The 60,948-nt window shown below is 35.6% G+C and overlaps 3 protein-coding genes across 3 annotated transcripts; all 3 read left to right on the plus strand.

Annotated features, from left to right (window-relative positions):
- Positions 1 to 9,834: 9,834 nt before the first annotated feature.
- On the plus strand, positions 9,835 to 24,566 carry gtf3c5 (general transcription factor IIIC, polypeptide 5). The gene is made up of 11 exons (XM_030149669.1): positions 9,835 to 10,153; positions 12,626 to 12,824; positions 13,735 to 13,939; positions 14,194 to 14,380; positions 15,539 to 15,643; positions 15,823 to 15,937; positions 16,024 to 16,104; positions 19,933 to 20,021; positions 20,964 to 21,046; positions 22,023 to 22,165; positions 24,318 to 24,566. The coding sequence occupies exons 1-11, from the start codon at positions 9,959 to 9,961 to the stop codon at positions 24,488 to 24,490; spliced, it is 1,575 nt and encodes a 524-aa protein (XP_030005529.1). The 5' UTR covers positions 9,835 to 9,958; the 3' UTR covers positions 24,491 to 24,566.
- A 4,024-nt stretch (positions 24,567 to 28,590) lies between these two features.
- On the plus strand, positions 28,591 to 39,530 carry cel.2 (carboxyl ester lipase, tandem duplicate 2). The gene is made up of 11 exons (XM_030149668.1): positions 28,591 to 29,023; positions 30,770 to 30,917; positions 32,573 to 32,692; positions 32,776 to 32,973; positions 34,507 to 34,637; positions 34,745 to 34,852; positions 35,425 to 35,539; positions 37,440 to 37,626; positions 37,698 to 37,901; positions 38,966 to 39,175; positions 39,290 to 39,530. Exons 1-11 carry the CDS (start codon positions 28,961 to 28,963, stop codon positions 39,471 to 39,473), a joined length of 1,668 nt encoding a protein of 555 aa, XP_030005528.1. The 5' UTR covers positions 28,591 to 28,960; the 3' UTR covers positions 39,474 to 39,530.
- A 4,685-nt stretch (positions 39,531 to 44,215) lies between these two features.
- LOC115429109 (bile salt-activated lipase-like) lies at positions 44,216 to 56,824 on the plus strand. The gene is made up of 12 exons (XM_030148360.1): positions 44,216 to 44,227; positions 45,248 to 45,395; positions 46,550 to 46,669; positions 46,762 to 46,959; positions 48,216 to 48,346; positions 49,618 to 49,725; positions 49,809 to 49,923; positions 50,849 to 51,035; positions 51,119 to 51,322; positions 53,537 to 53,746; positions 55,516 to 55,704; positions 56,569 to 56,824. Exons 2-12 carry the CDS (start codon positions 45,248 to 45,250, stop codon positions 56,822 to 56,824), a joined length of 1,866 nt encoding a protein of 621 aa, XP_030004220.1. The 5' UTR covers positions 44,216 to 44,227.
- The last annotated feature ends 4,124 nt before the right edge of the window (positions 56,825 to 60,948 follow it).

Raw genomic sequence — 60,948 nt, forward strand, 5'->3', positions numbered from 1 at the left:
GATAGATAGATAGATAGATAGTGACTTTTATCTATTTTACATATCATTTTCCATTTTTGTCCAATTGGCTCATTCTTGTGTTTACTCATTTTGTTCATGATTTGTTTCTTTCTGTTGTTTTTATTTAAAATTTTGTTAGTTTGACTCATCACATTATGTATTTTCTTGATTAGTTTAATCTTTTTTGATTATATTGTTCATTATCATGTTAATTTTTGTGCATTTTATAAGTTTCATTCTCTTGATTTCTTGGTTCATTTTTGTTATTTTTGTTTTTTTGATAATTTTGTTGATTTTGTTCATTGTTTTCTCTATTCTTGTCCATTTTCCTGCTGCTTTTGCTCTTTTGTTGTGTTTCTGTTCATTTTTCTTTTCACTTTCTTGATTATTTTGTGCAGGATTCTGAAGGAAGATGATCTTTGGTTGAACTGATTCATTTCTGACACAAAATCTATTACACAATCCTTCATTTGTCTCATGTTTGTTTAGTGACACAGCGCTGTGAATCCTATAAAAGTGCTTTTTCATCCTGTTACTGATATTTTGTGTGTTTTGCTGCCTGCCTTTCCTGTCGGAGCAGGATGTAGAATAGCTCTATGACTGTTCCCTCAGGTGAAAATCTCTTTCGGGACCAGAGATGAAGTGTAATTCTGCATTCAAATAACACACCTGGAACACCATGCAAATCCATGACCGCAGAGCTGAAAGCAGCCGAACAGTTTGTCAAGGAAAGTTGTCACATGTCCGTTTTATATTTCAGGAACACAAACTGCTTTATCATCACCACAGCTTAAGCTAAAATCAACTCTATAATCTCAGTAAAAAAAAAAAAAATCAGACCAACACAAACTGTCTGGTGGACTAATATGAATTTCAGCCACACACCTTTGTCTACATTCAGTTTGATACTTAATCATTACAGCTGAATGAGTCTAATGGGATACAGGGATTAATAAGAGGCTGTGGAAATGGGATTGATTACTTAGTCAACTGTCACCACACCCAGCCAGACTGATGGATTTACTTCAACAAACACACAGCAGCTCCAACGAAGAACTCACCGCCTTCCACAAACAGCGGACCTGTCAGGGCGCTAAGCTGCTCCAGGCAAATCAGATCCTCAGCTCGATGCTTCAATCTGACAGGAAGCAGCAGGATCTGAAACAGTGACTTTAAAGAGCAGCTACTGATGGAATATCACTGCATAAACCATGTTCCTATCAGAGGAATGAAGACATTGTTATTGATTCTATTCATCATTTGGCTCATTTGATCTAATTTTGGTCATTATCTTGTTTATTTTATGGATTATTTTCTTCATTTTTGTTGAATCATGCACATTTTATAGATTACTTTAGTTTGTATTGATAATTAATTTGTTCATTTTTTTGTGTATTTTGATAATTATTTTGTTCATTTTTCATTTTATTGATTACTTTGTTAATTTCTGCTCAGTATATTGATTTTATTTATTCTGGTGATTAATTTCTTAATCTTTTGTGCATTTTGCTCCTTTTGTGCATTATATTCATTATTTTGTTAATAGTATTAATAATTTTGTTCATTTTTAACTCATTGTGTTCATTATTTTTGTTCATTTTGCTCATTATTTTCTTCATTCTTGCTCATTTTATTGATTGTTTCGTTATTTTAGTTAATTTGCATGATTTTTTTTCATTGTTTGTGTATTTTAGTAAATATTTTGTCTTTTTTTGTTCATTTTATTTCATTATTCATTCCAGTCTTTCCATTAGGCATATGCATGTGTGTATTTGAACTAGATAGCTTCTTTGTTTGAGCTTATCTTGAACTCTCTTGGGTCGACAGTCTGGAAGTTAAATAATCTTGTTGTACGTTATATAAACTTTCTTACACTTGCTCTGCCTTTTATTCTTTTCCAGTTGACCCCATGTAGCTTGTACAACATTACATTTCTTTTGAATTGCTTTTTTCTTAATGCTGTGTATGTATTTCCTTTAGCCCACATTAAAACTGGACGTACAGTATATTGGTACAGAAACAGAGAAATACATATGTATATTAATTATAACTTCAACAACAAACCCTTGTGGTTTTCCAAGATTTTTGCACAGGATTGTGAAGTCCAAAGGGGTCAGACTTCACCTCACTGTAGTTGACTATGAATGAATAAATGAATGGTTTATTTTTGGTTTGTACAGTAATCACCATGCACAGGACAACAACCACAACAAACACAAAAGCCAAAAAAAGGAATAGGCCAGAAGCAGAAGCTTATCTATGATGCCGGGGCTTATGGGTAATTAGTGATGCCTTAAAATTTCACAGTGATCAGTTCAGACTATTTTAATGTGTATTCTGATTTTTACGCCCATTAAATTGCTGACTGTACCTATAATTAGTCATATATACTTTCGTTTATATAATCAAACATGTCTTCACTATCATGTGTTTTTTTGTTTTTGGAATAACAAGTTTACACCTAGAAGATGTGTTACAACAAAAGATGGAAAGATTTCCCCTTTCATGTTATCCAGGTGCAGGTTGTGCTGCAGAAATCAGTGTGTGCAAAGGGAGAACTGGTGATGAGAGAGTTCACTGTGTCACAAACAAATCTGAGGTCTTTATGCAAAATTTGTTGGTATTACCAGGGCAACAGTTGTGATCCTAAACAACAGTTAGACCAGCTGCCACTGCATCCTAGTGTGAAGAAACAGAGCAAATCACTATCCTGCACAGGTAACAACAGCTCAGAGACTCACAGGATCATCTCGGGAGGGACTAAACAAACAGGACGTGGGTCCTGAAAGGGGAGGGGCAGCACCACAGGGGTAGCCTGGGGAAAAACGGGAGAAAATGAAGAAAGCTTGCAGGTCTGAGTGCACCTGAGCAGACTTTTGCTGCTGCACAAATGTACAGGAAACTCATTTAAAGTAAAGTAAATTAGATTGACTGACAGAGAGCCAGACGTCGAGTTGTTTATGTCATTCACCTCCGGTTCATTTGCATATCTGTGTCGCCTGAGGTCAGAGGAGCCAAGACAGCAACTCCGAGTTTTTCCAAAAACTGTGTAAACATGTTTGTCCAGCTCACATGCAAATATTCTAATGCATTTTAAAAGTTGTGTGTGCAAGTTTCTAATGGGATATCATCTGATCAGTGAAGATATAACTGCAGTAAAATCTGTTCATTTAGACCAAAAAAATCAAGACTCAAACATTTAGAGCTGAGTCTCATAAACAGTACTCTGAATGTAACTGTGTCTCTACCTTTAAAATACCAGGTAAAGAGATGGGGCATATTTGTTTTGCAAATTGACTCTATGCAAATGAACCCAGGCCGGTACAGTGGAAAGATAGTGCAGGATTGATGTAGAGAAGGCTAAAGTTGCCTGAGGCATCGATGATGTGTTCAGGAGGGGCCGGAGAGGGAGATTCCCGAGCTGGGCCTGTTTCCCCTGAGACGTAACTTCAATCCTGTTGGAAAAAAAGGTTTTTTTTTTTTTTTTTTTTAATAACAGCTCCATATACTGTTTAATGGAGTTTAATGTTCAATAACAAGCAAGGGTGTGTATAAAAAGTAAATTAAAATTCGGCAGTGGAATAAAAATCTTGAAGTAAGAGACAGAAAATAGTATTATACTGAAATACAGTAAGTGAACACATGTCCACCACAAATTAAATCATCTACAATATGATCTGATAATTAATTAAAATATTGGAGTAGGAGGACAGATAATGCTCCAAGTAAGTATAATTCTGCTTAAGTTATTGTTATTGTTATTGTTGTTACAATTTCTAGTAGTAATAGTAGTAATAGTAGTATTAAATAAATGAACTGGGAAAATGATTTTAGCATAATTTCATGATACAAAGCAGCTCATGAGAAAATGTAGCATAGCTTTTTCCAGTGTTATGAATATGAGATAATTTTTTGCAAATATACATCAAATCATCATTAGATCTAGTATTTTATTGTAGAATGTGTTTGTTGTATTTTATCCTTGAGGTATGACAAAAAAGGTATAAACAGCAAATCTGAAATTAGAAGAGATAATTAAGATTTAAAAAATTAAGGACAAACGTATAATAGTGAAATAAATGAGAAGTCACAGTTTTTTAATCAAAACTGCAAATAAGTAGATAATGATGAGTCTGAGCCTAAAATGGTGAGTTTTATTATTGTGTTGCTTTAAAGTCGAATGACATATCAGTGATCTGTCAAAGAAATACAGAAATAAACTGTCAGCAGATTTCCTCTGTGTGAGCGGACACAGGAAGTCTCTGTATGGTCACATCCGCTGCAGTCGCACAGTGTGAGGGCGTGATACCATTTGATTGCCAGTGGTGCTGTGTTGTGGTCCGGCGAATAGATAAGACTGCTGATGATGTGTACACCAAGCCACACCCGAAAAGGGTCATACAGGAGTGAAAAAAACAAGATTTCCTGTCCACGTTTAAAAGGTTTAAAAGTGTTTGACCACTGTTATTAACAAAACAGAACTTATGGTCATACAGGAGATGGTGATGCTTAATGATCTTTGATAGAGCTTCATCTATAAGTTAATTTAAACCCCATTGTTATGAATAAAATAACTTCTTTTGTCAACTTCTGAATGGTTTTATATGTTTTATTTAGAAGAATAGCTTTGATATGTTCACAAATTAGATAAAATCTACTTTCTGGTAAAATATAATGATAAATCCAAACACTCCTCTATAGATGTGTCTCAAGTATGTCATTTGTTACTGTCCATATAATAAATAATAACTGGTTTATATCGATTTGTGTCATAATTAACATTCAGTTGAGTTCAGAGGTATTAGCCTACAGTCTGCAGTTAGCTTAGCCTAGCTGAGAATGCAAACTCGGAGAAAAATTTGTTGGCGTCTAGAAGTGACAAAACAACATACTTAACATTCAATTAATAAAAGTTTATTTTGGTTGTTTGATTACAAAAAGTGAGATAATTTAGTTGTTTGATTAAAATAAATTATAGTACTAATTCCTTGTTTAAAGGTGGTGGTAGCTACTCTCTTAGCTTGACTGTATCCATTAGCATGCTCACAGAGACTGCTAAACATGATGCTATTCCTATTTTTTCCATTGTTTAATAGACTCATGACGGGAACATAAAATAAATTGTCTTTCCCAGTTTTGCATATGACTGAATTTGTCAGTTTTCCCTTATAAATATCATTCACATGAAGTTGCATTTTTTAAAAAATCTAAAATGTCTTCAATTTAGTGCTTGAAATACCGGCAAAAGAAGTAAAAGTATATTGTTAAATCTTAGTCAGCAATCAAATAAAGATAATATTATAGCATAATATAAAAATAATGCATCTACAATACTAAATCAAATGAATCTTTTGATTTTATTGGATAAATTTCAAACTCATTAAAACGAAATTCATACATAAAAAGCTCAAAATTACTGAATCAGATTAATATAGAGAATATGTACAGTACTTACAGTGACAACTTTTTTACTCCTACCTTTCACAAACTGAGAGTTAGGACCAAAAAATGTATTGTGGAAATATTTAGGGTCACCGGTGTAAAATACAATAATATATGTGACATTTTCCTGATTAAAATACAACAATAGAACTTCACCAAAACCCAGTGAGATACAGAAGAAAGGTTTCAGATCTAAAGATGTGAAAACTATGTAAAATCTGTGATAGAAAAAAAAAAGACTTTGAGCAATCTGTGTTTTCACCCAAAAAATTTAGTGTTTGTGCACATTAGCATTTTAACTGTTCATTTCATGTGCCTGTTAACATTAATCTTTTACCTATGACTGGCATCCTGTGTCTTCCAGTAAATGTGTTCAAAATATTTTTGTCAGTGGAAGTAAAAATGTAGACATTATATGACTTCATGGTGTATTTTTATACATTTGGGTTTGGAAATATTTAATCTTTTGGGTCTGACGCGCAATATCTTTTTGTAATTACTTGCTATGTGTTTGTCATAAGGCTTTCTTTGCTGTTTCCTACGCGTGTCTCTTTTGTTGGTATCAATTTATGCCAAGTGTCTCTTTTGGGATCAAAACACATCCAAGCTTTTTTTAAATACTGGAGATCTATGTTCCAGCTGCATGTAAATCATAAACATGAATAAATCGATGAGCAGGAACACGGCACTAGTCTTGAAGTACTACTACAACATAAGAGTATAAGAATAAGATAAGAGTACTGTAAGAGTAATGTGAATTCTTATTTGGTAATTCTCATGTAATTGAGATCTGACTAATTGTGCAGTGGTTTTACTGCTGCGGAGAATGTCGTGTCACTTGTTGAAGACACTACTAGAGTGCACGTGTTGATAGTCATCTTCTATTTTGCCTACAGACTGATTATACTTCATAGGTGTGGTTTAAAGTTTACATCACCAATCCAAAGCTTCTCCAACTGACAATCAGCTGCAGGTCTAAAGGTTTGGAGAACGACGTGACAGGCAGAACGAGAAGTCAGAGCAGAAGGGGGTGAAATCTGAGGGTAGCAGGCTTTTCCATAGTGAGCCGGGTGGTGGAGGCTGCCTGATAACCTTATCACGGCCTCCACACGCTGTAACGGCTGGACCAAACCAGCACAGAGGCAGGGAGGAGCAGACAGGCCTTCAGCTCAGATAGCACCCAGAGCCGGACGGTGTCCAGCAGACGAGGGCCCCCTGCAGAAAACAGACAAAAGAACACATGCATGAAAATCTTTACCTCACCACAGCACACAACAGATTGTCAGTTAGACCTCCTCCTCATATCAGACCCCAAAACTGAGCGAGGCTATATGAGATTCTACCAACCGGTCAAACTGATTTCAGTTACAATCACAAATCTGAGGCCTTTACAGCACTGGTGGAGAGTGACTTAATACTTTTATGCAATACAGACACTTAGTTGTTAGTGATTTATGCGGCTACGGTACGTTTTCTTCCACTACATTTGATAGCTTTAATTCCTTCTACAGGTTTCATCTCCTTCCTGTCCAATGAAAACCACCAAATGTATTGATTTGAATGATTGTGATAAACTGACAGATTAACTATTTTGTTTATGGATCGAATTGGTTCTTAAAGTGGTGCAATGTAGGAATGTCAGATATTGGCTTTTTTGCCAAAAACCGATATGCCGATATTGTCCAACGCTTAATTTCCGATTCTGATATCTACCGATACCGCTGCCGATATATGTGGGATATTAAACTAATTTTAGGTGGCATCACATATCTCCTGTTATGGAATTAACACATCATGCCTAATTTTATTGTGATGCCCCATTGGATGTATTCTCAAATGCAACAAGGCTTTCAAAATGTAAACACTGTCTGTGCAAAGAATAGATACTTCAACTTAAGTTGTGGAAAAAATGCCATATTTATTTATTTTCTCTCCCTCCCTCCATGAGTCTATTACAGTGTGGCAACTCTACTGTACAATTTTGAAAAATGCACATTTCTTTCAGCTTCAAACAATGCTTCATTTACGCGTCGGTAAATGCTGGCGAAATCAAGGCATTATTTTATCGGTTTTAATGATAGGCAAAAAAACCTATAACGATATTCACCGATATTACATTTTTATGCCAATATCAGGCCGATAATATCTGTGGACTGATATTATCGGACGTCTCTAGTTCAATGTATTACTGTAATTCCAAACTTCGACCAGCAGGGGCAGTCTGGTACCAGAACACACTTAGTACTATCAAAATCACCAACGAATCGAAGTTATGTATCCATGGACTGTATTAGTCAGTGAATAAAACATAAATCTCATTGTTTACAGATATCTGTATTATGGTGTCATCAAGCTTTTTTCTGCAAACTAAAACTTGTAGGCGCTTATTTTGACAGTGTCGAATAACACTTTGTCTTGTAATCTTCATGTGCTGCATTCGCTGATAGTTTACACTATAGCTCTGTTAGCTTAACTCTGTTTTGAGACAAAACAGCCACAGTAAAACCACAAATCACCTCTGTTTTCTGTTCGGTTTGTGGTGTTGTTAGCTGTGCTAAAGATCTGTTTGGAATTGTTCAAACAAGGTCAGAACTGTCACAGTTTAGTCTGAACCGTGGACTAATAAATGTCAATTTAGCAAAGATAATAACATCCCATAATAACTTTATGCTTTCATAAGCCTCATAATCAAACTCACCCATGAAGAGAAAAACACTGCCATTTCAGCATCAAACTCCATTTCTTTCATTTAGCTAAATCTTAAACAAGCAGTTTAATGAATCATAAATATTATACAGTATATAACAGTAAAACATTGAACAAAAACATTTTACTGCACACTTTGACTTGTAACTTTGATTTTAGTTTTATTCTTATGTAAGATTTTTGACTTCATGATGTATTTTCATGGTATTATTACTTATACTATAGAAAAATATCAGAAAAATTCTTCAACAACTGGTTTTAAGCTGAATGTAGAAGTTTAAACACATGCAGTTTTATGGCCCAAAGTTACCTCTACATGTCACAGAAATATTAAAATCTTTTGGTCACTAAAGTCACACAGGAATATATCACTACAACAGAAATTAAACCTCCCTTTGATTTAAACTGAATAATTATGATAGAATAATAAATATTATATTACAAAATAAAAGCATTATATCTGTAAAAACGTGTAAATTATTAAAAATAATAATTATAACAATAACATAAATGCAAAAAATAAAAACCACAAGCAGATGAATAAATAAATGACTGCAAGTCCGTGTTGTTAAAATCCAGTTTAACTTCATGCTGCCTTTGAAGCACAACGTAAGAAGACGAACTAGAATCAGAGTAAACACAGAGTCGTGTTAATAATTTCTTACATGATACGTTTATGTAACAGTAGCTTAAGTCAGTAAACATACAAGTGTTTTCTCTGAGGCTTCTCTCTTGTCTGAGGGGATGAGTGTGTTTACAATCTGTGGGAGGGACACAAGACAAATCCTCATCACTGAGGTCCCATTCAGTTCTGTTGGTCCCTGAACTGAGCTTTAAGGAGGATTCACTCACTCCTGGTGTTTAACCTTTAATAACAAGTTACTGTACCTGTTGCACTGTCCAAACAGGTGTATGTAGGCAGTGAACGAACTTTTGTATGTTGTTTGGTATTATGTCTCCCTCATGTGGCTTAGGCCTGCACAACAGTTTAAAAATGGCTGCTTTATTCAGTTTAAATGGTAAGTGAAAAACAAAATTATATATTGAGGGGTTTCAGAACAAATATCACCGATATACATAGAAATACATAGAGATATACATAGAAATATAACACATTAATCTCTGAGGTTACTGTAAAGGTTTGGACAGAAAGTGTTTCTCCACTTTGCGACATAGAACATTTAATTTTGAGATGTTTTATGTTTATGGTCTGCTGTTGGTAATGTTTCATCATCAGTGCCTTTTTGTACTTTAATGTTAACAATTACATATTTTTTGAAGCACTTTGCAAATTTCTTAGGTGCTATGGACTACTAAATAATCTTTACATATGCATATGCTCACAGTTAATTGGATTTAAGTGTCTTCTTTTGTCAAGAAATGAAATGTCCTAGGTACTTTTTTCTGTGTTATAAGTACTAATGTTTGCAATGTTAAGAATGAAAATAAATAAATAAATGAATAGCCTACAAACACACATTATCTTAAAAATGTGACATTTGTTCCTGACGAATTTGTTGTTGTTTCTCTTCCCTCATATTTGTTCCGTTACTATTCTAGCTTTTGTTGTACTTTTCTTATTACAAATATTTATTATCTATGTGTGATAAACAACGTTTTGAGATGTAGGCGGAACCATGTGTCCGGTTCCCTGTTTCTTTCCGGACTTATTTTGAACGCGGGAAATTATGGCACCGTGGATTTCTGCGTGAACTGAACTAATTTCTGAGCGATTTGACAAACCCTCGGGTTTTGGACGCATTTAACGACTTCCTATTAAAATTTTCCGCTTGAATATTACAGATACAACATGGCGCATAAGACCATGAAGCTGAATCTGACTCTGAAGGAGCTGAGTCTGTCCTGTCCGTCCGAGGATGTACCCGGGAACTCGTCCACTTTGGAGCTGCGGGACAAAAAACTGGTGTGCGTGGAGTATCCCGCGGTGGTCACCAGCGTGGACAGGATGATGGAGACACTGGGAGGCGAACAGGCCGTGTCTAAAGTGAGACATTTGACAGAAACCACCGGCCGGAACAGAGTTTTAAAGCTAACGAACGTCTGTCATTGTCAGAGTCACTTAAATGACTCTTAAACTCTATTTAGGGTCAGAACTTAATTCTGAGAGGGTCTTATCTTCTGTAAGAATCTAAGATGAAATGTTTAAAAGTTACTAACGTTAGCATCATTACGCTAGTTTGTGCATCTGACAAGGTGCGTTTGAAAATCTGACCGGTACAGCACCAAATCAGACTTAGATTTAAACCCACATCTGTACATGACGTAAGTTACAGATATTCTAAAGGCATCCTTAATGACACTGTGAGACAGTCAGCACATTGGTTTTAATGTAGTCCTATTTACTTAATGTAACGTCAGACTGAAAGCAGAACCTTACTGTACGTTGCTATAATTAACCCTTTCATGCATGAATTATGAGAGCCTTAATCAAGATTTTTTTTTTCCTGAGTGTTTTTATTCCTCTTTAGGCATTAAAAAAGTAACTGAAATATTTTTATGAACCTATTTTTCATGGAGTTACAAAAATATCCACTCAGCTGGACACCATTCGCTTAATTTTTGAAGCAAAGAAACATGTATTTACTGCCATACTGTGTGAAAACTATGAAATCCTTTTTTTTTTTTTAAATGCTGCTAATTGATGTTTTCTTACATTTTAACATACTATAATACTAGCTATTACTCACTCAGATAATATGCAAAAAAAAAAAAAACTTTTTGTTTTAAAAGAAACTGTTCTTTACAGTCTAATAACAATTAGCAATTGATTTACACTCAAATATGTTACTGCAGATCAGGTTTATTAAGAACAATAATGTAACGTAACTAATGGTATGAATTGCAGTGTATGGGGTGATGCATAAGCGTCCACTGTGTCGGTTGATATGGAACTAAAACAACAAAATCCATTAATATACAAGAGAACAGCTGTAGAATAGCTGTCCACTGTAGTGACCACTATGCATGAAAGGGTTCAAACTGTCAAAATGATGAAATTTATACTCTACTAAAGCATCTGTATTAGCTGGATGTATTTAATTATTAGTGATAAAGATTCAACACCACATTTTTCACTTCACGTACTTAACCTCCTAAGACCCACTGTCCACATTTGTGGACAAGAGTTTCACAATTTTATACAAAAAAAAAAAGAAAAGAAAACTGCCCACCACAAAGGACATTCCATAAAAATTTTAAAAACTGCATCTGAAAAAACTGTTGCATCATGATGTTTCCAATATAGGCACTTATTTAATAGAAAACAAAAAAAGCTTGTACTTTGCTGACATTTCCTGGGTCTTAGGAGGTTAATTTACTGAAGTCAAAGCATGCCCGACCTCATCAAAATCTGACGAGTTTAGGAGGTGTGCAATTGGAGCATACATTTTATTTTCATGCATTAGATGTCAGTAAATCCTAATAATCCAACACAATGACCACATGTGTCTATAAATTAACATTACAATTTTAAAAAGTCATGATCATGTTTATTTTACGGATTTTACAACCCTATGGTTATGATAAAAGTGTTCTAAAAACAATTATTCAGACTTAAACACTTTATTGTCACTGGGACAAATATGGAGAGCTTCTTTTAGTGTTTAAAAGAATAGTTCTGTAGAGCTGATCAGTTACACCTAAATATTATATTGATATGAGATAAAGGAGGAAGTCTTCACAATTTATAAGCTGAAACCATTAAAATGAAAACATCACTGAAATGGAACTGCTGCCCTCTAATATTATTCCTTTTCTCTTTTGTCTGCTTCTTTTTGCTTTTTTTTATCCCTGAAGAAGCTGTAGTTATCAGAATTGAATCTGTACAAAAGATTTAATATTTACAGACACCTGTGAAAGAAGGCACAGGACAAATATGAAAAGTAGCCTATTTGATTTTTTTGAGAAATTAATGAAGAGTGAACAACGGCTTAATTGTTTAAAAATGTAGTGTTTTGTGTTTAATATATATGATTGAGTAAGGGAATATAATTTTAACGAAATTACAGTTGTAGGAGCTGTAATATTTTGATAAAGGTAAACGTGTTACAACATCTAAATGAAACATATTGATGAAACAAATCAGATTCTCCAGATATGAGACATGATGTCTCATGTAGACAGCAGCAAAAATCACATCAATATTTAGATTTTTGTTTTCAGTGTAAATGAAATACAGAAATTATGATTACCAATACAATCATATGGCATAGCTGTTCAACCCTAGATTTAAAAAATGATCATCAAGCCTTACTATTAGTTAATTTTTGTTATTTTGGATTTTTTGTAATCATCACATATGCACACTGTCAGCAGTTACAATAGGTTTAGGTCATGGTTAAATTAAGGTTGTTTTGCATTTACTGTCTGCTTCGTTGTCTGTGTGAAGATTCTTTCAGTTGATTGTATTCTGGTCCTAACCTGTTGTGTCCTGTTTCATCTCCCGTGACTCCTCCAGACCTATGCTCATCCAAACAGGCGCCTGGAGCTGAGATTCCGACCTCAAGACCCTTTTTGTCACTGTCTTTGTGCAAACCGCCTCTCGTCCAGTAACCTCCTCCTCAAAGTGCGACGACGGACGCGAAAAAAGGACCCAAAGGACGCTCAGATACACATGGAAATAGTTGGTGTCATAGGAACGACGTATAAATTTCAAGGTTTGGCTGAACACAAGTGAACAGTTTAAAGCCCGAGAAGACCTGATAATTTTTACAATAATTAGGATATTTCATCCCCTGTTCTTACAGGATTTTACAAATAATTGACAACTTTAAACCCAATAATATTTTAATGACTTTAATGTCAAACAAAACTATTTCTAATAGCTGAAATCAGAATTTTTTTTGTTTCTTATCCAAAAAAAATCAGTGAAGTGATTAATTCATCATCACAGTAGTTTCTGTTTTTCTCTCTTGTACTCTTCCATCTGTAATTTCTATTTTTCAGTCTTTAAATTTGTAATAAATTGTTGGATGAATTTAATGTGTTAAGAAGAAGCTTTATCCTCCTAAGACCCAGGAAATGTCAGCGAAGTACAAGCTTTTTTTTTTTTTTTATTAATTAAGTGCTTATATTGGAAACATCATGATGCAACAGTTTTTTCAGATGCAGTTTTTAAAATTTTTATGGAATGTCCTTTGTGGTGGACAGTTTTCTTTTCTTTTTTTTTTTGTATAAAGTTGTGAAACTCTTGTCCACAAATGTGGACAGAAACCCATAGCTGTGTCTTAGGAGGATATAATAAAGCTGTATAAGAAATGATCTGATGTTTTGAAAATGTCAGTAAAATAAACTTTATCTTCTACCAAGAAATATCTTTCCATACAAGGTAGAATCATTGTTTTTGTGTCAATATACTGTTAGTAATTTAAAAAATTGAGCGTAAAAGAAGAACAGTAATGTAAAAGCAAAAATAATGAAAAGATGTTCAGTTTCATAAATGTTGACTACAGTACATACTGTAAGAGCTAAGCGTCAGTTTCCTCATAACGTTCTTATTTTAAATGATCTGTGTATTGATGAATAGGTGCAGATTGTTTCTTAAGGCGATGTGTTCTTTTTCTGTAGGGATGGCAGACTTCCAGTGCCTTGCTGTACACTCAGAGAACGGGAAAGACACATCTTTGTATGACCAAATCATCCTCAGAAAACCAGAGAGTCGGGACTTTTTCCAGAAGCCTGTGCCTTACTTTCTCCCTCCAGCCATTTTCTCTCGCCTCGACAGCCCTGTGGATTATTATTACCGACCTGACGGCAATCAGAAGGCCATGAGGTATCTGCCCCCTCCTGGTAGTTTTCTGATTTAAACCTTGTTAGAATAGAATAGAACAGAATAGAATGCCTTTATTGTCATTATACATATGTACAACAAAATTATAAGAGACAACTCTGGTGGTGTATAGTGCAAAAGTTTAAAGAGAAGAAAAGAAGTGTAGCTTTATATACAGTATAAAAACTTTGTTGACACAGTCCAGCAGTAGGACTCCTGTGAATATGTTTTAATATTTTTCCTCTTTTGTCTCGTAGCCAGTTACATTCAAGCAGCAGCAGCACTAGTATTGGTTTGAACCGTGCCCGGCGATTTAACAACGCCATTTTTGTCAGCTTCACTGATCCCACTGTTCCCAGCGAGCCTCTGGAGGCAGCCAAGGCCAACTGGGAACGGGCCTGTGTGAAGGACAGTGACAAACAGAGGGAGGAAGACATGAGGAAGGTCTGTATGATCACATGTGGTGTCACAATTATGTTGTGAGTTTGTAAGAAAAGTATTTTCTTATGCACATTAAGAAATTTATGTCCACTTGTGTAATGTCACTCGTGACATTGAAATTCAACACCACAGTTCACAACATATTTTATAAGTTTTACCTTTGAGAAACATAAAAAAAACTTGTATAACTTATGAAATATAGATTACACTGGTCTACAATTTTGTTTTGTAAATGATCTACTTCAGAGATTAAATGTACTAAATCTTGCATACTTTAATAAGACAAATTGAAAAATAAATGATGAAAGTGCTGGTTAGCTGATGTTTTCAATGTATATGGTAAAGTGTTATTACACTTATATATCAGTTTATGTACATTTATACATATTCCTACACAGATTACAATATTCTGAATGGAATTCTAGATGACTCGTGTAATATTTGCTCAGTAAGCTTTAATTCTCTGGCCTGAACAACCTTGACACATTGATCCCAGGTAATGATGATGTTACTTCCATGTGTCCATGCTCCTTCTCTGACCACCTTATTTCTTGTACTCTTAAGCCTGTTTGTAGGATTCTCCTCCTCCAAGTGTCCTCATGGAGAGAGTTTTTGCTTCTGTTTTCATATAAGACCATCTCTTTGTTTAAATTTCTGCTACTGTGCATCCCTATGCTGTCATGGATTCATAGCATTATAAATAATTTTCATTGCTGGGTTTTGATTTTTATGTAAAAGCTGGAAAATCACATGTTTATTTTGCCAAGCTCATCTTTTTTACTGCCATCTCTTCAGTTCTTGGTCATTTGCCAGAATATTTGCCCATGGAACAACACCCGCCCTTATATAGTGGAAAGTGACATCTGTGATGACAAACAATCGGCTGATTTTGGATCAACTGTGATTCCTCACTCAGCAGATATCTGCTTAACAGCATATGATACATCTAGAGTGAAAAAATGAAAGATAAGAGAAAGTTGCAGCATCGTTATTCATTCCGTACAATGACATGTTAACCAGCGGTCACCTCTGCATTCAGGCCGCTGTCCAGTGTTTTTTTATGTCTTTAAAATGATCCACTTTTTTTCCATTAGAGAAAAGTTGGAACATGTGACACATTTTATCAAAAATCTTATCTCTAACCAGACTTTTTTGTTCTAGATGTTTGAGAGCCGGCCCATCTGGTCACGGAACGCTGTCAAGGCCAACATTGACATCCACCCTGATAAACTGAAGCTGCTGCTCCCTGTATTCGCCTACTACATGGTGAGACTGGGTCTGTCTCTAAAAAACCCTTAAAATAAGGAAAAATAAGTGCATTTTATGTGCATCAGTGGGACTTTACTGCAGAGAATGAAAATAATGCTAATCTGAATGCTCTAAAATGAGGAGAATGTTGTGTTTTTTGGCCCAACTGTGAATCAGTATTCTTTCTTTTTTTGTAGGTGACAGGGCCATGGAGGAGTCTGTGGGTGAGGCTGGGTTATGACCCCCGAAAGACTGCTGAAGCAAAAACATACCAGCTACTGGACTTCAGGATCCGGTGCAGCACCAAGCATGGTCAGACAGGACAGGTGAACCTCATAAAATGTCACTTAATCAGTTTAAATTTTATGAATTATTTTTTTCTTTTTTCACTTTTTTAGGGTATTCATTCGGTGACGTGCCAGTGAAAGCCAAGAGGAGTGCCCTGAACTACAGTCTGTCCATTACAGTCAACAAAGCAGGTGAACTTTTTGACCAGATCTGGGTTCATTTGTTCATTACATATTACCCCATAATCAAGAGACCCACAAGCATAAAATTAATGAACTTCTTTGCCAAATCAGATTAAGATTAACCCTCTAAAACCTAAACAGCTGCTGATGACCAAAAGCATCAAACCCTAACTTCTGAACCACAAATCCTATTAATACATCTAATTAATTCAGGTAAAAAGTTTCTCAGCTTTTCATCATCCTCACATCATCATCAGTGACCAATTTGGACCTTCAGAGGCTCAGTAGTGAATGACAGTGGTTGTAGACACTTGTTTTTATGTTCAACTAATACAATATTTTGTGGAAGAAGCCACATTTGGTTCAGTTTTCTCTGTTTTGATGTGTGTAACCCTAAAATTTACTTTGAGCTTTTAAGAATATCGACATGATCAGTAAATTAAACATAGTAAAAATACCTGATTTTCACTAAAAATGCAAAACGTAGAAGATAATAATATAATAAATGGAGATAAATAACTTGTAACAGCTTAAATATGAAGACAAATTTATTGAAAGTCTTTTTCTTTAAGAGTTAAATTAAAATAATCATGATGTGTTTGTCTGAGGCATAGAAGCGCTCTGAAAGTGAAGTCACAATATTATGATCACCCCCTGGTGTCAGATTACAGTATAACTCATAAACTTCATGCTGTCCATGTCAGTCAATGGGACATGTGTTCAGCTAACAGAGAACATCCAATAAATGTTTCCCAAAGGTGATTTCTGTTGTTCAGGCTGAAAGGTCTCTCTCCTGTGGCTTAATTATCTTCAGGTTTTAAAATGTCTTTTGCATACTGTTTGTAAAATCAAAGTCAGTTCAATAGTCTGGTCAGTTTGTGTTTTATTTTCTTTTGTATGTGATGTAATTGAAATTTAGGGAACCAATATAAATGACAGACTAAAAGTTTAACCACACAAAAAGAAGACAAACACCAAACACATTGTTTATGGAAAAAAAGGAAAATATCCAAGCCCAAGATTCCCACATTCCATCTAGTCACAAATCATTTCGACAAATTGGTAATCCCAGTCCAACTCAGAACTCTCTGTAATTTCTTTTTCTTTAAAAATGCAGTGTTTATTCAGTTTAACTTCAAATTTCACTCAGTTTGTCGTGTTTTCAATTCAAGACTAAATATCTACACATTTCAGTGTTCATTTGTCTGATAAGTTTGTCATTTTTTAACTGATAGCATAAAATTGAATTTAATAAGGAATATAATTCTGTCAACATGACCTTCATTGTACTAAGTATTTCTGTCTACATGACAGCACAAAACCAACTCCAAATGTGTCCAAGGTCTCAGACAAACCGTAGTTGTTGTTGTCCAACCTGTGGACACTGTGGATACTGCTGGAAGTAGCAGACGCAGAGGCTTTAATCCAGGGGTGTTAAACTCATTTTAGTTCAGGGGCCACATTCAGCTAAATTTGATCTGCAGTGGGCCGGACCAGAAAAAATAATAACATAATAACCTATAAATAGTGACTACTCCAAATTTTTGTCTTTGTTTTAGTGTAAAAACCCCATTCAATTATGAAAATACTTACTTTTATAAACTATAAAAAAAAAAAACCCCTGAAAAAACTGAAATTTAAATTAAAAAAAAAAAAAAACGTAAGAAAATTTAGTGCAATTTTAACAATATTTTTCGTCAACTTATCATTTCTACATGTGCATTATGGATCAGATCTACAAAGACACTAAACACTGAGGAACAGGCAGAAAAATAGTTAAAATTGTGCTTAATTTTCTTTAGACATTTCAGGTTGTTCATATTTATTCAGGTTATTCACATTTTATTGTTACAGGATAGTTTGTAAATGTAAATATTTTCATGATTTAATGTTATTTTTTGCACTAAAACAAAGGAAAAAAATTAAGTTGTTAATTCTAGATTTTTTTTGGCTTAATTGAAGATTTTTTTACTTAATTGAAGATTTTTTTTTTTTGGCTTTATTCAAGATTTTTTTTTACTTAATTGATGATTTTTTTGGCTTAATTCAAGATTTTTTTTTATTTTTTAACTTAATTGAAGATTTGTTTTTGGCTTAATTCAAGATTTTTTGCTAAATTTGAGATTTTTTTTGGCTTAATTGAAGAATTTTTTTTTTACTTAATTGAAGATTTTTTTTGGCTTAATTGAAGATTTTTTTTTTTTACTTAATTGAAGATTTTTTTTTACTTAATTAAAGATGTTTTTTGGCTTAATTCAAGATTTTTTTCTTACTTAATTGAAGATTTTTTTTGGCTTAATTCAAGATTTTTTTTGGCTTAATTCAAGATTTTTTTTTTTACTTAATTGAAGATTTTTTTTTGGCTTAATTCAAGATTTTTTCCTTAATTCAAGCCAAAATTTTTTTTTTGCTTAATTCAATTCAAGACTGTGGAATTTTGGTACTTGGCAAAAACACCCCAGGGGCCGAACTGGACCCTTTGGCGGGCCGCATTTGGCCCCTGGGCCGCATGTTTAACACCCCTGCTTTAATCTGTTATGAAGGTGAAGCAGCAACAAGTTCAATTTTAACTTATTAAAAGTGTTGGTTTAGGAAGTGATGTGGATTTGTCCATAATGTAGGTCCAGTCCATCTCCCAAAGGTATTGGCGCTGACCTCGATCTACTGCAGGTCACTGATTTATACACCAGCATTTGATGTTTCAGGTGCAGAGTCATTATAAAAACACATAACAGACATGAGCAAATTGGAGTGTGACGTTTTCCAATCTACACATTTTATCTGAAAATAGAGATGCACATAAACCCGGAGATGTAACCATCCATATTTTGCAAAGAGGCCTTAAAATTCTCAGTTTTTATGACCTAAAATGGAGTTTATGTGGAGAAAAGCCTCAAATATAGAATAAAATTGCTGTATTAATGAGGACGGTGCATTGATTTGGTGAAATAAAAACAAGATCAAAAGAAAGGACTAATATTGTCCTGCGCCTCGTCTACAAGATAAGGCTGGAAAGACATTTGCCAACACATTTTTAATAGCTTTTAACTAGTCATGTAAAATAGATGATATATTGATATTGTGATAGTTCAACAATATTGAAGTCATCAAAGCTGCAGGAGCTAAAATCAGGGGAAAAAATACGCCAGAATCTGGAAATACACACCCTCTTTCAGCAGCTCTCTAATCTAGAAAAGGAAAAGCATCCCCCCTCCCCCGGATCACCACCAAAATTTAATCATTTTTTCCTTGTGCCAGTATCAACATTTCCTGAAATTTTCATCCAGATCCATCCATAACTTTTTGAATTATCTTGCACACGGATAGACAGACAGACAGACAAACCAATGCCGGCAAAAACATAACCTCCTTGGCGGAGGTAATAATATGCATATGGATGATCTGATGTGGTTTCATGATGTTAAGGAAAAGAGAAGACATTTTTTTCAACCTGTGTGTGGTGCAACAGAGTCTGAAAATGAACAGCATTAAGATACAGCGTACAGTCATGTATTTGACCCTCGTACCTGTCTGTGTCACAGGGTGGATTTTCTACACCCTCAGTAAGAGTAGAAGTTTTGTTTGCTCTAAGAAAAGTAATCATGGAATTTTTTGCCAGTGATGCCACAAACTGTCAAGCGGTGTAGCTTTAAATATTGCTGGGGGTGAATAGAGAAAAATAGGAGAATTAGCACATTAAATATACCATCAATTATTTACTGACGTTACATTTATTGCTGTATAAATTCTTAGTTCACACCACCCCGAGGATGTAAAAATAACACTGACTTTAATCGACTGTTGTTGCCAAGATCAACTTAAACCTTTTCTTTTCAGGTCCACAGCCAGCCAGTTTGATGGATCTTCCAGCTCAGGAGGGTCCGAGCACCAGCCAGGAGTCAACCTCTACAAGATACCAGCTGAAGGTCAGAGAAGGTCCACAATCCACATCATGTAGATCAGGGGCGTCAAATTCATTTTAGTTCAGAGGCCAAATACAGCCCAGTATGATCAGAAGTGGGCTGATCCAGTAAAATAATAACAGTGAAAACAGTAAAATTACATTATGAAAGTGTTTATGTCTACAAAGTTTCCTTAAAAAATTAAATAACATGAACAACCTGAAATGTCTTAAGAAAAATTTTTGCAATTTTAACAATAATATACTGTATGTCAGTTTATTGTTTACCATGTGTATCACATCCTACAGATCACAGTGGATCTACACACACACACGAGACATTTAGTAACAGACAGAATATTGTTGAAATGGTAGTGAACGTGGAATCTTCTGCTTTTCCTTGGCTCACCAGTGAAACCCATGTAGTTTGACAAATGACTGTGGGTGTTGCTTGTTTTTATGTTCAGTAAATGATATATTTTCCTTAAAATGTCAATTTTTCTTCTGTTTTGAAATAGTAACATTTGAATTTACACTGAACATCTACATGATCAATAAATGAAATAAGGGAAAATACCGTATTTTTGATGTAAAATGTAGAGGATAATATTAAATAAATGACGAGGTACTTAAGAAAATGTAGATAAAAAATTAATAAGAAAGTCACTACATCTGTAGTACTGGGTTGTTAAAGGTTAAACTAAAGTCAATGTTAAAAGAATAAATAAAAAACTTACTCATCACAATTGATACTTAATGTCTAGATGAAATGCCTTAAAAGTACTTGAAGATGCAGAAACGGTGTATAGTGTCAAATAAATGAGAGGGTGATATGGCTGAGAGAGGATAATAGTCATTGTTATGTTTAGGAGAAGTACTCACACCTTAATAAAACAGAAGGTGAGATCATTGAGCTTCAGAATAATGAAAAGTTTCCATTACCCCTCCCCCCATTCTACCTCCACAGGAGTCGTCGTACATCTTCAGAGAGGGGATGCTGCCTCCACACAGACAGATGTTCTACCAGCTCTGTGATCTGCACGTGGACAGGTACGTCATGTGACCTGTACGCTGTGAATTCACTACTTCCATCATAATATTCCTTTAATATATGTTAAATAAATAAACCAAAATGAGCCTCTCCAAGTCCTGGACAGAAACAAACCATAGGCAACTGTTAACAGAAAGTCCTAAACACTGAAACACAGTTTAATCACGTACTTATGCAGCTTGTAAAATAATTACTAAGCTTTTATTTATTTGTTTTGATCCCCATTAGCTGCTTCCTGGGGCCTTTTATGGTGGAATTCAAAGCATTATAAAAAAAATAACGTCATCTGTTTTGTCTCATTTTTTATCTTTACTGGTATTAAAAATAAGCAGATTGTGTTTTATTGCTGTTTAAACTTTGCTATTTTTTTTAATCTACAGATTATCAATCTTAACAGTTAGGGCTGTTTAGATACTTTATATGACTTTCGGCATATTGTGAAATGCATGAACATAGTATTTTTATTCACTTACATCAAGGGAATATTACTTAACACCAAGATGTTGAATCACTAAAGTTAAAGACAGTGATCCTGTTTACATGACTATAGAAATCTGATAAGCGGGAGTAATCCGATAATTGTAATAATCAGATCTGACATGTTAATGTGCACTTCAGAAATGCAATAATGGAAAAACCCTGGTTTAGACGCTCCAGTTCATTATCAGACTTTTATCAGAGTATGTAAATTGCAACAGTAGACTCACACTTCCTATTATCGTCTTCTGCTCATGTTTGACTCTGTCACTTCCATATTCTATGGTTTAAATTGTTTTTACATAAACAGTTTTAAAAGAATGAAATAAATCAGATTATCAGGTATACTGTATATGCATAAAGACATCAGACTATTAGGGAGAAATCCAGGTGTGTTAATCTGATAATGATTGAAGTATTATTGTGCATGTAAACGGGCTCAGTGTTCCAGGATATTGATGATTCCTCATATTCTTATTGATCTGTTTGTACGTTCAGTATCCAAAAGGTGATCGATGAGAATAAAGGTAAGGAGCAGATGTGTGATGAGCGAGACGGCTGGTGTTCTATCGGCACCAAGGACAAACTGAGAGACATCATCTCCTCTATGATCATGAAGATCGTCCGAGCCCAGAAACCATGTAAGACCCACATAGTGACCTGAAGTAACCAAGTCACATTCTTTACTATGTCGCCTTTTGCTTCTAAATCACAGGGAAATACAGCACTTTTTACTCCACGCTGCACTAATTTTACCCATTCACTTTACATCAACATTTCACATGTTAAATATAATTACAGTTTATGTCAAATCTGAAGGTTGGTCATTTTCAGATACACACTCATCAAGATTCATCGTTCATTATGTAATTAAGTATTTGAATTTTACACATTAAATTTTTCTCAGCTGTAGAAGCAAAACCACTGTATTGTTTCCTTTCAGGGATTCAGGTTTGCAGAGGTTATTAGCATCAGTCTGTACTGAATTTGAACTGAAAATCAAGTGAAGGTAAACCTGTATGAGAAAATTCAATGTGTTATTAGGTCAGCGGGGCAGAAACTAGGCTATATTTATTGTTTTATTTTATTTATTAATTTATATTATCAGGGACAAAGCATTAATCAACAATACTGTTCAAGTGCCAGTGTTTTCAGCTGTTGTCCCTTTGCCAGATATTGACCAAGTCACTAAAACAACAAAACAAAATCCAAAATTTGCACATAGAAAGTGGACAAAACAGTCAGACCTTATTGGAATAAGCAGTGTGAATAATAAGACACAGCATCTTTACTGTCCCATTAATATTCCACTGTTATCCAGGCGTCATGTAAACAGCATTACTTGTTTGGATATTCTTATCGAGGCTTTTCCCAGTAGGAGCATTTTCTGACTAAAATATGTTGGATATGTTGATATAATTCCTGTTTTCAAGATTGTTTGCACATGTATACAGCACATTGCAATATGCATCTAATTTAAGCCTTTTAATGCGAGTGCTGACAAATGGCTCCTGTTTCCAGTCAGCTGGGGTAAAGACAAAGCTCAAATTTCAGCAATGAGAAACACACTTACTGTTAAACATATGAAAAAGGAGATCAACTTGTTTTTGGATATGAGCAAATAGCAAAAAACTGACATTTTCCAGAATGAAAATAAGACAACAGTGGAATATCTGCCACCTGTGGGGAAAAAAGGGGTTTTCACTGTGGAAATATCAGAGAATACTCATTTTTGTAGAAGCTTATTAGGAATATTGCCTGTTAGGATCAAGGAAAAAATCAATATTTTGTATATGTTAATAAAGTCAGTGTAACCAAGTACTATGCAGACAAAGCTGAAATGAGTCAGGCGAAGCGGGACAGTGCAAACAACTGGAAAATAACAGCAATGAGCCATTAAAATAGGTCATTGATAACTAGTATCGTACAGACTACATGACCAAAATGTCCAATGTCTGTGTACTATGATATGAGACTTACCCCTCAGAGCAAGAAGTAATAATGTGTTTTTTTCCAAATACATATAGGCTAATTCTCCTGTCAGTGCCCCTAACCACGGTGCTGATGATCTGGAGTTGCCTTCATTTGTAGCTCACTGCTCCTAATGTGTGCTATGTGCTGATGCTAATGCTAATGCTAGGTACTGTGTGTGTGTATTAGGATGGGTAAAATGCAGAGACCAAATTTACCTAATAAATAAAGCAAGTAAACTTAACTTTTAACATCCCAGTGGAATAAGTGTGCTGCTCCGAGTCTCCTGATTCTAAGTTACTCATAGGAGGGGGTTCAAAAAGTTAGTGGAAAAAGAATATAGCTTTGACGTAGCTATGTTTTAATCACATGGCCCTCAGTTTTACACAGATGGACTTAAAGGCTGGTATTAATGCTTGCAGAAGTGTATTGACCTAGATGGAGGATATGTGGAAAAATAAACATCATAACTTTAACCGCTTTTTTCCAACTGTCCTTTTTCCAAACTTTTTGAAACCCCCTGAACATAATTTAATTTCTTAAAGGGTAAAACTTAAAAAGTTCTAAAAAGTAAAACGGGTTACTTAATCATCAGATTTTGAAACTGTACATTCGGCTATGAAAGCTGGTGATGAGGACACTGTCTATTCCAAACTAAATCACAGGTGCACCATTGTTGTTAATGCTGCAGCAGATTTCCCCTTAAATGAAACTTAATGAACAAAACTAGACAGAAAGTCCTCCACATCTAAGATTCATACAGTGGACGAACAGAGGAGACTGATTCTGTCATCTTGGTTTGGTGTCGTTTGTATCCTTCAGCATTACCAGAACAGCAGAAGAAACGCAGACGCCGCAGTCTGAGAGCAAGCATCCCGAATAGAGAGGAAGACGAGGAAGAGGATGAGGATGACGAGAACGAGGAAGACGATGAGTTTCAGCCATCAGAAGGAAGTGAAAATGAGATGGAAACAGAGATGCTGGACTATATGTGACCACACATCTCCACTGAGTTTTGTTAAAAATGTAATGCGTGACTTTTCTAAAATAAAAGTAAACCTTTGCACAAGACCTTCATTCATTTCATCTCTGCTATTTTACACCAAACTGAAATCTGTATCTGATATAATTTCTAGGAAATTTTTGGTTCAATTGAGAAAAATAAATATGAAATTCTCAAAATTATCACAGTATAAGTAATAACAAATGTAGAAATCATAACAGATTTCTGGTGTGATATGAGATGTATATAAAAAAAAGCCTCATCTTGTTAGAAAAGAGGTTTTAAAACAGGAAATAGTTTCTCCTACATGTTGTAGATGATATAAAATAATTCTGCATGTGATTTTTAGGCAGATGGATCACAGTGTGTTACAATAATTATATTGTTTATTATTTCACACAGTTGACAACTACAGCAAAAATATGAAATAGTTTAAATATATCTGGGCGGTTTCCTCCCACCATCGAAAGACATGCACTGATAGGTTAATTGGTTAATCTAAATTGCCCATAGGTGTGAATGTGAGAGGGATTGTTTATCTCTATATGTCAGCCCTGCAATGAACTGGTGACATGTCCAGGGTGTACCCTGCCTTCACCTATAAGTAGCTGGGATAGGCTCCAGGCAACCCCCGTGACCCTAGTGAGGATAAAGTGGGTTCAGAAAATGAATGAATGAATGAATATCTGGGCCATTTGTCCACAGTGGCTTTCTTTCATTTAGATTCAGATTCAGAATACTTTATTAATCCCAGAAGAAATAGTTGTAACAGTTGCTCCATGCAAGTATAAAAAAAGTAGCAGGAAAGAAATGATCAATATTACAAAAAAAAATCTAGCTCTCTCTCTCTCTCTCTCTCTCTCTCTCTCTCTCTCTATATATATATATATATATATATATATATATATATATATATATATATCAGAGGCGATTTCTCATACACTGCAAGGGAAGCTCAGCTTCCCCTAAAACAGTGGTGTCCAAACTTTTTTTAAAGAGGGCCAGATCTGATAATGTGGAGATTGCCAGGGGCCAGTGGTCCCTTCGGACGTTTTTTAAACAGTAAAAATTACATATAAATGTGCTGTTCTACAATAATTTTATTTTCATTGTCACAATATAATTTTTTTTAAAAATGGCAATGTAACCAAATCAGGTGTGAACAAATTAAAAAAAAAAAAAAAAAAAATTCTGCCTTCCTTTCACATCTGGAGTCAGATAACATAGAACAAACTGTATGGAGTATCTTAAACTTCCAAAAAGTTGATAAAAATCTTAACCCCACATTCATTTTAAACATGACTTATGTGAGTAATATATTATATACTCATATAATACTAATATATACTCATATATTACTCAGTAATGTAAAGTCTGTTAACGTTTAAGATGAAAACATATGACTCTTACTCTTGTCTTTCACAAAATCATTCAGAAAGTAATATTTGTGTCACATCTACAAGTACATAACACCAGCAATTATAGGCAACTAACCTGGCAACTTGGTAGCCTGCCTTGGTGGTGAATTCACTGAACTCCCAGGTTCACATGAAGAGTCACTGTTGTGAGTTTAAAGCAGCTTGAATTTGCTTCACTTTTTCGGAGCGCTCACTCCCTGCTAGCTTGTCGTATGCGTTAGCATGTTTAGTCTGCTAGTGTGTCTTCACACTGAATTCCTTAAACAAGGCAACAATCTCTCGACAAATTAGGCAAACACAATCACCTCGATTTTCAGTGAAAAAAAATTGTAATTCCCATCTCTCCTGGAAGAGGCGGCCCTCACTGTCAACTTTCCTTTTTTTTATTTACAGGCGCCATGGTTAGAAATTAGCGAAAAGGGTTCACGGCAAAGTCACAGAGCCAGATAGAGTTAGAGTGGTGCTGCCACCATGAGGTGAAAGGAGAAACTGCATTTTGAACCTTGTATGATTCATGTACTCTGTTCAACAGTCCAAGCGGGCCATAAAGAATACATTATAAAACCCAAGCTGTGGGCCGTATAAAATCTGACCGCGGGCTGTGATTGGCCCCCGGGCCGGACTTTGGACATGCCTGCCCTAAAATTACAAAAATTAAATGGTCAAATATGTGAGGTTGTGTTGACATTTCATTGACTACAAATGTGTTAGAACACGTTCATCTCACAGACGAGTTCGTTCAGAATCAGCTTTACCACAAATCAGTGGACTCGATGTTGTTCACTTCTCATACATTCTCATTGCGCTGTTTTCTCATACGATCTATGGTCAGTGCATTTGCCCGTAGACGCTCAGCGTCCATGCGCTTCAATGGAACTGAGTGGAACAGTTTTTTTCACTGCCTCAAAACTGGACAGTAATTAGATAAATACCACGATGTTGTCCCGCCCCCGGACGCACAGCATCTGTGGGGGTGAATGGAGCTGTGGGTGGGCCTCGGCTGGGCTGGACACTGGGCTTCCACGTGCTGATTGGAGGATCAGTCGAAAGGCTGAATCCCATTTGATTGACAGCTATTTTGAGATCTACTCCTTCACTGGACACAGTTCAGTTTTATATCGTCACATATTCTGCTGTGAAAGAGAGAGAGAAACCACTACGAAATTATTTGTTCCTTTCTTGCACTGTAAATAAAACACACTCATTGTACTTCCTTGTTTCAATTTAACATAATTTCAACGTTTTCTTATTTCAGTTACATAATTTATTAAAATTGTTTTGTAGATAGTTATATATATATATATATATATATATATATATATATATATATATATATACACACACACACACACACACACTCACACACACACTCTCACACACACACACACACACACACACACAAATATACATATTAAAACACCAATATGTGCTAGACAAATATTTATATGAGTAAGCGAAATATGCATGTGCAAAATATTTTTATTCATGTATATTTGTATTTCATAATTTCACACTATTGCTGAGATAAAAATGGAACTAAATTCAAACTAATTTTTCATGTAAGTAAATGTTAGTTTTTCTGTCATAATGTTTAAAAAAGACCAAACATACTTAATTAATCCAAACCAATGGCTGATTTCTTTAACTGGATTGCATCACTTACAAAGGTTTTTTTTTTTTAATTTTTTTGCAGGGTGAGCAGATCAAAAAACGTGCAAAGCATTGCATGTGACTCTTTATAAGGTGATATTACTTGCAGGTGTCATTATAGAAGCATTTTCTCTCTCTCTGCTGTTTTAGGGACAGTGTTAAATATAAAACCATGCTTTAGGGCTCCGTTGGCTGCAGCAGTGAGACTCGCAGTCTGATTGTGCAGCTGTGTCAACTGTAGAAGATGACGTTTCCGAAGCTTTAATGTTTCCAAAACATGTACAAACCTTTGTGAGTCTGAGAAGACAAGTCTGTGTGGTGAAAGTTAATGCTATGTTAAAATAGTTTATCTATAACACTCCTGAAAATAAGGTGACAGTTGTTGACTTTGTACAAGTTACCACATGGTCATATGTTGCACCAAAATGTTTTCATTTGTCACATCACATCCTTAATTCACCATGCTGGCATTTCACTGTCTTCAGAAACAAACAAAAAAAACCCTCAATAATAAGAATAACTTACTGATCCAACCTTTACAGTATTCAACCACAAGACAAGGATGTCCACGTTGTTCCCATCATTCTGTTTTATGACTTGGAGATGACACATTATGATGGGATTTAACTGTGGTCTTTAAACTATGCTTCCATTAAGCAATTTGCAAGGTGTTTGTTTTTTGAGTTTGTTTTTTTGTTTTTAATAAAATACAATCCCCATTTTATCTTTCCCAAAGGCATAAAAATAGGCTAAATCTAATATTGCAGTGTCTGCAATTACAATTCTAATTTAATTTCCTCAAATTTTGAGGAAGCTGAGATGTTAATTTATTATTTTTTAAAATAATATTTTGACTCAAAGAATTAAAGTTGGTGACAAGTAGTGATGTTTTCATTAGTCAGTTGTAAATCTTTGGTTTGATCTTCATTTATCTTCATATATTTAAATAATTATAAATTATAGCCAAATGTATATTGTATTTATATGGGTTTATATTTAGCACATATGTAGTGGATTATGATGTAGAATTATATATATGATTGTTAATATATTGATTGATATTGACATATATACATGCTGTATCAACATAGATTGATATAGTTTGTGTGTGATATTGTAATAAAGGGGTGGGATTACATTATCATTTAATGTCTTCCCACTCCTTTTTGGATGTGTTTATATTTCATGTTAATTTGCTTCATGCATTTGGTGGTTGCATTGTACTTTTTATATGTTCACATTTTTGCAAATTTTAATCCTGTGAGATGTTTGGTTAACCATTAGCTGTTAGGTAACAGTGGGAGTGCACACTGATCGGATGCTGTGCTGAGGGAGGGGTCTCCTGTATAAAAGTCTATGAGGTCATTGACTCTAATCCGTACAGTTTGGTCACAATGGCGATGCTGGGGATTTTGGTAGCTGTGGCTGTGTTTCTGGAGGCGGTTTCTGCAGCCTCTGTAAGTGGAATGAATTTACTACAGTTTTAATCTAAGAAAGTGTCAAACAAATGGATGTTTTGAATCATCTGAGTGTCATCTATGTCTGTGTTTTACTTTATCATTCTGGTCTGGTATTCCTGGAAACAAAAAGAGGTCCAGTTGTTGTTGTTGTTTTTTTTTTTTTTTAATTTTTACTTATTTTTTTTAAATGAGATTTATAAACATGAGAGTACAGTATTCATATCAATTATAATTAACCCTTATATACATAACTGTAACAGTAACTTTACAAAGATAAAACATTAAAAAGAGCTTCTTATTTATAACAGACATAATTAAATGAATACCAGAGTCTAATACAATTTATCAAGTCCAGAATATATGAGTGCATAGGTTTATATAAAATCAGGAACCGCAAAGTATGTATTGTAAGTCCAGTTTTTTACTATTACCTACATATTTGCTGTTGTCTGAATATGACTCCAATAGTACCTAAAATTTCAGTCTGATGGAAATAATAATCATCAAGGCCATAGATGCTCATCTTAATCCTAAACCTGGACTAAAAATGTCTTTTAGTTTCAAATTAGACTTAATTCACATCTGAAGTTCTTGTTTTAGGGCAGGCATGTCCAAAGTCCGGCCCGGGGGCCAATCACAGCCCGCGGTCAGATTTTATACAGCCCACAGCTTCGGTTTTATAATGTATTCTTTATGGCCCGCTTGGACTGTTGAACCGAGTACATGAATCATACAAGGTTCAAAATGCAGTTTCTCCTTTCACCTCATGGTGGCAGCACCACTCTAACTCTATCTGGCTCTGTGACTGCCGTGAACCCTTTTCGCTAATTTCTAACCATGGCGCCTGTAAATAAAAAAAAGGAAAGTTGACAGTGAGGGCCGCCGCTTCCAGGAGAGATGGGAATTTACAATTTTTTTTCACTGAAAATCGAGGTGATTGTGTTTGCCTAATTTGTCGAGAGATTGTTGCCTTGTTTAAGGAATTCAGTGTGAAGACACACTAGCAGGCTAAACATGCTAACGCATACGACAAGCTAGCAGGGAGTGAGCGTTCTGAAAAAGTGAAGCAAATTCAAGCTGCTTTAAACTCACAGCAGTGACTCTTCATGTGAACCTGGGAGTTCAATGAATTCACCACCAGGGCAGGCTACCAAGTTGCCAGGTTAGTTGCCTATAATTGCTGGTGTTATGTACTTGTAGATGTGACACAAATATTACTTTCTGAATGATTTTGTGAAAGACAAGAGTAAGAGTCATATGTTTTCATCTTAAACGTTAACAGACTTTACATTACTGAGTAATATATGAGTACTGATTACTGATATAAGTCATGTTTAAAATGAATGTGGGGTTAAGATTTTTATCAACTTTTTGGAAGTTTAAGATACTCCATACAGTTTGTTCTATGTTATCTGACTCCAGATGTGAAAGGAAGGCAGAAATGTTTTTTTTTTTTTTTTTTTTTTAATTTGTTCACACTTGAGTGGCGTAGATTTGGTTACATTGCCATTTAAATTTTTTTTTATTGTGACAATGAAAATAAAATTATTGTAGAACAGCACATTTATATGTAATTTTTACTGTTTAAAAAACGTCCGAAGGGACCACTGGCCCCTGGCAATCTCCACATTATCAGATCTGGCCCTCTTTAAAAAAAAGTTTGGACACCCCTGTTTTAGAGTATCATCCACGTCTTTTGTGTTGATTTTCTGCATCATTCATCTTTGTGTTGACCCTCTTCAGCTGGGTGTGGTGTACACAGAAGGAGGCATGGTGGAGGGGGAGAACATCCGCCTGGGTTTCCGTCGTCACATGGACGTCTTCAGGGGGATTCCTTTCGCTGATATTCCCGGACGGTTCGAGAAACCAAAGCGTCACCCAGGCTGGGATGGTAGGTTCATAAACCTCCAACTGACTGGATTTCAGTGCTAAAACAGTAACTAAAAACTATGTTATGCTTAAAAATATTCTTCTGGATTGTCAGTTGTCCACATATTTCTTTTCATCTGTAACTTTATTAACTGAAAATGTTGTATCTTTACCTCTCCAGTTGGATTTTTCACTGTTTTATTGGAACACAAACATTCATTACTACATTAAACATTATTACAGGACATTAAATACTTAAGACCTTTTTAACAACATAAATTGAAGTTTTGCACCCATTTCCAAAGTAACAACAGTGAGGACTGTATTTGCATTACCATCAGTAAATAAGAAATAATACATTATTATCAAATGAAGTAAAGGAATTTAACCAGGATGTGGATAAATGTCAGGAAATAGACACATGGATTAAAGTTTTAAACTGACTCTTATTCATTATCCGTATCATAACTCATGTATCACCTGCATTTAGACTTAAAATGTGACACTTCTTAACATTCAGTTTAAGGTGAACCTTTTTCCAAAAGGAGATGGCAGTAATCTGTTTTTCTATTGCACTATGCCAAACATTTTTGATTACGATAGGAAAAGTTTGGGTTAACACCACTAGTTTAGATTTATTTGATTTCTATTAATGTGTAAATAGAAACATGCCATCATTCATCAATTCCTTGTTAAACGAGTCATTTTTGAACATTTACAAGTGACTGGCTGATGCGCTACTTGCACTAAAGAAAATAGTTTTGTGTTGTACATCATCATTTTACCTTAAAGTCAATATAAAACCATGGTGACAAATTTCTCTAATCTTGAATGTGACGTTTTTATTGTGTTCTGTTTTTTTGCCACTTTTTCACATACAGTTCAGTCTTTTAAGTCCTTTCAATGATGTTCTAATTATTATTTGCTTCACTGAAAACAAGGAAAAATGGTAAGAAGGAAAAAATCCAATTTGGAAAAAACTTCCTGAAGTGTTGGGCTGAGACAGCTGATTCAGTCCTCTAATGCAAGGCAGTATCCTTCATCTCTTCCCATTCAGTCTAAAATAATAAGATTAAGAATACAAATAACAATAACACTGTATTAGATTTATATAGCGCTTTTCTATTAACACATACTCAAAGCGCGTACAGTGGATCCATGATTCATTCACTCTCACATTCCCACTCTGGTGGTGGTAAACTACATGTATCCACAGCTGCCCTGGGGTAGGCTGATGGAAGCGTGGCTGCCAATTTGCGCTTATGTCCCCTCCGATTAACACCAAACATTCCTACACATTCATACACCAGTGTGAGTAGCAGCACTGGAGGCAAGGAGGGTGAAGTGTCTTGCTCAAATACACAACAGCACATGACTAGGAGCGGGATTCGAACCGCCAACCCTTCGGTTATTGGACAACCTGCTCTACCTCCTGAGCCATGGCCACCTTAAAATGTTGGAAATACCTTAAAATGGAAAATGATCCTAAAAGCTTTTACAAATAGAGGTCAAGCCCAAAAAAAGGCAAAAATCACAATCTTCAGAAAAAGGTAGAATGGTCCTGGGCCTTCACTCTACTTGATAATATATTTATTATGTCTTTTGAATGCTAAAAGTTATCTTGAAAATATCTCCTGTTCCTCCCTCTAATCTGTCTTCCTGGTGATTTTCTTTCAGGAGTCCTGAAGGCCACTGAGTACAGGCCTAGATGCCTCCAGGTGACCCTTACGATGACTGATACCAGAGGCAGTGAGGACTGTCTTTACCTGAATGTCTGGGTTCCTCACGGCCGCGATGGTAAGAGCTTAGATGATCCTCACACAGACTCATTCATCTTGTCATTTACTGTAAAAGTCATCATGATGGTCTGTGGTCTCTAGTGTCCACTGGTCTGCCCGTCATGGTCTGGATCTATGGTGGAGGCTTCTTGGCCGGGGGCTCGATGGGGGCCAACTTCCTGGACAACTATCTGTACAGCGGGCAGGAGATCGCAGACAGAGGAAATGTTATTGTGGTGACTCTGGGATACCGAGTGGGAACTCTGGGATTCCTGAGCACTGGAGACTCTGAAATGCCTGGTAGGAGCTCACCAGTGATTTCACACCACACAGCATCAACATATGGTTAGACGGAAGTGAAAAGTGGTAGAAATAAGAGTTTTTGACAGTTTTAGACTCTTTATTAATGTAAAAAAAAAAAATCACTGTCATTCATCTGAGTCCAGGAAAAAAGTGTTTATCTGAATAAGTTGCAAATTATCTTATTTCTTAGATGTTTAATCCAAATTTCAACCCAGTCTAGTGAAAAATAAGTATCATCTTACTAATGAAATTAAGCTCCAAGGGCTGAACTTCAAGAATCAGAAAATCATTTAGAAGCAGAGCAGTGTCCCCCCGCCCCCCCGCCCCAAAAAAAAAAGAAAAAAAAAAGAAAAAAGAAAATCCACTACATGAAGTGGGAGTCCCAACGTGAGCTGGTATGGATGGCAATGGTTGGTTAGACCATGTAAATAAAACACAAACTTGAAAACTAAATCTTAAATAGGCTTTTAAAGGATTTGTACTTGGATTATACTTGTGGTAAAAGCTGCCATTTGTGAACAGAAACAGTACATATTTTGGCAAATTTATTTTATTATGATAATTACCTGCAATAATCAATCAGTTGTTTTTATATGACATTAATTCCATAACTACAAATAAATTGTGTGTTGCTGTTTGGTTGATACTACAGTTTACTGTTGGGGAATTCACTTAAACATCTTGGTCTGAGAGTTAAAGGGGTTTTATGTTGTATTGATAATCCAAACTATCAGCATTAGGCGAAATTTATGAGCCACAGCTACCAAACCAACCAGCGAATCAACCCAATGTATCTACAGACTATATCACTCACTGAATAAAGTATAAAGCTCATTGTTAACACACATCTGTATTATGGTATCATCAAGTTTTCTCCTATCAAAAATGTAGTCGCTCAAAATAACACTGCATCTTGTAATCTTCAGCCACTGCATCAGCTGATGGTTTACATTATAGCTCTGTTAGCTTAGCTCTGTTTTTAGACTGAAAACAGCCACAGCAAAACCACAAATCAACTCTGTTTTCTGTACAGTTTGTGTTGTCAGTAACTGAATTAAAGATCAGTTTAAAATTGAACAAACAAGGTCAGAACTGTCACAGTTTAGTCTGAACCGTGGATCATTAAACAGCAACTTAGCAAAGATAATAACATCCCATAATAACTTCATACCTTCATAAGCCTCATAGTCAAATTCACCCCTATAGAAGAAACATTGCCATTTCAGCATCAAACTTCATTCTTTTCATTCAGATCTGTGTCCAGTGGAGAAATAAATGAGAATTCTTCTGTTTTTATCATTTCTTTTCTATGACTCTGATAGTTCTCTTCAGTTCTCATCCTTGTTAGTTTTGCCTGATTCACTTCTTATTTCTGCAGTAGAATACATTATAACATTACAACAGTTTATTCTAAATGCTCTAATGACACTGTGAGGTACTTGAAGCTTTTAAAGTATAAATATTACTTACAGCTCCTTTAACGACACTGTTACTTTTAAATTAGTACTAAGTTTGACTATTCCCCATCAGGAAATTTTGGTCTTTGGGATCAGCATTTCGCCATCGCCTGGGTGCACAGAAACATCCGCTCATTCGGAGGAGACCCTGATAACATCACCATCTTTGGAGAGTCTGCAGGTGGCGCTAGTGTCAGCTTCCAGGTTAATGGAATTTTAAAATATCGTTATGTGAATCAAAGGATAAATGATTCAATGAAACAGATGATAATGTAAATAACAAACCTTTTGTTCTCTCTGTGCCCAAAAAGACTCTCACTCCCCACAACAAAGGCCTGTTCAAGAGAGCCATCTCCCAGAGCGGTGTCGCCCTCTGCCCCTGGGGCATCAACAAAAACCCTCGCAAATTCGCTGAGGAGGTAAACAACACATTACCTGATCTTTTCTGGATTCAGTGAAGTCATATTCTGATTCAGACCATTTCATATCCAGATAATGAAACATATCACTGAAGAATACATTTTCATATATTTAATGAATAAATTACATAGAAAACATTCAAATCACATGGATAATCTTATTTGTTTTTACATTTTAATTCATATACTCAAGAAAATAAAAGTACTTACATATTTACATCTTTGATTTTCTTTTTTCATTCAGACCCTTTGAGCAAATTTTCAATAAAGTCTCAAAATAGAAATAGTTGCAATAAAAAATACTGTAAAAGTGTAATCTATATATGCAAAATATTTCTGAAAATAAACACAAACAAATAAACAATGGGGCCTATAATAAAATGATAGACATTTTTCAGTCATCGTCATACACACAGCCCCATATTCAAAGGTTTATGTATATGTGGTTTATATATATATATATATATATATATATATATATATATATATATATATATATATATATATATATATATATATATGTATATATATATATATATATATATATATATAGTACGTGTTTTCCTCCATAGATTGCTCTGAAGGTGAACTGCCCCACTGACCACAACATGGCCGCCTGTTTGAAGATGACCGACCCGGCGCTCCTCACATTGGCTGGAAAACTCAGTTTGACCAGTTCTCCCGATCGTAAGCACTTTACACGCAGGGGTATTCAAATCCTGTCCTTGAGGGCCGGTATCCTGCATATTTTAGATAGTTCCCTCTTCCAGCACACCTAGTTCAATTAATGATCAGCTCATCATGAAGCTCTGCAGAAGCCTGATAATGATGTAATGGCTTCCAGGTGTGATGGAAGAGGGAAATATCTAAAACATGCAGGATACCGACCCTTGAGGACTGGATTTGAATACCCCTGCACAGGGTCTTTGTACTAGAGAAACTCTCAACAATGACTTTATGTTTGATCACAGCCTAGAGGAGATGGGGGGGGGGTTCTTCTTTATGGAATACAATATTTTCTAACATATCTTGCCCTTGTTGAATAAATCAGCTCTAACTAAACTTGCAGCTGATGTAATGGTTCTGTAAGTAGTGCTCAGTGCTAAAGGGTTTGCCATATCTGTCTTTAATTCTAGACCTCCAACAAATATAAATACTTCTGTATGTGTAAACTGTAGATGTGATGAATGAATGAATGAATGAATGTTTTATTTCAGGCATATAAAAACCACAATAAACCCATCAACAAAAGCAAATGCCTGAAGCAAATTAACAAAAAAGAAATATGTATTATTATACAAAAAAACTTCTTATACTCACCCAGAATGAAGTGTGAAGAAGATAAACACTTATTTAATTCCACCCCTTCATAACAATACCACACACAAACTATATCAGTCTATATTAATACATCATGTATATGCGTTTATATTAAATCAATGTCATAATTATCATATATATAATTCTACATCATAATCTACTACATATATGCTAAATGTAAACCCATATGAATAAAATATACAGATGGCTATAGTTTATAACTATATACAATTTCCCTTGTAAGTTTCACTATATATGATTATCTCAATTATGTTTTTTAATATAACCTACAGCTATATTTGTTTATATAAATACAATATATAAAATATATAATATATATGTATTCCACTAAATATTAGCCAGTCTGTCCACCTTAATGTGTTTCCTTATATTCATCAGCATCATCAGAGTTAACATCCTCCCTCTTCCATAAACCTCTTCAGTAATACTTTAATGTTAAAAAAAAAGTGATTAATTGTAATTGTAATATTTTGTAATATTTAGTCTGACTATCTTTAGCTTTGACTACGACACACACACATCATTCGATAAAGTATGCACGTCATATGCACATCTATAAATAATAAATAAACTACTTTCCAACTAATTCGTTTATTTTATCCACCTTTTAGTTTAGTTTTGCTGTCTGTATTACTGGTTTTACCAACATTTGGTCTTTTTAAACCACCTCTTAGTTTGATTTTACTGTACTTTAGTCTAGTTTAGCCATCTATATGTCAGTTTAGTCAACAAAAGGTGTTAACCATCTTTTTTTAGTGTTTTACTGTCTTTTATACTGGTTTTACCAACTTTTTGTCTAGTCTTTTAGTCTATCTCTTAATTTGGTTTTACTATACCTCAGTTTAGTTTATTTTAGATGTACTGGACTTAGACCACGTGACCTTTTTCCACTGAAACAGTCTCAGTTTTAATGCTCTCAGTAAACTGATGTTTTTTTTATGTAATGAGAAGCTCCTCACTGCATCAGATAAAGGGTTAAAAAACGTGCTATAACTGAAATGTATTAGATTACCTGTCTGTTTCGTTAAATACAGGTGGGGTATTTGAACTGGATTTAAATGTATATTGCCTAATTTTATTTACTTGATTGAATATAGATATAAAATATATAGACTAAAACCAATTATCATACTGCTTAATATGATGGTTGTTACCTTTTTCAATCATATAATTCTTAAAACTTCTTTAGTCTCAGTTAAGGGTAAGCCCCACATGATCAGAATGACTGTTTTTCTTTCTGTATCAGATCCCCTCGTCACCAACCTGCTGCTCTCTCCTGTGATCGACGGCGACTTCGTGCCAGATGAACCTTCCAAATTATTCCACAATGCGGCTGAAATCGACTACATTGCTGGAGCCAACGACATGGATGGACATGTCTTCACTGGTTTGGACGTTCCCTCCATCAACTCCCCTCTGATGGACACTGCTATGTGAGTCCTATGTTCACAAAATAAAACCCGTGTCTCCCATTCTGTTATTAATGTCTTCTTTCTGATTGCAGTGATGATGTGAAGAGGCTTTTGGGTTCTTACACAAAAGAGAAAGGCAAGGCCGGAATGGAGGAAGGCTACTCCGTCTATACTTCAACCTGGGGTGCAAATCCCAAACAGGAAGTCATTAAGAAAACCATTGTGGAGATCGGAACAGACTACATCTTCATGGTTCCTACACAGGCTGCACTTTATCTTCATGCTGCCAATGCCACGTAAGAATAAGACATTATTCTGTGGATGTTCATGTCAGATTATCCACCAGGACCCTATAGATCACAGTGAGGCTGTTTATATTCACACTAATACTCCAGTCATTATCTGATCTGTGGAGTTATCAGATTTTTTAAGTGATGATGTAAACAGCATAATCTGATCTGTTTTATCAGATAACAGCAGCAATATGTTTATGAGAAATCAGATTAACGCCTGGATTTCTCCCGTATGTATACAGGTTAATCTGATTTATTTCATTCTTTACATCTGCGCATGTATATATAAAAAAAGAAATTGTATAAAACCAAAGTGACCTAGTCAAATGTATGTGGAAGACAATAATAGGAAGTGAGTCTACCATCACTATGTACATAAGTACTCTGAAAGAAATCTGATAATGGACTGAAATGTATAAACCAGGGATCTTCGATTAGCGTATTTATGACGTGAATGTAAACGCATCAGATCCGATTATTACAATTATCCGATTACTTCCAGTTATTGGATTGTATGGTCATGTAAAATGGCTCATCGATCTAAACTGTTGGTTATTGCTCTGCAGAAGGAACCTCAGTCCAGAATCCAGAAAACTTTTTTTAGTGTACGCATCATTGAACAACTTTTGATTTAGGAAGAGTGTAACTGCCATCCATTTTCAACTCTACATCCATAGTTGGACCTTATTTCATCCAGACACCAGAGAAATTATGTTGACCAAAACTGAAAGCAAAATTTTTTCCATTGGAGCAGTACTTTTCTGCTATTTTGTACTGTAAGCAGTTCTCAAAACTCCCTGTGGTTTCATTTCATTCCTCTAATATCTGTATTTACACTACATGTCAAAACAACTCATACTGATATGAAGTGAACGCCAACATCAGTGTGTTAGTCAAAATGTAATTTCCGAATGCACAAGTCACAGAAAGTGTCACCATTTTTTCAGACATTTCTGCAAAGCTTTGTTTTCTGCTCATACTTTGTCTTTTTTTTTTTTTTTTTTTAACATTCTCCTGCCTTTTGTTGTTCTCATTTCCACATCTTAACACCCTTTGTTCCACCACAGAACTGGTCGTACATACTCCTACCTCTTCTCTGAACCCAACCGTATGGGTGGTATCGGCAGGCCGTATCCCAGCTGGATGGGTGCCGATCACGCCGACGACCTGCAGTATGTGTTTGGAAAGCCTTTCACCACGCCGCTGGGATACTGGCCTCGCCACCGTGACCTGGCCAGATACATGATTGCCTACTGGACCAACTTTGCCAAAACTGGGTATATGATACCGCTGACACAACACACACACAGAGAAATCAGAGAATTAAAATGCATATAAATCAGACCTGAAAACTGCCTCGGTAAATGGTTTGTCACTGTTTCTGTCCACAGAGACCCCAACAAAGGAGACCTGAGTGTCCCTGCTACCTGGCCCAGATTCACCAGCACAGGACACCAGTACCTGGAGATCCACCATGACATGAACAAAAACTACGTCAAACAGAAATTGAGGCTTCGTTATGTTCATTTCTGGGCCAGCATCTTCCCCAGCCTTCCTGCAATTGTCTCAGAATAAAAAAAAAAAAACCCTGGATCGTCTGAATACCTGCAATCTGAACCAAAACTGCAAGAGTTTTATCATTACTGACTCAATGAAATAAAGTGATGAGTAAAACTTCTCATATTTTTGTGGTTTTATTTAACTATAGCACCAGTTTGAACTCACTACATAATACAATATGTTACTGCACATTTGCAGAGTTTTGTACCATAAACACTTTGGTTTAGCTGCTACTGACACAAATACAGTAATTAATACAAATACAGTAAAGTGTTCAACATATTTGATGAAGACCTACATCCAGTTATCAGTGATCTATTTCAATAATATAATATGCTTTGAAAAATAAAAATCAAACCAAACGTCATTCGGTTTGTCACTCAGCTTCATTTTTCTTCATTAGCTTAAAGCTATTTTCATTTAAGTTGTAGGAAATAGTTGTTGAAGTAATTTTTGAACAAACAAAAAAGTACCTGTATTTATTTCAGATGAATAGTTGAGACAAGATTAATCTGATTAAATGGAGGAGTTACTGGCTATTTCATGAATAGCGTCAAGATAGTCAGCTAAAACAGAAAATCAGTTAGGCACTGTTTGGTTTAACTTGATTTATTTTATTTAAGGAATTATTTGTAATAACATTTGCAAAAAATTCATTTAACACATTTTTAAAAAGTCCAGCCATTATGTTAGTGTAGAGCTACTTTTATTCAACATGCTTTCTAATTTGGTGAAAATTATAAAATATTTGTTATAATATTGTTGTTGTAGATAGTGAATAATGAAAACAAGTACCCATGTTTATTGCACTTGAGACGAATAAGGTTACACAAGACAAGGTTAATGTGATTCAACAGAAGACCTATAAAGCTTGCTTCAGCTAAAACAACTAAATCTGCCACTGTTTGACCAGTTTAACATCATTTATTTTATTTTTGGAGATAAAAAAAAGGTTTTTACAATGTTTTATTTATATTAACATCTGCAAGCACATTTCTAAAAATCATGACCATTATTTTACTTGGATGCTAAAAGTATTTAATAAACTAACATGCCTGAAAATGCTTAAATTAGTTTCTCAAACAGATTAAATCAGTTTTTTTTTTTTTTTTTTTCAGCTTTCATGAAAATATAATACTTTTTATAATACAATTTAAGCCATTTTTAATAATCAAAATTAAATACTTTACATGCTTTTGTCATCATCGTAATATTTGAAGGATTTAGATTTTTCAAACATTTAGAAAAACGTTAAACACATTCCAGTTTGTATTCACCTGAACTGTTATCTACAGACATCCCGTAGTGCTATTTTGAAGTGTTTTATCTTATCACAAACCACATTATTTGCTGTGAACCAGTCCACCTGTTCTGGAGTCTGTCAACAAAACAGTTTGGTTTTAGTCCATAGACCAGAGGATGTGCACTATTCTGCACGTATGACAACATTTCAGCTACTTATTACAATGTTTATTTATTTACATGAAACTTTCCTTTTTGGTTTGTCGCTGATATTTCTTGCTTAAAGTTGTATTGAGTGAATGATTCTTTAATTCATGCACATGTACCAGTTTTCTTTTTCTATAATTGTATATTTAGACTTGTAAGTGTAAAGTCAAGCATCCGTGCCATATCACATGAAAAGAATGTTCATTTCAGTGAGTGGTTATTCAGTGTTTTTATAGAATTTCACCATGATTGCATAACTTGATTCAACATACACAAGGTTATTTCCCATCAGAGGTTAGAGGTTAGGGGTCGCTGCATGGTCAAGCTGATTGTAAGGATGTAAAGGTTGTATAACAGTGAATGGACTGTATTTTATGTTGCAGCAAGGTCATGGGTATATAAGGACCTGGAGAGGCATTTGCTTGTTTCTGTATGCAGTGTTCAGCCATGGAGACACTGAGGATTTTATTTGCTGTTGTCCTGGCATTAGGAACAGCCTCTGCCGCCTCCGTAAGTCTAAAAGATATAATCTCACTGCATAACAACATAGACACATCACTGGTACACACAGTACTCTATCAGTGTGTAGTTGTAGTTAAATAAATACCTCAGCATCCACTGGAAATTTAACAGCTCTTCAAACAAAAACATAGACTGTAACTCCAGCACTTCTGTACCAGTTCAGAGAGACAGTGGTAAAATACACCGCCCAGCCCAAGAAAAAAAAAAAAAAAAGTCACACATGCAATATTTCACTGTACCACTTTTAGTTTTGATAACAAGAGACATTTACTGGATTTAACAAAGCAAACAGTTCAGATCCTTCCATATATAAATACTGTATATAAGTACTGCAGTGGTTAATAATGTTTCAGCTGTAACAGGTTATTTAACTCTAACTGCAGTAAGTAGCCTCTCACGTCTTTAACCCATAAAGACCCAGTACTACTCTTGTGGCATTTCCCAAATGAATTTTTCTCAGTTTTTAACCTTTCTTGACTGATTTATCACCATTTATTCTAATATTATGCTCTGTATTGTGCATTGAGTATAAATCAGGTATTTTCCTATATTTAATTCACTGATCATGTAGATGTTCATAAAAGTCAGATCAAAGTTGAGGGTGACTGTAACAAGAACAGAAAACTGAAGAAAATGTGACTTTTTTTTTTTTTAGTAAAATATATCATTAACTGAAGATAAACTAGGTGTCTCCATCCACTGTCATTGATCCAACTCCATGGGCTTTACTGGTGAATCAATGTTGTAAAAGATGATGGTGCTTCCACATTTACTTCGGAGCCTCTGAACGTCCAAATGGGTCATATCTGATGACCATGAAAAGATGACAAACTGTATTTTACACCAATTATTTACATGTATTGATAGGATTAGTGGATCAACAATTATTGAACATTTTAGATCAGTAGAGGAGTTTGGTCGTCAGTGGATGTTTGGGTCTTTATGCATTAATGTCAAAAAGTTTGGACAATGCCAGGGTTGATCAGGATCATCAGGTTTATGACAGAATGGTTCAGGGAGAATGAGACATCATTTACACACATGGATTAGCCTCCATAAAGTCCAGACTCTAATTTAGGAAGTGATGAAGACTTGATGCAGCGGTCTGATTCTCCATCATCAATAATCAAAAAAGAATGCAACTATGAATGGAAAGAAATATTATTAACCTCATTCTGACACTACATAAGCCTTATGTGGCAAAAAAGATGTAACAATGAGTGTCTCCTGTAATCCAAACCAAATGTGGTGCAGTGAAAAATTGCATGTGTGACTTTTTTTAATTTTTTTTTTTTTAGCCGGGCAGTGTATTTGTCATAAGTTACCAAATTCATTACATCTCCATTTGGATAAGTTTATAACTTCCTTGCCAACTATTTTTATTTTTACAATATTGTAACTATGGCTGTCCTTGTTTCTGTCTTCTTTTATGTTGTGTTTGGGTTAACCCTTAGGGGTCTGAGCCTATTTTGACCGTTTTTGAGTACTTTTGATTTTACCTTACTATTTAAAGAAATGTTTACTATACCCATGTCTGATATGTTTTCAGCACAACTTCATCTATATCACCTGCCTATTATTTTTTCACTTTAACCTACTATATCAACATAATAGTAAAAAAAAAAAAAAAAAACACAGAAAAAAATATAAAATTTGATTTGAAAAATGTACATAATTCATTGCATAAATATCACAAAGATGCTTAACGAACCTTTTCAAAGACTTTAAAAGTGAATAATGGTTCCAAATATTAGGTATATAAAATTAAAATTGAAATAAATCAAAACTATACTCAAATATTTGACATAAAAGCAGATCTTTACATAGGTGTTTTCTCTCTTCCGGTTTCCACATCCGGTTCAGGTGGGGGTCATTCTCACCCTTACGTATAATGCTAATGCTAATGCTGTCTGTTGATTAGAATCCGAAGATTCGGCGATTTTTTCCGTTTTGAAAAAGGAAAAAAAATGACAAAGTTATGGTAAAAAAAATATAACGCCCGCCCACCTCATTTTCAGACTTTTATTCATGTGTGTTTGCTCCGGTTTCAAACCGACAAATGTCTGGTTGTATTTGCTCTGTTATGGAAGTAAATCTGTCTCATCAGACTTTGAATTATAAAAGCCATTGAATTTCTAGCACTGAATTTTTATACTTTGAAATTAAGTATCTGAATTTTTTGGCTCTGAATTCAACTATGTTCACAAATTTTGATTTAAAAAAAATTCAGATACTTAATTTCAGAGCAAAAAATTTCAGTGCTAGAAATTCAATGGCTTTTATAATTCAGAATCTGATGAGACAGATTTACCTTCACAGATTTACTTCCATACTCTGCCAACATCAAATGAAAAGTGGGAGAGTGTTTCAAGTCCGCACTTTCGAATGTAGGTGTCCCCAGTGGTCTACCCGACTTCTGACACTGTGTTGAATATGTCACGGGGCCGTGACCGTGGACCCCTAAGGGTTAAAATAAAATAGGGACTTCCCCCAATTAGTATTATAATTCCTGTGGATTTGTTAATCCATTAAAGTGGTTCTATATAGTATTAATATTCCAAACTTTGACCAGCAGGGGGCAGTCTGGTACAAGAACCTACTTAATGCCTAAACTACCAATAAATTAGCCCTATGTATCCACAGACTGTATCAGTTACTGAATAAGTATAAAGCTTATTGTTCACACACATCTGTATTATGGTATCATCAAGTTTTCTTCTTCAAACTAAAACTCAGACACTTATTTTAACAGTTGCTCAAAATCACACTGTGCCTTATAATCTTCATCTGCTGCATCAGCTGATAGTTTACATTATAGCTCTGTTAGCTTAGCTCTGTTTTTAGACTGAAAACAGCCACATTAAAACCACTAATCACCTCAGTTTTCTGTAGGTTTGTGTTGTCAGTAGCTGAACTAAAGATCTGTTTGGAATTGAACAAACAAGGTCAGAACTGTCACAGTTTAATCTGAACCATGGATCAATAAACAGCAACTTAGCACAGATAATAACATCCCATAATAACGTTATACCTTCATCAGCCTCATAATCAAACTCACTTGTGAAGAAGAAATGTTATTTCATCATCAAACTCCATTCTTTTCATTTACAGCTGTGTCCAGTGGAGAAAACATCAACAGTGCTTCAACTTCTATCACTGAGTCATTTTCTTTGACTCTAAAAGTTGTTTCTTAATGGTTCTCATCTCATCTGGTCGCTTTCTGACACTTTGCTCAAAGGCCCTGTGGTGTTCATTTTCCTCACCCTGGGAGACTGACAGTGTGACTTAGTACTCCCTCTAGTGGTTACTCACATCCACTGGCCTGTCACTGTAAATAAATGGACTCTGTGCACAGCCCCACTACTTCCTGAACTTCAGGTGGCTCCTTTATTTCCTGTCTTTCATTATTGGACACACTAATTAATCCAGGTGTGCCTAATTAATCAGTTGTCACAACAAGAAGTAGCAGACACACCTAGATTAATCAGTGTGTCCAATAATGAAAGACAGGAAATAAAGGACCCACCTGAAGTTCAGGAAGTAGTGTGGCTGTGCATAGGGTCCATTCAGTTCATATCTCTGCAGTCCAAAACATTGGCATCTATGGCAAAACTTCACAGCTCTTTATTTCATTAAATCTCTGATAATTTTGTAATTCAACAACTTTCATCCTGGTTTTTGATATAAATACCTTTAAAAAACATCATACTCTGTGATTTCTGTGTTATTTACCCAATATTAGAAAGGTTTCAGGTGTGATTATTTGTGCATACTGTGATTGAAGGTAACAGCATTCTTTTTTCTTTTTGTTTCTTCAGATGGGCGTGGTGCAGACAGAAGGCGGCAGAGTTCAGGGACAAAATATCCCCCTGGGTCTTTTCCGATCTGTGGATGTTTTCAAAGGAATCCCATTTGCTGCCAAACCTAGAACTTTTGAGAAACCTGAACCTCATCCTGGCTGGAGTGGTGCGTTAAATCATTAAATCAAGTTATTTTGTTGATTTCTGTTTGTGTTATCATTATTTTTGTTAGTTTTCTGTATTCTCTGGTTTGTTTCTGTTTGTAATTTAGTTTATTTTGGTCCATAACTCATTACATTGTATATTTATATTAATTTAGTTAATTATTTTGTTTTTCTTTATTCATTGTATTTATGCTTTATTTTTGTTCAGTTTATTCATATTTAGTTTGTTTATTTAATTCCATTTTATTCATTACATTCTTAATTTTTTATTCATATTACACATTATTTTTTTAAAATTTCTGTTCATTTGGTTTGTTATGTCATTAATTTTATTCATTATGTGGTTTATTTCTGTTATTTTACTTTTAGTTAATTTTATTAATTAAAAAAAAAAAAATTGTATACCTTTTATTCACACTTTCTCTATTTTTTTTTTCTCATTTTGGTCATTATTTAGTTTAATTCTGTTTGTTGATCTTTCAAATGGTTGAAATTACATATTATTTTCTTCTAAACTGCAATGTTTTTATTACCTGGGATTTCCTTTTTTTCTGCCATTTTCTTTTTTCTTGTCTTTTTTTTTTTTTTTTTTTTTTACAGATTCCTACTGACGAGTGTTGTAAATTAATATTTCTAGGACTTAATACAGTGCATTTAGTACTTATTCATATTTCATGTTGCAGTTTCCACATTACTGTTAATGTAATCTAATGTAATCTAATCTAATCTAATCTAATCCTGTAGTTGTCTGTTTTAATTATTTTATTCAATCCTGATTATTTTCTTGATCATTTTGCTCATTTTTTTGCTCACTTTGACAATTTTGTTTTACAATGTAGCTTGTTAAAATATGTGACTAATCCTACATCACCTCTCTATTTTAGTCCTGAGTCTTTGGTTGAACTGGTTTTGAAACGCATAGATATTTGCTCAAGATTAAAATGTTGAATTTTTAAATCTTTGGTTCCCTGATTAAAAAGTGATTCAAAATCTTTCAAATCAGATTAATTAACTTGTATGTACCTGTGTGGTTTTTAATGATTCTAGCATAATCATTTAGTGTTTTCCATCACTGTTCTACCATTTGAATTCCCTGACTGTATTTTCTTATACCCTCTTACCAGTACTGTGATGTTAAATAGTTTTTTCTTCCCAGGTATCCTTAAGGCGACAAAGTTTGCCCAGAGATGTCTTCAGATCAGTATGTTACAAACTTCATCTTTTGGTAGTGAAGACTGTCTGTACCTGAACATCTGGGTCCCTCATGGCAGAAATGGTAGCTTTCTAGTGGTTCAACTCTATAGAGATCCTGTCATCACTTCTTCAGTAAAATAGAATAAATGCATTTTTCTGTTTTTTTTCTACCAGTGTCATCAAACCTCCCAGTGATGATTTGGTTTTATGGAGGAGGCTTTATGGTTGGAGGGTCCATGGGGCCCAATTTTCTCAACAACTATCTGTACAGTGGTCAGGAGATCGCAGACAGGGGTAATGTTATTGTGGTCAGTGTTGGATACCGAGTCGGAGTACTGGGCTTCCTCAGCACTGGAGACTCCAGCCTCCCCGGTAAGTGCGAGGGAATTCAATTCTTGTAGAGTTTCTCTCATAAAAAAAAAATTGGAGTTTGGATTGTTCTGCAGACTTTGGCATTATTTTAACCCTCAAAGACCCAAACAGCCACTGGCAACCAAAATCATCTACTAATATAAAATGTTTAATACTTGCTGATCCACTAATACTATTAATACATGTAAATAATTGGTGTAAAATGCAGTTTGTCATCTTTTCATGGTCATCAGATATGACCCATTTTGATGTTCAGAGGCTCTGTAGTGAACATGGAAACACTGTCATCTTCTACAGCACTGATTCATCAGTAAAACCTGTGAAGCTTGATAAATGATAGTGGTTGTTGATGGTTTTTATGTCCAATAAATAATATATTTTGCTAAAAAAAAAATAACTTTTTCTTTGTTCTGATATAGTAACATTTGAATTTACACTGAACATCTACATGATCAGTAAATGAAATATAGGAAAACTTCAGATTTTTGCTGAAACATTTAAAATGTACAGGAGAATATTTTTAAAAAAAATGGTGAGTTACTTAAGAAAATGTAGCTAAAAATTCATACAAAAGTCACTAAAACAGTAGTTCTGGGTCTTTTCAGGTTAAAAACTAAAGTCAGTGTTAAAAGAATAAATAACAAATTTACTCATCACGATTGATACTCAATATCTGGTTAAATGCCACAAAAGTATATGAAGATGCACAAAAAGTGTAAAGTGTCAAATAAATAAGAAGGTTGACATGGCTGACTGAGGATAATAGAGTTATTATCATCTTTAGGACAAGTACTCACACCTTAATAAAACTCAGGGTGAGATCACTGAGCTTTAGAATATTGAAAAGTAAACTAAAGTTGATGTTAGAAGAATAAATAACAAACTTGCACATCACAATTCGTTACTCAATGTCCAGTCAAAATGCTAAGAATGACAGTGGATGGAGACACTTGGTTTATGTTCATTTATTGATATCTTTGCTGAAAAAGTCACTTTTTCTTTAGTTCTCTCTGTTTCTGATATAATAACCCTCAACTTTAATCTGAGCTTTTATGTACATCTACATGATCAGTAAATTAAACATAGGAAAATACCAGATTTTCACTGAAAAAAATGCAAAATACAGAGGATAATATTATAATAAATGGTGATAAATCACTTAAGAAAGATTAAATAGACAGAAAAATTCATTTAACTGGCATAAAAGTAGCACTGGGTCTTAATGGGTTAATGTGCTTCTACTCACATCGTGTCAGGAAACTATGGCCTGTGGGATCAGCATGCCGCCATCGCCTGGGTTCATAGAAACATCCGCTCATTTGGTGGAGACCCAGAAAACATCACCCTCTTTGGAGAGTCTGCAGGTGGCGCTAGTGTCAGCTTCCAGGTGAGAAACTTTGACAAGGGAGAAACTGTCATGACCAATCACTGGGTCCGATCATCTCCAGATCTTGTTGTTCATTGCTAGTGTAACATGTGTAGTATCAACCAAAAGTAACTAAAAAACAACAACCAGATCTCAACCAATCGAGCATCTATGGGAGGAGAACATTATTACCACCTGACTAGTATTGTGTAAGTTCATCATTTTCCACTAAAACAGCTCTAACCTGAGTGCTGTGGAATCTGGACCAAGATGTTAGCAGCAAATCTGTTAAATCCTGAAAGTAAAGAGGTGGACTGCCATGGATCAGATTTATTTGTCCAACACCTTCCACCGATGATCAACAGAAAATTCAAAACTACAGACCATAATGTGGCCTTAATGAACATCTATAAAGAAACTGCTCTAAGGTCAGATAGTAGCAAATGTTATCTTAGGAAGCTTATTATTATTATTATTATTATTATTATTAATAATAATAATAATTTATTTGAGGAGAAGGAGTGGGAGTTTATAAGTTATACTTCTTACTCCTTTTTTAATATGTATTTTATGTGTTATGTTTACATGTTTTGTTTGTTTATTTAATTTTTTTACATTCATATTCAAAATAAATACATCAATCAGTCAATCAATCATTCAAACGACAAAAAATATGTAGTCTTACTGGTGTTTCTTTTATATTGTTATGGTGTTTATTCAGCCTCAAATGACACACAGCTATGCAATTTGAAGGTAACATGAATAAATTGTAGTGTCCAACCATTTTTGTTTGCTAAATGAACCAATACTTGATTGACTACCACTAAATTGTGAATATAGCTCTTTTCTGTGCTATTGTATAATTGTTATGACAGAAGTTTCCGTTTTTTTTTAATATAAGTTTAAGTTTATATGTTTATATGATCAGTTGTGTTTGCATTTTCCTTGATAGCAAAGCATATTAACACAACGCTCTCCCCAAACTGTGCATCTCTTTTGACACTCAGAATTATAACAACTTAAGCACATGACAGTTTATCAAAGCCGACACATGAAATGTATAACAATTTTCATGTTAGTAACTACTGTTTTTTCTGTTTTAGAGTAATGCAAATGTAAATTTTGAGACATTTGCACTGGGAGACAGTTATAAAATTTCTGTCAAATGTACAAAAGCATGTGAAGGCATCGTTTCTATTCATAACTGTTGGTCTGCAGTCTCCTTCTTCCCCGTCTTTGCAGATGTATTGTTAAATGTCTTCATATTAATGTGCATCTGTGCTGTCCTTCAGACTCTCTCCCCTCATAATAAAGGACTGTTTAGAAGAGCCATCTCCCAGAGCGGTGTGGCCTTCTGCCCCTGGGCCTTCAGCAGCAGCCCACGAAAGGTTGCACTGGAGGTATGGACAGTATGAGTCACACTGACCCTCTGTCGCTCATTCATTTTTCAGTCGGACTGATCAGTTGTATTCTTCGTTATCAGGTCGCTGCGAAGCTCGGCTGCCCCACTGACGACGGGATGATAGCCTGTCTGAGATCCACTGACCCCAGAAACCTCACAATGGCTGCTCCTCGTATTGAACAAGGCTCCCCAGACCGTGAGTGTTACAATGAGTCACTGAAACTAAACATTCAATAGGCACAGAATGGGGTATAAACAAGTCAAAATCACAAGTTACATTTATTCAGTGATTAACTGTAAAATTATTCTCTTTTGCATTCATTTTACTTCTAGAATTCCCCTTATAAAGCTACCTTTATGCCCACAGATACCACTTTATTAATTTTTGGCTCAGTGGCTGATGAACAAAACGACAGCTCGGATTCATTTCAAATTTTATATGTAGCTTGCTTTGACAATGCCTACAATGTTTGTTCACACTTCTGAGAAATTTTGATTGTTGAATTTTTGATGAATTTTTAAAATATTAAATATTTGGCTTTACTTGTGATTGGCCATATTTTGACGGCTTATAACATAGAAATGGTTAGAGATATCAATATAGTTACTATTCAGCAGTGATAAGCAGTCTCATATTGACTTTCATTTGGGTCCATGACCTTCGACCTTGAGTCATTTGGTTCAAACTCATGGTCACTAATGTCTAGATTTCAACCATTTTCTTCTCCGAAATCACTGATAGGATTCATTTCCAATTTTTTCTTTTTTTTTTTTTTTTTTACGTAGCTTCCTTGGGACAATGTCTACAATGTTTAGTCACAGTTTTGAGAAATTTTGATTAATGAATTTAGGATACATTTTTTCAAGTATTAAAAATTTGCCTTTACTTATAACAGGCCATATTTTTATGGCTTATAAAGTGGATTTTATTATTAGTTCTCCTCCAGTGAAAGTACCACCCACTTTTATTGGGAGATTGATCCCCTGCATCAAGACCACAGGACTCTAACATAGCGGCAGAACCTGACAACCTTGCAAATTCAACTTGTTATTGATTCTTGATAGAACATGCCAGGGAGATACAGGGCCATTGGATCCTATTTTATGTTAATGTTTTCCAGATCCTGGTGTGAACAATCTGCTTCTGTCCCCTGTTGTTGATGGAGACTTCCTCCCTGATCAGCCTGCAAACTTGTTCCACAACGCTGCTGAAATCGACTACCTGTTGGGGGTTAACAACATGGATGGACATCTCTTCACTTCTCAGGACATCCCATCGATCGGACAAAAAGATCGGGAGACCCCTGTGTAAAGCATGGAAATCAGGACGGCAAGACAAGAATTTTGATCAAAATCCTCACATTAATTCACCAGTCTGTTTCTTTCTGCAGAGAAGACCTCAAGAGGCTCCTCGCTGCTTATACTAAGGAGAAGGGACAAGCTGCTGTAGATGTTGCTTTTGCAGAGTACTCATCTGACTGGGGATCACAGCCAAGCCAGGACACCATTAAGAAAACAGCGGTGGACATTGGGACTGACTATATCTTCCTGGTTCCTGTTCAGACCGCCGTCTACCTGCATGCAACCACAGCAACGTGAGTCTGGTTTTTAAAGAGCTGCAAAGGTTGGAAGGGTCTAGAAATCTGGTAACTAAACCTAAGTGACAATATCATGATATAAGTTAAGCTTTAGTACTGAAAATTATGAACAGTAAAGTTAAGCTTAGGTTTCTATGATAGGTCCTGACTGGATAGTGTCAGGTGGGACAGTGGGTTTGACACTGAAAATCACAATAGTCTGGTGAGTTCCCACTCCTTCCAGCAGTGCAACATGGGATGTTATTTTGGAAAAAAAAATCTATTACAATCAGTTTTTGGACCCTGTTTAAATTATGAAATCATTTACTTATATGTTTGTCAGTGGAAAAGGTACTTTTACAAGTCAATAATGCTGAAGTTTGTTATAAAACTTTTGAACTGCACAGCCTGGCCAAAAAAAAACTCATCACCTAGATTTTATTCAGCAAATTCTCACTGGATTAGGGAATAAACTACAGTACAAATGGATTTGTTTGCATTAACTCTTTATTGTCAAATATGCACTAACATTTTGCATTTGATTTAAACAAACCTCATAAAGGGTTCTACAGGTGTAGTTAAAGGAGTGTTAGATTTACCTGCTGAAGACTCGTCATCATTCTAGGACATGGAGATTATTCATAAACAATAGTAAAGCAGGTTTACACAGTGAAATAACACTAACATTAACAGTATCAAAAGAACCTGAAGAAGTTTAATGTTAGCGGCTGCAACAGAGTACACCTTGATGTAGAGTCACCACCCCCTTCGCTAAGCAGCCAAGCAATCAAAGATGTTTCATTGGCGCAGTTAAATTGGATGCTGTGTTTAAATGTTTCTACACGTTAGAGGTATTTAAACCTTTGTCGTGATAGAAGCTCTGCAAATGTTACAAATGTCCCTGGTGTCGTCTTTACTGATTAAATAAAACTATACTTTAGAGCAGGGGTGTCCAAACCCGGTCCTTGTGGGCTGGTATCCCACGTTTTAGAGATTTCCGTCTTCCAGTGTAGTGGCGTCATTTGAACATGTTTGGTCAGGCATTTGATTCTTATCTAACCACTTGTGTGACATTTCCATAATTGGGTTTTTATTCACCTTTGAGATCCACATGTGGTTTCCCTCACCCTGTCTTTGTGTGATGAGCACACACACACTTATACAAAAAGCCCCCAAGGATCCTCTCTCCACCACTCCACTCACCTGGTTCAATTAGTGATCAGCTCATCATCAAACTCTGCAGAAGCCTGATAATAATGTAATGGGTTCCAGGTGTGCTGTGGAAGAGGGAGCTATTTAAAACATGCAGGATATCAGCCCTCGAGGACTGGACTGGGACACCTGTGCTTTAGAGGCTTCTGAACTCAAATACAGAAATGACATGAAGACACATTTGACGGGATGATGTTGCAGAACCATGAAAGAAACAGAGTAACAATTCCAAGAAATTGACCTACTGGGAACCAGTTCTTGATTTCCATCTGTACCCTTTATGAACATCATCCGTGTAAATAATAATAATGGATTGGATTTATATAGCGCCTTTCTAGACACCCAAAGCGCTTTACATTATTGACCCATTATTCATTCGCTCTCACATTCTCCCTCTGGTGGTGGTAAACTACATCTGTAGCCACAGCTGCCCTGGGGCAGACTGACAGAAGCGTGGCTGCCATTTTGCGCCTACGGCCCCTCCGACCACCACCGAACATTCATACACCAGTGTGGGTGGCACTGGAGGCAAGGAGGGTGAAGTGTCTTGCCCAAGGACACAACGGACTGACTAGGACAGAGCGGGATTCGAACCGCCAACCCTTCGGTTATTGGACGACCCGCTCTACCGACTGAGCCATGGCCGCCCCATAAATAGTGGCATAGTTCATGTCAAATTCAAACATTATCTCTTTTGCCATTGAGCACTGGGAACAGCAGAAGGTTCAGGGCATGACCTTTCTATGGACCGATCTTTATGGAGATGTTTTGATGTCTTGTTCATCTTTATCATAAATAGTGAGACACTGACTACACCACAACAGTCACAAGAAAACGGTAGAGGCAGAAGAATGAATATACCTACCAAAAAGCTATTAAAGAGATAAATGTAATGTTAATGCTAGTTACTGTGTGTATTAAGGGTAAAACGTGGCGACTTCATTTCCCTATGGGGATACTAAACCACAGTTAACCTTTAAATGCACTCATGTCATCAATGACTGTGGTGTTCTCCAACAGGTCTGGACGCACCTACTCCTACCTTCTGTCTGAACCCAGTTTAATGGCCGGACCAGGAAAACCTTACCATGACTGGGTAGGAGCTGACCACGCTGATGACCTCCAGTACGTGTTTGGGAAACCCTTCACCACACCCAAGGCATACGGGGACAGACACCGAGACCTGTCCAGACATATGATCGCATACTGGACCAACTTCGCCAGAACAGGGTACGACACAGTACAGCCTTTAGAAATAGCGAATGATCTTCTAGGTCACATTCTTTGAATCCACTTCCTATGGACCACCATGACACCGTGGCCACTTTGGTTTGGAATCATTGTCAGGATGGGAAGCTGTAGTTCTGTCATTTAAAATATCACTGTGTTCATGCTGTAGAAATGCAGGGAATCTGACAAACTGCTCAAGTTAAATTTGCAGTGCACTTTCATTCTACAATTACTTCGGGAATAGTTTACAGATTTCACATCATATTACACCACACCAATTTTTTCCTTTTTTTTTTTTTTTTACATTTTCACAAAAATTCTTGAACAAATACAGCAACAAAATGAATAATACACTCAGTTGTTTGAAATCCTATAGTGCTTTATGAAGTGTATGGCTTCAGTTATTGTGTGTCTGAGTCTAGGTGAAAGTGAATTTTTCTCAGTCTTTGTTCTCAACATATAAGTTAACTTCTCCCCAACAAATATATATCAAACAGTTTCTAGCCACTCATCAGGTTTTGGGGTGTTTGCATTAAACCAATTCCTTGTGGCATCGCACTATTTTTAATGTTATCTAATATTTAAATGCAGACGGTAGTTGTTGTTTATCAAATATATAGTTTTGCGTTGTAATTGGGTCCAATATCCCCTATTGTTATTTCAGTTTCAGATCACTGGTAACCAGTGATACGATGACCATTTGTTAGTTTCTCAGGGTTTAATAGCACATTGTGTTATAATAAACTTCATTTATAGAGCACATTTCAAACAAAATGTAACATGATTTATAGGGGAAATTAATAAAATTCAAAATAATAAAACACGAAATGCAGGAGACATAAAATAGTGCACAAAACAATAAAATAAACATGCAAAAAACATCAGGGCACCTGTTGGACACTCTGTGGGACAAATAACACAAATCCCTATCATGTTTTCTGGAGTTGTCCAGTGATCAAACCATTCTGGGAGCAGCTATGTGAACATTGAAATAACATCTTTGCTGACAAAATTCCTTGTAAGTGTGAAGCCCTGTACTTAGGAGATATTTCATGTGATAACTGGACTCTGAAAGATAAAAAACTCTTGTTAATGCTTTTGGCCACAAGCAAAAAGACTAGAAAATGGTTAAAGCCTGAAGTGCCCACAATAGAAGAATGGATCGATATTCTACAGGACATTTATATTCTAGAGAAGTTAACCTTTAAGGGTCAAAGGGAATCTTTTTTCACTATTTGATCAAAATGGACAAACTATGTAAAATCTGTAATTGCTGTGAATTGAATATATCGGTTATGTGAAAACTTTTACATGATATAGATTTCTGTTTAGATTAGTGTAAACGTACACACCTTAATGTGTTTTTCTTGCTGAAGAAGAAGTGGAGCATGCCCTCGCCTTCTGCCCTCTTGTTATATTTGTTCTTTATTCTGCTAAAAAACTTGGATTAGCAACAATCACTCTCTTGTTCACATTTGAGATGTGGACATTGAATTGTACTTGAAAGGGAAGTTTTGTATGATTTGCTTTTCTGAATAAACAAAGAGTGGGGAAAAATAAACATGCAGTTCAGATAAAACGAGGATATTCCCAGGATGTGTAACAGAACATTTTAAGAAAAGACAGTGACTCAGGCAACTTGATTTTCATTTTGTCACATCCTGAATGAGGAAAGTGTCCACTGTGGTCTAAAGCCTCTCTTTTTTTATGGAATATGCTTAAGAGATTAGTGTAGTAAAGATGTGTATTGTCTTTGTGTATTTCTACAGGGACCCCAACACGGGCCACATGGAGGTACCTGTGACCTGGCCAGAGTTTGACACCTTTTCCCACCAGTACCTGGACATCAGAGGTGTTATGAACGACAACTCCACCGCACAGAAAATGAGGGTGCGATTTATGGAGCTTTGGACCCGTGTCATCCCTAGCCTCCCGTCGAACACAGCCACAGAAAAACAGTGATGCATTCTGAAAGTGAAAAAGCACACTCATATAGGATGCCTGTCGAATAAACACTTTGAACACAAAACATGTGAGTAACTTTTAGTCTGAACACTACCTGAAATCAGTTTTGATGTTTAAAGGTTCAGTGTGTAAAATTTTGTGATATCTAGTGGTGAAGTTGAAGACCACTACTACTACTACTACTACTACTACTACTACTACTACTACTACTACTACTACTACTACTACTACTACTACTAATAATAATAATGTTATTTCATGTAGATAGTCACTTACAAGTACTGTCTCATAATTAGTGCAGTTGTTGGTAAAACTAAAAAAAAAGAAAAGAAAGAATGAAAGTCAGTGTCATAAGGGGCACAAATGTATTTTTTTTTTTTTTAATGTTTTTAATGCTAAGAATCCAGAAATGACCTTTTTTATTACAATAAAGGTACTGCCATGCATCAGTAAAGATTACTGCAGATTGTGCAGGTTAGTATTTAATATTATCCAGAGAAGTACCAACAGTGACCACAAGAGGAAGCCACAACATAAGAGTGAACTCCAGTCGGTTTACAAATTACACACTCACAAAAAACCCACACAGACTAACACACACACACACACACACACACACACACACACACACACAAATACACACAGACTCACACAAATACACACAGACTCACACAAACACACACAGACTCACACAGACACACAGACTCACACAGATGCACACAGACTGGCGCACAATCCCCAGAAATGTAGAAAAGCAGAAAGACAAATCCCTGAGGTTGGAGAGCCAGGAGGAGGATGAGGAGGCACTGGGTGGGTGTAAAAGAACCACTATCCCCTCCCAAAAAGCCCCTCCCCAGGTGGGTTCTGAGAAAATCCAAGTGGACTCTGAGGTTTCCTGCAGTTTCAACACAAGAAGGTCCATTTACTAAACTGGAGGCAGAGTCTCCATCACTGTGGCCGATCACGGAAGAGGGGGAGGAGGAGGAGAGTCAGACCTGCATCTCTCTCACTTCAGTACAGGACAGAGAGAGAGGGAGAGAGACCCCGGCAAAGGCTGGAGCCACTGATCTACAGAGGACAGAGGGAAGACCTTCAAACAACAAGAAATATTAAACATCTATTGGTGTAAAATGTGACATTAAAGGGGTCATATTTTTATTAAACCCACTTTTATTAGTCTTTGGTACCTTTATTTGTGTATTTGGGGACCCTAATATTTCCAAAAGTTTGAATTTAAACCCTCCAGGTGCTTCAAAGCTATCTTTATATTCATTAGGCTGTTTTCCACCACAGGAACTTTTGCAGGAACTTTGAGCATTACCCTGAACTTTGAAAAACCCCAGTGCGTTTGCACAGAAAATGACCCATTAACGTTTTTATAATTAACTAATTGTATAAAAATATGCAGGATTGTTCCCTTCCATAATTTTTGAAATACTATTAAAATATTTAGGAATACAGCATGCAAATGCTTGTATTTGTTTCTTTTCTACTTTTGCTTTTCTTAATAAAAATATGTGTCAATTGTACATCCAAGTATTTAGTAATTCTAAAGGGGTCTGGCCCACAGTCCATAGCATTGCAATAATTTGGCCCATGGGAAAATATATTTGAGTAGCCCTGGCGTCAGGTTTGTGTGTCAAACATACACTGTAATTATTTTGTTGTGGGCTGATTTGTGTTGCATAAACTTAAATTATATCAATGTTTTATGGGACATGACATTTTTTCAGCTGACCGCTACCACCCCATCCATGCCTCCTGGAGAGTGGGCCGGACAGGTACAGGTACAGGTTCCTGGGCCGCTTTTCTGTCCCAGTCCGCCCCTAGAAGGAATCAAGTAGGTTCCCGTAGAGTTCAGAAGGTGCCTGCCACGCACCAGCTAATCAAATAAAAAGAATACAGCCACTGAACAGCCAATTAAAAAATAGCATTGCTGTACTGGGGTAAGATTTAGATATTCCCACTACAGAAGAGGACAGCTGTCACACTGATCTCGCTGAAGTACAATAAACAACACTAACATTATCTCTCTCTCACACACATGCACACACACACGCAAGCACGCACGCAAGCACACACACACGCACACACATACACACCTGCACTAAGAAATGTTGAATTAAATAACTATTTTTATTTGTATGATTTCATCAGACCCCCATCCCCACCCTAACCAAACCCTTGTGGCCAAAATCTCACCCTGAACTCAGTTCAAAAGTTGAGAGCCCTGAGTTCCTCATACTGTAGAAGGGTGAAACTCCAGTGAATCATTTTCTAGTCACTCCTACTCTCTAATTTCTGGTCCATTGCAACTGTTTCTTGTGTAAGCGTTCTCTCATACAAAACTATTTTGAAATAATAACACTTCTGCAGTTATGTCTGATTTGTAAGTACACTTACACATACTTCTCTGAATCACATACTAGGTCAACAGTATTTTCCTAACAGTTAAAAATGCATAATTCCATAAAAAAACAAAACAAAAACAAAATATCACTCCTTTAATGCAACAGAACCTGTTCTTAATTTCAGTTTAGAATGTGACTGGTTGTGTAGCTTTAGCCTTTCTTTATTTATTTATTTAGGGCCACATGCAGCCCTTTATGATCCCAAGTGGGCTGGACCAGTAAAATAATACTATAATAACCTATAAATAATGTAAACTCTAAACTTTTCTGTTGTTTAAGAGTAAAAAAAAAAAAAAATTATATAAAGGACATGAAGGAAATTGTTTACATCTACAAACTACCCTAAAAAAATGTGAATATCATGAACACCCTGAAATTTCTTAATTAAAATATGTGCAGTTTTAACAATATAATGCTTCAGTTTTATCATTTGCACTTTACAGGGCATTGCAACTTACAGATCACAGTGGATCTTCAAACACATAAAAACATTTAGTTACGGGCAGAATATTGTTAAAATTACTTCTATTAAGACATTTTATGTTGTTCATTTTTGTTCAGGTCATTCACATTTTTGTGAAAGGATAGTGTATAAATGTATGCATTTTCATCCAGCCCACTTGAGAACATACTGGTCTGTATGTGACGCATGAACTAAAATAACTTTGATATCATTGATTGTTAATATCTTCAGTGTAAATTTTGCATTTCACAAGTTCATCCCATGGGCCGTTTGACACCCCTGGCCTACTATAAGAGGAGCTGGATTCTCTGAGCATTGTAATGTCTTTAACTCAAGTCCTCAAGAATTTCACTTTTCATCTGTTTGTAACTACATCGAGGTCAAGGAAATGTTGTTTGGCAAAAGAAAAATGAAACCTGAGTGAAGCCACTGAGCGGATATTTAACATGACAGCATCCCCTGCTAGTGACATGCACACATTATATGTCTACAGAATAATATATCTGTCAAATAAGTACTTCATGTTTGAGTTTTTCCTCAGAGCCATGAAGAGATGATGAAATGTCTCATCATTTAAAATTAATTTCCAAGTAAAATTTACAGAGGAACTAGTCAAGCCCAGTCACATGACTTTATTTCTTCATATCCACAGGGATCATCGTCCCACACAAAGCAAATAAAGTAATAATAATAACTGTAATAATAACCCAGTGTGTTTGGCTCTGTGGTTCATCCATTATTCCATACACACATCCAACAGATGTGTGTGTTTGTGTTACTTTCAATATATGGTACCAATTTAAAAGCAATCTTTCAGTCTCTGCCTCTCTCTCCTAAAGGCAGTCCTAGTCTTCTGGTCACTAGCCTACTACCATATAATTACTGTGTTACAATATTATGTAGGCGTTTAATAGTACCCACAGGATACATATTAGCCTTTGTACCTTAGTAATAACACATACGCTGCAATAGTTTCATGAGTGACAGGCCAGGTAACGCTGGTTTAGAGTGGGCTGGTCAGGTACAAATTCCCAGGCCGCCTTTTTGCCCCAGTCCGCTCCTGTCCAGTGCCATCCTGCGTTGGCCTCACACACTGAGGTTAATACACCTTGCCTTGCCCTGAAGACAACCCTTTCAATTGTATGCAGACCAGATGGCAGAGAGAAAAGAGGTATGTTGAGAAGCAGGCACAAATACAAAACCTTTGACAGCCTGGAAGCAGAGTGCAAGGCTGACATGGGATGGCACCGGATGACCCTCCCTGGTCTGAGTTGGATTGGTTCTGACCTTGAGACAGTAGGTTTTGAGCATAGTGACGGTGAGCATGTAGACCAGGGGTGTCAAACTCATTTTAGCTCAGGGGCCAAATTTAACCCAAGCTGAACTCAAGTGGGCCGGACCAGTAAAATAATAACAGTGAAAAAAGTAAAATTATAGCAAAATTATTAAAATTATGATCAGGTTTACTTCTGCAAAGTTTCCTTGAAATCTAAATAACATGAACAACTTGAATTATCTTAAGAAAAACAAGTGCAATTTTAGCAATATTATACCCTGGTTTCTCAGTTTATCATTTACACATGTGCATTACAATCGCACAAAACATTTAGTAACAGGCAGAATATTGGTAAAATTGTGTTTACTTTTCTTAAGACATTTCCGTTTGTTCATATTCGTTCAGGTTATTCTTCTTTTTTTTTTTTTAATAAAAGTATAGTTTGGTAATGTAAACATTTTCATGTAATTTTACTTTTTTGCACCAAAAAAACAAAGAGAAAATTTAGGGTTGTCATTATTTATAGGTTATTACCTCCACCAAGGAGGTTATGTTTTTGCCAGGCTTTGTTTGTTTGCTTGTTTGTTTGTCTGTTTGTTTGTCTGTCCGTTAGTGTGCAACATGACTCAAAAAGTTATGGACAGATTTGGATGAAATTTTCAGGGTTTGTTGGAAATGGGATAAGGAAGAAATGATTAAATTTTGGTGGTGATCGGGGGTGGGGGGGCCCACGGGGGGGCACTGATCAGCCTTGGTGGAGGTCTGCGCTCTCCGAGTGCTTCTAGTTATGATAATATATTCCAGGTCTGACTCACTTGAAATCTAATTGGTCTGTATGTGTCTGTAGGTGGACTGATTGTTAATATCTTCAGTGTAATTTTTGCATTTCACAAATTCATCCTGTGGGCCGGATTGGACCCCCGGGCCGCATGTTTGACACCTGTGATGTAGACTGTGGCAGTGAGCGCACACTGATTATGGTTTTTATGCACGCTGATTGGTTTCTGTGCGCGCAAATTTTGGCATTAAATTATCGCCATAAATTGGTATGTCAACTAAATGAATACAGAAAAATAATCAAAATCAA

The sequence above is a fragment of the Sphaeramia orbicularis genome, chromosome 12, assembly GCF_902148855.1.
Source record: "Sphaeramia orbicularis chromosome 12, fSphaOr1.1, whole genome shotgun sequence".
In the NCBI taxonomy this organism is placed as follows: Eukaryota; Metazoa; Chordata; class Actinopteri; order Kurtiformes; family Apogonidae; genus Sphaeramia; species Sphaeramia orbicularis.

Bases quoted from the DNA above. Each gene is read 5' to 3' on its own strand.
- gtf3c5 (XM_030149669.1), top strand. From the start codon at position 9,959: ATGGCGCATAAGACCATGAAGCTGAATCTGACTCTGAAGGAGCTGAGT. The intron at 20,022-20,963 runs GTCAGAGAAGGT...CTACCTCCACAG, and splicing joins CTACAAGATACCAGCTGAAG to GAGTCGTCGTACATCTTCAG. The intron at 21,047-22,022 runs GTACGTCATGTG...TTGTACGTTCAG, and splicing joins TGTGATCTGCACGTGGACAG to TATCCAAAAGGTGATCGATG.
- cel.2 (XM_030149668.1), top strand. From the start codon at position 28,961: ATGGCGATGCTGGGGATTTTGGTAGCTGTGGCTGTGTTTCTGGAGGCG. The intron at 34,853-35,424 runs GTAAACAACACA...TTTCCTCCATAG, and splicing joins CTCGCAAATTCGCTGAGGAG to ATTGCTCTGAAGGTGAACTG. The intron at 39,176-39,289 runs GTATATGATACC...TTCTGTCCACAG, and splicing joins ACCAACTTTGCCAAAACTGG to AGACCCCAACAAAGGAGACC.
- LOC115429109 (XM_030148360.1), top strand. From the start codon at position 45,248: ATGGGCGTGGTGCAGACAGAAGGCGGCAGAGTTCAGGGACAAAATATC. The intron at 46,670-46,761 runs GTAGCTTTCTAG...TTTTTCTACCAG, and splicing joins GGTCCCTCATGGCAGAAATG to TGTCATCAAACCTCCCAGTG. The intron at 53,747-55,515 runs GTACGACACAGT...GTATTTCTACAG, and splicing joins ACCAACTTCGCCAGAACAGG to GGACCCCAACACGGGCCACA.